At 38.1% G+C, this 55,115-nt stretch overlaps 2 protein-coding genes across 3 annotated transcripts; one reads left to right on the top strand and one right to left on the bottom strand.

The window, feature by feature from the left end:
• Window positions 1–25,714: 25,714 nt before the first annotated feature.
• On the bottom strand, window positions 25,715–27,923 carry LOC117997128 (dynein axonemal light chain 1-like). The gene is made up of 4 exons (XM_034985303.2): window positions 27,756–27,923; window positions 26,962–27,073; window positions 26,340–26,486; window positions 25,715–25,865 (listed from the first exon to the last, which is right to left on the bottom strand). The coding sequence occupies exons 1-4, from the start codon at window positions 27,908–27,910 to the stop codon at window positions 25,716–25,718; spliced, it is 564 nt and encodes a 187-aa protein (XP_034841194.1). The 5' UTR covers window positions 27,911–27,923; the 3' UTR covers window position 25,715.
• A 2,777-nt stretch (window positions 27,924–30,700) lies between these two features.
• On the top strand, window positions 30,701–41,397 carry LOC117996839 (ATP-dependent DNA helicase DDX31-like). 2 transcript variants are annotated; one of them, XM_034984975.2, is made up of 13 exons: window positions 30,701–30,824; window positions 30,901–31,445; window positions 32,186–32,354; window positions 33,064–33,221; window positions 33,825–34,113; window positions 34,838–35,084; window positions 35,878–36,431; window positions 37,315–37,491; window positions 37,973–38,061; window positions 38,955–39,056; window positions 39,855–40,006; window positions 40,329–40,548; window positions 41,179–41,397. In XM_034984975.2, exons 1-13 carry the CDS (start codon window positions 30,786–30,788, stop codon window positions 41,309–41,311), a joined length of 2,874 nt encoding a protein of 957 aa, XP_034840866.1. In that variant the 5' UTR covers window positions 30,701–30,785; the 3' UTR covers window positions 41,312–41,397. The 2 variants fall into 2 exon arrangements, with proteins under 2 accessions (XP_034840866.1, XP_069354076.1); XM_069497975.1 differs by having other exon boundaries at window positions 30,733–30,830; window positions 30,910–31,445.
• Window positions 41,398–55,115: the final 13,718 nt, after the last annotated feature.

The raw sequence follows: 55,115 nt of genomic DNA, 5'->3' as shown, positions 1-55,115 counted from the left end.
CGAATGACAGTCTCAAGTGGAAACACGCCAGTTTATTTTGAATGCACTATACCTATTCTTTTCGTGCATAGAGTATAGTCATAACTCCCGGGTACATATTTACATAAATTGCGGTAGGTTAGGTAGGTAAAAAAGTGCCTTCTACAATGATCATTCCACTAATAGGTAAGATAGTTATATATGTATATACCTAACAATTTTATTAGCGGAAAGCTACCGAGCATTTCGTTGAATGTTTTTTTCCTCAATTTGTTCTCAGCCTCGCGCCCCTCCATTTCAAACTTCTCAGCTTCATTAGAGGATTTAAAACGCAAATTTCCTTTTCGATTGTAACTTTTTTCCACTCCTTGAAAGGAAGCTTATTTGAGACTTGAAAGAAAATTAGTATCCTCCCCTTTGAAAGCGGAGACAGCTTTTTTAAGAAATCCATTTGAATTCTTATTTAACAAAATCTGCTAGAATAATTAGATTTCCGCCTTTTTACACGGTAATTAAGTTGCCACGTTTTCTAATGGATACAAAATGGATGTACTTACTCGTACTTATCTTTAAGAAAAGGTAAGTATCTAAGTATTGAATTGTGGGGATTGTGTTTATTTCACCTCCACCTTTAGGTGAAACCTAAGAACCTACCTAACCCCCTAAGACCTTTACCTAGGTATTTATAGGTAGGTACCTAATAAATGTGGTATGTAGGTATGGTGGTAAGTAGGATGGTAACTAGCTATGGCCGAAGCCTTCTAACAGATCAAACCAGAGACAATTTAGAAATTACCCGAATTACCTTTGCCGGAAATCGGACGAAAGAAATGTTATTTTCTTTAATTTGGAAATTTTTATTAAGAAAATTTTTCTATAATCAATAACTTGCTCTGAAGAACCTATCTGCTTTCCCACATTGCTGTAATCAAAACAGACATATTTTCTGGTTCTGGAGATCTCTCGAACCTGGAAGAACCAGACTAACCGACAGCTCTCAACGGGTTGCGAAGCTGAAGTGACAATGGGTGGGGTACAGGTTATCTATAGTAGCACAGAATTAAATAATAGTACTACGTATACCATTAGGTAGAAAGGTAGAAGGGTAGGTATAGATAGGAAGTACGTACTAATAGTTATTTTAAGGTTATTGAGGTAGCACGATGACTCGTGACACCTTCCAAAAATACTTTAATAGTTTTTGATTTATCGTGAACACTTAACTGACATTTAGCATAATATACCCGTTCGCTGTTCTAAATGGATAACGCGTTGTATAACGGTACTAGCGCCATCTGGTTCACGATGTTACAACCAAATGCCAATCTCTGGTCTACTACACTTTTCACCCAAAATCAATAGACTTTGTAGGCATGGTGCTGGAATAGTGCTCTTGACTGTGGAAATTCATAAAAGAGACCTATCTGCATAATTATTATATCTAAGGATCCGTACTAAAAGGAAAAAATAACCCTTACAGAATCGCTTCGTTGATTGTCTGTCGGGACTACCTGCCAATTCGGGGTCTGAATTAAAATCTGTAGGGTACTTCTCCGAGACCCAGAATAATGAAATTTGGCAGGTAGCAATTTGGTCTTATAGCACAAAGAAAAGAAAAAATCTGAAAACCGTGAATTTGTGGTTAATATAAAAACAACAACAACAAAAATGTGTTCACGAACATAATTAGTTTACTAAATCACACATAGTTGGCGCTGGCAGTGTTGCACATAAAAGTGTTAAAATATTTTGATGGTACGGAACTCTTCGTGTGTGAGTCCAAGTCGCACTTGACTGTTTTTTAGGGTTCCGTACCTCAAAAGGATAAACCCTTATAGGATCACTTTGCAGTCTGTCTGTCTATACAATGAATCAAAAGCTTAATTCGCTACAATCCGCTGAAACAGGTCAAATCTGTATGGTGCAACATGCAGCATGCGAAATGTACCGCCCGCCCTCCCAAACATGCAGGAAGAAGCAGCCACCAGGCAAGCAATACGCACCACCAGCAAGTAGCACCACACGTATCCCAAACACACTCATATTCGAGGTTTTCACTAAAAATATGCGCATATAACCGCAGGCGATTCATCTATCTATAATAATCTCCATTATACCAACAGAAAGCGTTTTTAGCATCAATTTCAAGATAATCAGTAGATTAGATACTTAGCACCACGACCGAGTGGTTGTTTGATGTGTATCTACTCAAATTCAAATCACCAATACAATGCTCGAGGGGGTAATATGAAATAAGTCGGGAGCTCAAAGCAATAACGGGCCCCACCCAAACAATGCCACACACCCCTCACAAATTAAGTGTAAAACAAACCTAATGGAATTTAAATATCTCTTCGGCGACGTAATAACTGCACAAATAAAATCATGTCGCGAGGGAGAGTAATCGGCTCTATTGTGTACACATTGTATGAAATTATGGCACTGTTGAGATTCAGAACTCTGTCACAGTAGAACTTGGTTGATTTAGCTCTATTATCTGTGCTAGTAGTGACTGTGAAAAGGTTGCACAGGGGTCGGAGTAACTTAAGTAGGGGCGGGGATGTTCTTCAGACGGTAATAGGCTCTTGGGGTGATAGGCATACCTCTTATTGTTGGCTTGTTAGTGGATAATTCAGTGTTAAGTATCTAAATGTATGTAATGGAAAAGGTGACTGACTGACTGACTGATCTATCAGCGCACAGCTCAAACAGAAAACTACTGGACGGATCGGGCTGTTTGGCATGCAGATAGCTATTATAATGTAGGCATTCGCAAAGAAAGGATTTTTGAAAATCAACCCCTAAAGATGTGAAATAGGGGTTTGGTGATCCACGCGGGCGAAGTCGCGAGCATAAGCTAGTAGCTGTATAAAATTGGAAATCCTAACCAAAGAAGAGATATTTGAGATCATAGTGGGCACTACGACAAAACGCCAATTTCATATGTAAGGACCTAATATAATGTATTGAGCCTCAATAGCTCAACCGGTATAGGAGTGGACTGAAAACCGAAAGGTCGACGGTTCAAACCCCGCCCGTTGCACTATTGTCGTACCTACTCCTAGCACAAGCTTGACGCTTAATTGGAGAGGAAAGGGGAATATTAGTCATTTAAAAAATGGCTAATATTCTTTTAAAAAAAAATGTAGCTATACTTCTGACTTAGGTACCTACGCGTATTTATCATCACTATGTACCAACACAGTAAACGTTTTTTCTCTATAAATGAGGTCCATTGTAATTGGCCCGGGCCCCGCGCTATAAGTGGCAACATTTCGCAGACGCAGACTCCATTAGCGCAGTTCGCCGGACTGTCACAATCATTTTTCTTTCCCGCCGCCGCTAATTCTCGGCCGCGCTTCAGTGAACATGTACTGCGGTCAAGGTTTTGATCCTTCAGATTCAGATTCAGATTCAGATTTATTTATTTGCTTTCATGTACATTTACATTTATTGATGGTGGGTGCTTAAAGCTAAAAGCTAAATACATGAGACCCTGTCAGGGTATTGCAAATACAATTTTAGGTACAATAAAATGGTAAATATTAAAGATAAAATAAGAATAGGATTAAAATTATTAAAATTATCATTACTAGATATTAAATATTATTCATTTGCATGCTTATATATTATTATATTATGAGAATGTTGACTAGAATTTATTATAAAGCAAGACACAATCCTTCTTCCTTCCTTCCACAATCCTTACAATTTTTATATACAATATATTTCGAGGTAAGTGGTGAATCTTCGGGGGATTAAAACATCTGGCTGACGCTTGAGGTCAATGAACGTTGCGTAAGTAGGCCACTTGGAGTCAATGCCGCGTCGCAGGCGGGGTATTGATTGACTGGGGCACATCTAATCTAGGTATGAGTTACAGAGACAACGCTCTACAAAGCCGAAATCTCATTCTAAAGGTCGATGTACATTATTTTCTGCCGCGTACTGTATATCAATAGCACTCAGAATACTGAGTAATCAAGTAAAGTAACCTACTAAATTATTATAAAGTATCAAGACGTTTCGCGAAGTGGTCAGAGTGCGCAGTTGATATCGACTTTTATTACTCTGGAGGGGTTGGTCATTAGCGAGATAAAGCGCCTGCCACCTGATAAAGTGCGTTTTGTTGCTCGCTTATTTCTCTATGTTCTAGCTGCTAGCATATTGCAACATTTTTAGATTACTCATGCTACATAGATATTATTATATTACTTACCATTACAGTAAAACTTAAAGCTAACCTTATCTAATTACTATACAAATCATGCCCGCGTGAAATCGTGCCAAGAATACTGGCTGCATTTTCGCGCTGGACAGCCAGGCTGATCCGAAAAAATGAGTCAGCCCTTCTGTACTAGTTACTTCTACTCCCTACTTACCTACCTATCTATAGGTATAATTTGTTTTTATTTACTTACATTACATAGATTTTATTTCAAACTAGATGCCCGCGACTCCGTCCGCGTGAATTTAGATTTTTTAAATCACGTGGGATTTATGACAATTTTCCGGAATAAAAAGTAGCATATGTCCTTCCCGGGATGTAAGCTAACTGTATACCAAATGTCATCAAAATCGGCTAAACTGATGTGCCATGAAAACCTAGCAGAAAGACAGACAGACACACTTTTGCCTTTAAAATATTTGTATGGAAGTATGGATACCTATACTACCTAACTTTTCCCTAATAAAAATTATCCTATTTTACTCTCCAGGTCTTTTTAACTACCTACTTAGTACTAGATACATGAAAAAATCATGTCGATCTGTTGCTCCGATGCGACATGATTGAAGGATGAACAAACAAACATTTTTTTTTTTTTTTTTTTTAATTTATTTAGACAAAAAAAAGCGAATAATTCACACCACACTTCCAGACCAAAGCACTATGTATTTGCATGTTTCTTTCGCATTTATAATATACTAGCGACCCGCCTCGGCTTCGCATGGGTGCAATGTAGATACTAATGTGGTGTCATTGCCTCGGAAACTCTCAAATGAGAGGATTTTTTTCTGACCTAATTCACATTATTTCAATTTCTCTAGGGATCTCTAATTTTTTGAGAGTTAAACTATAGCTATAAACCTTCCACTTGAATAACTCTATCTATTGGTGAAAACCGCATTAAAATCCGTTACGTAATTTAAAAGATCTACACGTTCATACATACAAACAGCGGGAAGTGACTTTATTTTATACTATGCAAAGAAGATAAGTCAGTCTCATTATATTATAATATTTTATCATATTAGTCCTCCGAATCGGATTTGTTTGAACGTTGGAGTCGTTATTAATTTAAATTAAATAAACTAAAAAATAAACTAATACCAATATTATATTCATCTAAGTATTTGTAACTATATTGCAGTTAGACCATAATATGAGTAGATAAGTTCTTATTAATCCAAAGTATATGGGCCGGACCCATTCACATTTTTTCACTTTAAAGAAGAAAAAGTTTAAAGACGAAATTATTTCTTTCCTGGCTATTATAAACAAGTAGGTATAAAATAATTATAATGCGGATCAAACTCAAACACGGCAGTGTAGGTAGGTACCTAATGTGTTTAATAAAGAACAATAGTGGTGGTAGCGATTAACAGTTTACGCGCGCGGCGATGATTGATGAGGTATATACGCCACAATGACTAATAGAGTGCCACGAGCATGTGATATTCGTTACGGGGAACCGTTACACTACCTCTCGTATTGTTTTTGTGAATTACGTGTGTATATTATCGTCTTGGAAATTGAATTTTGTAATTTCCAATTTAGTAACTATCTACCTCCTAGCTTTTTTTGTCTAGATTAGGTCTATTAGATGTTAACTACTTAGGTACAAGTGCATTCAATATTAGCTGGCGTGTTTCCACTTGAACGTAAACAATAGGGGTAATAAACCAAACACTCATAAAGCCATTGATTTAAAAGCCCATTCATTTTTCAAAGAGCCGGTTCAACCTTATCTATTTTGTTGCAAACCTGAATTAACCCGCCACGACTTCTATTGTTATTGCTGATTTGACGGTCTCAAGTGGAAATACGCCAGTTAATATTGAATGCATTTACACCTATCTATGGTTAAAACCTTGACCTGTTAATTTACTTGTGTTGTAGGTAGTAGAGATAATAGTGAAATAAACAGATTTATGTTAACCAAATAAACTTGATTTCACGTTCCTGTAATATCAGCACACGAGTAGATTATATATAGACATCTACTCGTGTGATATCAGCACAAGTAGGTAGGTAGGTAGGTACATGAAATCTGGAACGGTTCACCCCCTGTGCTCCGGGGCGAAAAATCCCGGGTCGAGGCAATAAACGCGATTAGACAAACATTTCCTGACGCGAGCCACTTTTTCGAAAACTTGGCGAATAAATCAGATCGGTGGTGCGTCGCAGTTTTCGCGTCGTCTTGCCAAATTTATGTACCGATCGTCCCTTTCGTATGGAGATGTAGCCTCCTATTTACATATAAATACCTCGATTATTTGAATTATTCAATCGAGAGGGGGCGGCGCTGACAAATCGCTTCCTCAGGAGATGGCACAAGTCAGTAGGCTCGAGTTCAATTTGACGTGTGCTGGCTACGTCGCGAAAGACAAGTTTTTACGACCCTTTATCGCACTGGGGGTGGTTATGCTCGTAAAAGCAAATAATAAAAATTAGTTTTTATCTCTATTCTAGTATTATATTTTTTAGTTTTCTTAATAACTTTTATCTCATATGTATGAAGAGGCTGCTAATGTAGCTTTACATTATCTTCTCTATGTATAAAAATGAATCGCTAAATGTGTTGCTGATCGCAAATCTCGAGAACAGCTGAACCGATTTCGCTTGTTCTTTTTTTATAATATTCCTTGAAGTACGAGGACGGTTCTTAAGGAGAGAAAAATTAAAAAAATTGCCTGAAAAGAATCGACTGTTAGGCGGTACGAAGTTCGCCGGGGCAGCTAGTATTTTATAGAAGAGGAAAATTAAATATAATAAATATCACCTACTAAATAAGCTATTGCTAACTAATTAATAGCCTCCTCAGAACTAAGAGAGCTCCACGCTGCTATGACGTTGCTTTTGTGCAGACAAGCTACCACCACATCAATGTAGCTAAGTATAGGTATCTCAGAACTTCTCATAAGTTTTCCATAGGATGTTTTCCTTCAAAAAATAATTTTCTTTTTTATGGATTGGGTAAGCTCATTAGAAACTACAAATCCTAGTGAAGGTATAAATATTTAAACTCGTAATTAAATGATAAGGATTGTCACCTCAGGGTCTCAGAATAACTAAGTACCTATACTAAGTACCTATATTCTAGCACTTAGAGTATTCCGGCTTCGAAAAGAATTTTGTTCATTTGCCTACAAAATGAAAGCCAGCCGAAAGGTTAGCAACGGCTAGTACGGTATATAAAACCGGTTAAGTGCGAGTCAGACTCGCACACGAAGGGTTCCGTACCATCGTACAAGACAAAGTACCTTTTAGCTTTCTTTAATTAACTTGGTGGCCATTTTTAAATTCTATTTATTTGTTGTTATAGCGGCAACAGAAATACACATTCTGTGAAAATTTCTAACTTTCGCTAACAGACAGACGGACGGACGGTCACTGGAGGCTTAGTAATAGGGCCACGTTGGCCCTTCGTCAACCCAACCCGGTGGATGAGGAAGGCGGAGGATCGTGTGTGGTGGCGCGCTCTTGGGAAGGCATATGTCCAGCAGTGGATGGATTGATTGATTGGCATTCTTCAGGGCATCTTCACCCATCGCCCGCTCACTACAGAGCACGGTAGGGCGATTTCGTAAAACCTGCATCAATCATTATTACAATCTCAATAGGCTACTTGACTCATATCTAATTTCGTCCAATAAATGATTATTTATTATAGTATTTTGCTTAAGACAACGAAATATATCAATAACAATTATTAAAAACGCAGGATGGATATATAAATCCAATTTAAAAAAATACAGTTTTTATTTTTATTTGAAACGCAGTAAACGCTGTCAGCCATGATGTGACGTCATTGAATATGTAAACAAAGAAATGTCATCCTTATGTCACGCGTGGACTAACGTAGTATCCATATATATAAAATTTCAAATCCTGACTAACTTATATATCAACGCACAGCCTAAACATCTAAACAGCTGCTCCTAGATACAGGAAATTTGGTGGGTGTGTTCTTTGTAAGTAAAGAGAAGGTATCCACTTGGAAAGGATTTTTTGAAAGTCCACCCCTGAGTGGGTTAAATGGGGGTTTGAAATTTATGAAGTCCACGCGGGCGAAGTCACGAGCATAAGGTAGTTTTTATATATTTCTAAAAACTCATAGTAAACGTAAAAAAATATCGTTTTCTCTTTATAAATTGAATAAGTTATTAAGTAAGACTTACAACAAAGTGATCTTTGCAAAAATAAATTTGGGTTGCAGTCGTTAGTCATATAGGATTGTTAGTTGTTACGTATATTTATTTCACTGGGCACTCTAATCCACAACTTTCCTGTGGTCTTTATCGATGCGTTTTTACATTCTCGGATGATACATTAACGATAATTACTATATTTTTCATGTAAACTAGTATAGAAGTCATGTTTATTAAACTTTGGGAGGTTATGCTGTTGTTTACAAATGCATGACGTCAGAGCACAGATAATCTATCGGCCAAACATGGCCGACAGTGTTTTCACCTGTCTAAGAAAAATATATTTTTAAATTAAAGTTTTACGGTATTTAGGGCGCAAAAAAATATAGTGTTAATTTTTTTGATCTAATAGGACAAATATTAACCATTTAAGACCTACTTAAAAAAAGTGTCAACTAGCCTATTGTTGTGATTGGCTGAATTTGTGCCATCTTGTTGCAACAATGCATTGTAGCCAATAGTGAGCGAGCGTCAACCAATTAGAGGTGGTTGCGATCGTGACATTGTAGCTGTCATTCTACCGCAATCGCGCAGCGGGTCTGCTCTCAGAGTGAGAAGCGGGTACGGAACCCTAGTAATACTTATCCAGTTTGTATAGGTACTGATTCGATAAAAGGATAACATAAAAGTAAATAGTTGGTGTAACATCCAGCAGCGGAGCTTTGTGTAGTTTCCCCGCATTTTTATGTCCTCTCACGTGCCATTTAGTTCGGGAAATAGAAGTTTTTGTATGGAAATCGGATGCACTAAACCTCCGAGCCTCTGGCGCTCTCTCTGCCTATTGTTGCTACGTAACAGCCCCATAAAACTTTATCATTGGCTAGTAGCTTGTCTGTTTTTTATATGTGCGCAAATTTTTATGAAGCCATTACGGAATATTAAATCTTGCTGGGTTACGCTTCTAATCTAATTTATACTTCGTTGAGTTTATTTATAACTAGCTTATGCCCGCGACTTCGTCCGCGTGGACTACAAAATTTCAAACCCCTATTTCATCCCCTTAGGAGTTGAATTTTCAAAAATGCTTTCTTAGCGGATGCCTACGTCATAATAGCTATCTGCATGCCAAATTTCAGCCCGATCCGTCCAGTAGTTTGAGCTGTGCGTTGATAGATCAGTCAGTCAGTCAGTCAGTCAGTCAGTCAGTCAGTCAGTCACCTTTTCGTTTTATATATTTAGATTAGGTATGTACGCGTTAGGTACGTACCTACGGGTTGCGAAGCTGAAGTGGCAATGGGCAGGGCACATACTCCGTACAACCGATAGACGTTGGGGTCCCAAGGTGCTGGAATGGCGACCTCGCACCGGAAGACCCAGCGTTGGAAGACCGACGACATCAGACGAGTCGCAGTGAGCCGCTGGATTCAGGCGGTGCAAGACCGTGGCATGTGGAAGTTCCTACAAGGGACCTATGTCCAGCTGTGGACGTCTATCAGTTGATGATGATGATGATGATGATGTACGCATTATTAGCAATTAAATATCACATTGCAGGATAACATCACGAGAAAACCTGCATGCCTGAGAGTTCTCCATAATGGTCTCAAAGGTGTGTGAAGTGTGTGACTGTAGCCTTTTAATTCTGAGAAGAGACCCGTGCTCATTAGTGGGCCGACGATGGGTTGATCATGATGATAACACTTACAAACACATACCTATTATTATGAATAGTCTGCGACAGGTCGAGATGGCATTCGAGGTAGTATGAGGCGGGGGGACGCCACGGACACCCGCACGTCACTCACGCTCGCCCGCACCTGATTAGCGCGGGGTCTGTGCGGGTGAGCTCTTCCCTCCCCGATTGCCAGGTCGACCTGTCGCGTATAGGTACGTATAGAAAGAAAGAAAGAAAAGACGTTTATTAATACAAATTATGCCACACATCACAACTTAAAGATAAGAGCTGGTTGTTCCGGCGCTTCTTCCACCTGAGAACAAGCAAAAGAAGCGCCGGAACAAACTGTTATATTGTGTGGCACAACCCGAAAAAAGGGTCCTAGCTCAGCATTATGCTGTATGCCTTGTTGCACAAGGACATACAGCGCTGATTTTCAGCTGGTTCCCTGAACCGGGTGACGCCACGGATTATAAACTAATGATAACTAAACTAATGATAACTAATAAAACACACGGAAACATAAAAAAAATAATAAAATAAAAAATCACTAACTAACAACTATACTTATTAATGACTATACTAACACAGACTGTAACTATACTAGTTATTACTAAAACAAAGACTAAGCACACATACATAATTATATTATAGGTATATAAATATTATCTTAATATAAATGTTAACACCAGGTTAAGTTTGTGTGTTGTATCGTGTCAAACTTCAAAGCATTAACTCGATGTAGTATCGATAATTCGCCGCTGATAAGCATCGATGTTTCGTCAAACCCCCGGACTCTGGTTACATCTAATCGCCTTTGCTGCTCATTGTCTACTTGGCTGGCCGGCTCACGGCTGGGTGGCTGGGTGTTCGCGGCCGTAAGCCGTTCCATCAGATAAGCATCTGATATGGTAATGTTGGTAATGGTAGCAAATGTTCGTGTAATGAGCGTGCTTTATTTGCTAATAGAAAGTAGCTAGGTAGGTAACTAGTTACTATTTATTTGTCCAAAGAATTTCCGCTGTAGACTTGAATGTTTTTTGTAAAAAGTTGTCCTACGGATTCGGCTCGTAGATCGCTACGAACCTCTACGATCTACATATTTTAAACTTTCTAATGTAATTATTAAAAATGGCTTTTATAGGGACGCTGCTCAATAGTCATGGATTATTTTTTCTGTAACACTTCGTCGTCTGTGTACCTAGTTAAGTATATTTTTTGCTTGCCGTGAGTGCGTGCGACGATGTGTTTTATACCAGACGTAGCTATTGAAAGCTTAATGTGTTATTATTGTCTTAATTAGTATAATATTAATATGTCAACTTCTACTTGGTAGAACTAGCAGTTTGGACTGGTTGAGTTTAACAGACATGCAGGTATATACCTAGCTAGTTAGTTTTTAATATATAATTTTTTAGAGCCTTAATAGCTCAACCGGTATATTAGGAGTGGACTGAAAACCGAAAGGTCGACGGTTCAAACCCCGCCCGTTGCACTATTGTCGTACCTACTCCTAGCACAAGCCTGACGCTTAATTGGAGAGGAAAGGGGAATATTAGTCATTTAATATGGCTAATATTCTTTAAAAAAAAAAAAAAAAAGTTCCCAGGCTCTGTAAAAATCTCACTACTCTAAGAGATTTTTGTGCAGCTTACTCCAATAGAAAGACTCGATCTATTCTACGTGACAACTTTTTTACGAGTATAAACTACAACTTTTTACTTTGTAACCGGAAATTAAAACGAATGCTTAGTAAAACCCGTGCAAAGCCAGGGCAAGTTGCTAGTGCCTATGGAATATTTACTTACAGTACGCGGAAGAAAATAGTGTAGGTACATCGACCTTTAGAAGGACATAGCGGATTTGTAGAGCTTTGTCTCTGTCGTTGAGACCGACAAAACGTCATATAGGTGACAGAGACAAATGCTCTACAAAGCCGAAATGTCATTCTAAAGGCCGATGTACATTACTTTCTGTCGCGTACTGTAATATAGCGCTAGAATGGCGACATCGCACCGGAAGACGCAGCGTTGGAAGACTCCCCACTAGGTGGACGGACGACATCAGACGAGTCGTAGGGAGCCGCTAGATCCAGGCGGCGCAAGACCGTGGCGTGTGGAAGTCCCTACAAGAGACCTACGTCCAGCAGTGGACGTCTATTGGTTGATGATGATGATGATGATGACTGTAATATACGTTAACACTTGGTGTACAAATCTATCCCCCATTACACGAGGCGGATTAGATGTTATCGGCATTGCAACGCGCGTCGCTCGCGCTTTTGATCATTCAGTAACCGCAAATGTGTCCTAATACCATCATTGTTCTCGCATTTTCTACACCGTTCGATTGCTAACACTGTTTAGCGATAAGCGTAGAAAAGTATCTCTATATAAAATGATGAACTATATAAAAACCGACCAAGTGCGAGTCAGGCTCGCGCAATGAGGGTTCCGTACTACAGTCGTATTTTTTCGACATTTTGCACGATAATTCAAAAACTATGATGCATAAAAATAAATAAAAATCTGTTTTAGAATGTACAGGTGAAGACCTTTCATATGATACCCCACTTGATGTAGTCACTCACTTCGAAAGTTGAAAATACTAATTATTAGTTAATGACCACAATTTAATTTTTTTTGTGTGATCTAACCCTAAATTCACAGTTTTCAGATTTTTCCCCAAATGTCAGCTATAAGATTTACCTACCTGCCAAATTTCATGATTCTAGGTCAACGGGAAGTACCCTGTAGGTTTTTTGACAGACAGACAGACAGACAACAAAGTGATCCTATAAGGGTTCCGTTTTTCCTTTTGAGGTACGGAACCCTAAAAATGAATCGCTGAATGTGTTGCTGATCGTAAATCTCGACAACAGCTGAACCGATTTCGCTAATTCTTTTTTATAATATTGCTTGAAGTACGAGGATGGTTCTTACAGAGAGATTTTTTTTAAATTGCCTGAAAAAGAATCGACTGTTAGGCGGTACGAAGTTCGCCGGGCAGCTATTTTTTTTTTTTAATAGATATAGCGAGCAAACGAGCAGGCGGGTCACCTGATGTTAAGTGATTACCGCCGCCCATGAACATTTGCAGCACCAGAGGAGCCGCCGATGCGTTGCCGGCCTTTTAGGAATTTGTTGGTCCGCCCCTTGAATAACCCCATGTTATAATCTAGTGGGAACACCGCCGATGGGAGTTGGTTCCACAGTTTGCACGTGCGTGGAAAGAAGGATCTGGCGCAGCGGACGGTCGAAGTGCACCAGACACCCAGATGGTGAGGGTGAAATTCCTTACGGTGGCGCGCGGTGCGGTTGTAGAAAAAAGAGGGTGGAATGAGGTCAAAAAGCTCCTCTGAGCACTCCCCATTATACAGGCGATAGAACACGCATAGGGAGCTAACGTTTCTGCGGTGCTCCAGGCTTTCCAACGAGCCGGTTAGTTTGGGATCGTCCACAAGTCGAACAGCCCGCCTTTGGATCCGATCAAATGGAAGGAGTTGGTACTGGGGTGCTCCAGCCCAAAGGTGGGAGCAGTACTCCATGTGAGGGCGGACTTGCGCCTTATAGAGTAGGAGCCTATGCTCGGGCGCGAAGTACCGCTTTGCTCTGTTGATAGTCCGTCTCTCTGTCTGTGCTCTGTCTAGTGTTTAATAGTGTAAATGGCGGTGGTTTTCTCGGTTGAAATTCATGGAAAACCGTACTTTGAGAACTAAGGTATTTGTGATCTTTTTTAGGGTGTACATCAAAAGGAAAAATGGAACCCTTATAAGATCACTTTGTTGTCCGTCTGTCTGTCTGTCGGTCTGTCAAGAAACCTACAGGGTACTTCCCGTTGGTAATCATGAAATCTGGCAGCCGGGTAGGTCTTGTAGCTGACATTCGGGGAAAAATCTGAAAAACGTGAATTTGTGGTTAAATCACACAAAAAAATAAAATTGTGGTCATAAACTAATAATTAGTTTTTTCAATAATTTTCGAAGTAAGATAACTATATCAAGTGGGGTATCATGTAAAATGGCTTCACCTGTGCATTCTAAAACAGATTTTTATTTATTTTTATGCATCGTAGTTTTTGAACCCTAAAAATATCAAAACCGGTTATTTAATATTCTTCAAGTTTTGTTTCCTCTTCGTGCAGATACAAGTAAAGTAGGTAAATGTAAGGTAAGCGATATCAAAGTGCAGCTTTAAATTCGATTGAACCGCTTCAACTATCTATCGATCGTGACCGATCACCGAACCTCTCCGGCTACTTTTCCACCCTCTCTGCAAAGTAAATCGCATTTACAACGTTTCAACCTAGCTAACATGTTAAAACAGAACTAATGGACATTCGCTTCGGTCTCAGCCCGCAGGAGACGAATAATACAAGTAAAATGGTCCCATCTCCACGCTTCATTAATTTTATTGCCCCGCGAGGCGCTCCGCTCAAGACCGAGAGCCCATACGAAATTTTAAAGAGGTGCTTGATCAAACCTGCTGCTCGATTGCGGGAAAACTGCATCAATCATTATTACTATCACAATTGTTGTGATTGGCTGAATTTATGATATTCTTGTTGCAACAAGGCATTGTAGCCAATAGTAAGCGAGCGTCAACCAATCAGAGGTGATTGCGATTGTGACATTGTAGCTGTCATTCTACGGCAATCGCGCAGCTGACTGCTGAAAAGCTGTAGATCCTGTATATAGTTTTCTTGTAATATTTGAGACCAGCCAGACGGAGTGTCTAGTGCGTTTGATAGTTGACAGAACTTATGGACATTCGCTTCAGTCTCATCCCGCAGGAGACGAATAATATAAGTAAAATGGTCCCATCTCCACGCTTCATTAATTTTATTGCCCCGCGAGGTGGTCTGCTCGAGTGGTCGGAGCCCATACGAAATTTTGAGAATGCGCTTGATTACCTTTGTGGCAAAAACGAGTTTGATGATGGCTTAAGTCAAAAAGTTCTACCAGGACTTTATCTGTAGGCATGTTCAAAGATGTTTTTGAAAAATGGCAATTTTTAAAAGTTGAAACTTGATAGAATCTGTTTCATGCCTAGTATGAGCTGTTATTATATTGGCAGATAACTGTGAAGGGGGCCTAAAATATCCTAACCTGATAGTTCAAAATTCAAAATTTGTAAAACCACCTCGGACCAACTGACTGGTTTGCTATAATCAAGCAATTCAGAAGAACCACAATAAAAACTTTCAGCTATTATCAATCATATTATAATGTGAATACTTATACCCGATATATTCACCCGATATCGATATATTCACGATTAATTTGATAATTTTCGATACTGCCTAGTTCATTTCTCACAGCACTACAGTCCTGTCATGATTACAACTCATGTAACTCGGTTGAAATATCGATAATTCAAAATCACCTGCCCGATATTTACATTATATGTCGTTGTCGATAAAGTCGTCGAACCACGAAATAAGCCCAACATCAATTAGTTTAACAAGCAACTCCTCAAAATTTCCAATGGGCTCTCAGACCAAAGTCGAAAAGCGACGCCGTCGGCGAAAACACGACATTATTGTGTTGCCAGTGACTTAAATTAAATAAACACAGCTATTATGCATTCTCCGGAATACTCCCGCGTCCTTTGTCTCTTCGACAACTGTCAACATGTGACGCGTAATCCTTTACAGCCAGGAAGAGTAGCTGGCTGCAACAATGCGTGGTACGCTAATGTAATGGAGATATTAGCGGGACCGTGGCGGAATAATTCTGATATGGTTTCTTTTTGTCTGCGCGTGACACAATAGGATTATTCTCCATTGATCATTGCTTATTATATAAGTAGCTACGGAGGGTGGGTTACATGAAAACTAAATTTGGTTTATCGGCTATTATGGAAAGTAGGTGTTAATGTTGAAACAGTAATAATTTATGATAGGATCGTGACTTCCCCGTTTTCGGTGAACTTTTACGGTTTAAGTGGAACAGGGTTGTTTCAGGCTAACGTTGTTAGCTTATTTTTCTGTTCTGTATTCAATATGTACCTATACAAACTAACTAGGTATGTAGGTATATATCGCCCTTTTTCATAAATTTTTCATGAAAAAACATGCACCATCAGCGCGTTTGTGCACTCATCCGTATTCGGTTCGAAATACGTACTCACTCGATTCGTATTTTTACGGAATCCGTGATTTCACGGATGAGTGCACAAACGCCCTTAGGCTGAATCATCTCCTGCTTGGTGTGACTGGTCAAGAGCAAGCCTAAGTTATAAAATTATTTCTTGTGGTTAAAGATTAAAGATGACCAGTTATTTCAGTAGGAGGTAGGTATAGTCCGTACAAAATGACTCCTCACGCGCCATTGAATTGTATAACACTAAATTGGATGATTATAAAGTAGGTAGTGGATTGATATGCACTAAAAAGTTAAAAGACTTAATAATAAGTAGATATACCTATCCTCCAATTTGGTGAGTAAGTACTTATTAAGTACCTAAATAAATTTTATAGAGCCAAAGAGTTTCCACAAAGACAAAAATATATCAAAACAAACAAAAGGTAAGGGCAAGTGGGAGTTATCTGGCCGTAACCTCTTAAGCCGCGGCTCACAAAGGGCCCAACTACTAATGTTTACCGAAGTCGAGCGACAAAGGGCCGGAACTATTGTTTGTTGGGAAAGCTTTATTTTGCGACCCTCGCGCCACAATAGGTTACCCAACTTAAAAATATATTATCTCACTTCATGTCGGCAAAGTGTGATATTCTACTGTTTTTAATTAAAATAGTCGACTTTAATGTTTGTGTGGGAGGCTTGTACCGCCCTACCGCTGGCCATAAACGATCAAGTTTACCATCAAGTTTGCAGCGAACTTGGAGTGGCATCCTGTGAACTTGACGGCTTATGGCTATCAGTGTGCGTGATGTCGTGGACACTTGACGGTGTATGCCCGACAGATGTTTTATTTGCAAGCTTATGCTCGCGACTTCGTTCGTGGACTACACACACCCCTATTTCACCCCTATTTGTAAAATGAAATAAGTATAATCAAATAATCATTTCATATATATATTTTCTAAAAAAATAAATATATATAACACAACAGGGAATAGACAAAATTGTTTCATTATCATACACCGCATCCACATTATGCCAACATTTGGGCGGGCGGGGGAGCTCGAGAGTTGAAAATTATCCTTTTCACGAGCGAGCTTAAGCATAATAGAGAAAGCACTTAAGCCATTTTCTCCGCCTTTAAGTGGCGTAAGCGCGGACGCTCGCCGCGGATTCGTGAGCTAGAAAATCAGCCATAAAGCTACGGACACACGCGCTCATTTAAAAGTATGCTTCTTAGCATACCTAAAACTAGCATGCTCTTTAGCTGTACAGATTTGCTTATCATACGCAGTGGCGTGCACAGGATTTCAAGCCAGGGTATGCATTTAGGTATGAACTTATTTTCCGGCAGGTTTTAATGAAAAATAAGAATTGATTTATTACAACGAGGGTAAGCAGTGCGTTTATGCCTCTATCAGCTGCACGCCACTGATCATACGCATTCTAGTTACTGCTAGTCTAAGTCTAGTCCACTGCTAGACATAGGTCTCTTGCACGTCTCGATCTTGCGCTGATTACTGCCTGAATTTAACGGCTCCCCGCAGTTTATTATGATGTCATCTGTCGTCCGAGTAAGGGGTTTTCCAATGCTGCCCTTTCTAGTGCAAGGTCGCGGTCTAGCACCTTGGGACCCCAAAACGTCTATAGGGTTTTCGAACTATGTGCCCTGTCCATTGCCACTTCAGGATCAGCTTCGCAACCTAGCAGCTCAGGTAGCATACTCGAAAATCAAACGACTTGATTTTTGTAGTAGGTACCTATATGCTCATTACTAGCAATGTTTTGAGTGATTTTGACACACTTGCTGCTAAGTAAGTAGCAATTCTTTCTACTACTCCATCCATATCCATACTAATATAATAAATGCGACAGAGTGTCTGTCTGTCTGTCTGCTAGCTTTTAACGACACATCCGTTCAACTGATTTTAACGAAATTTGGTACGGAGATAGCTTGCATCCCGGGGAAGGACATAGGCTACTTTTTATCCCGGAAAATCAAAGTATTCCCACGGGGTTATTAAAAACCTAAATCCATGCGGATGACATCGCGGGCATCATCTAGTCTTAAATAATACTTTGCTTTCTTGCTACTAATGAGCAGTGTGACAGTACTTTAGGAACCCAGAAGGCTAATTCGAGACTTTGTCAGCTTCTGCAAGGGGCGAGGGCGGGCGCGTGGGGTGTATTTCAGGCTAATGTGGCCATTGGGCGGCGCTAACCGCAATTATACTACATGCGAGCAAATGGATTGTGCATTACCGACGACATGGATTGATTTATTGGCCTCAGTGAAACATTCATTTAAATCGGCGATCAGTTGCGATATATAGCCATTACAGGAATGGACATCGATAGGGTTTTATTATTTAATGCGTTCCGTGCGACCTGAAGTCGATTACCTGCCGTCATGATGTAGTTTAAAACTGTGCGAAATTATTTATGACCTTTCAAAATGGATAATATTTTCAATGAGTGGATTGATATTACTCGTAACATAAAGTTGAGTCTTTTTATTCGTATATGTAAGTCCCGCAAATTGCTATTGCGCTGCAACCACGTCTCATAACATCGAAATGACGTCATTTGATGTATATTTAATTAAAAAAATATACCATCAGCTCCAAACTTCAGTCTAGTGCTGACGTCACTAAAATGGCGGTCACGCGCATTAGCAATTTGCGTGACTTATATTCGGTTTAAAAAAAATCAATTTAATTTAGTAAGTAAGTATATAAAATAAATTGTTTTTGGATCTCCTCAGACCTGTAGGTATGTAAGTACGTATTTTCTCGTACTTTACAGGTAAGTACTTAACATTACAACTTAAACTTCAACTTAAGACTTTAAGTTATGTACCACCTAAGTAGTAACAAAATTGTAACGTTCAACGATCAAGTAAATTGCGCGACAGGTCGAAATGGCAATCGGGGAGGGAACGCCCCTGCGCTAACCCGGTGCGGGCTTGTGCGGGTGACGTGCGAGGCCTCCCCCCACCTCTTTCGCCGACTGCCATCTCGACCTGTCGCGGACTATATAGGGTAGGCATAAAGTGTAAGCAAATCAAATCGCTTTTCTTTGCGTACATCGATATCATATTGATAACATCTTTTTATATTCTTCACGTAAAAGATCACATCTGTTAGTGGCCGGGCGTGTGTCTCTATGAATAATAAATGCGCCGGGCTGGCCGATTGGGGAAATTGAATTTTATAGTTGGCAACACATTCGAGGACAGATGTCACAAAATGGCCGCGCCCGAGGCTATAATATAACTACCCGCGCGGTAAGGCGTAGTAGGTACAATACGTAATCTAAATGTCAAATAGAAATCAAAATTAGGTCGATTGTATTGTTAATAATTAAATAATCGAAGGGAATCGGACTTTATGTTATTCCTACTGTGGGGTAGGTGTTAGAGCATTACACATTCTCCGATCCGATATCTGAGCAACTGAGCTCACATTCGACATAATTAGTAATATCGTATCTCTGTCGTAGAGCTAGATCTTTTTTCATGCTCATGCAATCTGTGGAACTCATCGACTTATATGTATATTACTTCGTAAGGACAGGGCTATTTAACAAGCAAAATGGCACCGATTCATTGGTCATAAAATGTTAATTTATCACCAATGCAACCTCAGTGACGTTTGGATTTCAAACGGGTCATTCATTAGTATCTAAGAGGTGGCGCTGATTTATTTGGTTCCAAAACCGTGAAAAATTTTGTTCGCTTGGGCATATCTTGTCATTTATATCGATGGTGGAACTAGTTCCCGTTGGATTTTAACGTGGGTTATTGAAGTTGCGGATCACCAAATTCCTAAAAAGACAATTTTAGATGCGTTCCCATAATATTTATCTTTGCAAGGACTATGAAAGGCGGACGCACATTTCATACATTTTCTTCTTATTATAATAGGTAGGTGCCCTACCTATTATTATAATAATAATTTAGGAAGAACATATTTTAAGGTGTTTGCTGTTATAAGTCAAGTCAAATAATAATTAATTCAACATAGGTAATAAATTACACTTTTTGATGGTCGGTTGTTAAATTTGTAAGATTATATTATTATAGTGGTGATAATTTTTACGCGAACTTAAAACTAAAGCTATGAGGGTTTCAAAATCCAAACGCGCCTATAGGTCTTAGAAGAGCCCACAACTAACTCAGCCTCAGCCTATTTTACTCGTAGCATCCGATATCGATAACCGATCGCATCAATATCCGATACCGATATCGGATCGGGAACACGGAAACGCCCGAAACCCGTTTCGTGATTAACAGAGTTAGTTCTGTTTGGACGGACAATTATCGGTCCATTACGAAGAGTACACAATAAGTAACCCATGTTGTACATTAATTATTGAACACCATTCAAATGTCACCGACGAACTAATATTTGTTATTGGTTCTCAGCCACGCGATACTTTATCGTTACACTTAAAATCAATTACTTTTTAATGAAATAGATATTTAAGTGCTTTGCGTTAGTGCTTTTTTTTCTAATTCATAGTTCTCTCTCTCCATAAATATGAGTGATAATGTCGCCCTTTGTTTTTAAGCATGTCCTCATAGAGATAGTAGGATACATGTCCTATATTTTTTATTATTTGTCATAGTATTAAGCAATAATGATGTTTTAAATGAAATAAGCTGAAGGAGTTTTCAGTACAGTTTGACAGAGGGTACTTTATTAAAATGTGAAGAACTGCACCTTTTTAATACGGTAAGTATTTGACAACTAGGTACTTGTCAAATCAGTAACCTTTTATCAAACGTCAAAACGCGCGCTTCTATGAAAAACTGAAATACGACGTCACAATCATTTGACGTGCTTTTTTTAGTTTAATCGATAATTTAAAAATGGTTATTACACTTAAACTAACAAATGAAGTTAATTTTACGTTTTTTTTTTTTTTTTTTTTTTTTTTTTTTTTTTTTTTTTTTTTTTTTTTTTTTTTTTTTTTTTTTTTTTTTAATAGATATAGCGAGCAAGCGAGCAGGCGGGTCACCTGATGTTAAGTGATTACCGCCGCCCATGAACATTTGCAGCACCAGAGGAGCCGCCGATGCGTTGCCGGCCTTTTAGGAATTTGTTGGTCCGCCCCTTGAATAACCCCATGTTATAATCTAGAGGGAACACCGCCGATGGGAGTTGGTTCCACAGTTTGCACGTGCGTGGAAAGAAGGATCTGGCGCAGCGGACGGTCGAAGTGCACCAGACACCCAGATGGTACGTTACGTATTTTGGTAGACACTTTATGAGAAATAATTTATTTTTGACATAGGCAAATACCCAATTTTTACTCTTGTCGTAGTTCCCTTTCATGAAAAACAAAACACTATCTTCCAACTTATCAGATCGAAATCTTTCAAAGCTGGCGCTCTACAATATCTCGTTACAACAATAATTCAATCTGCGACGGATATATTGTCGTTAATTGATTTCCCCTCAGCGGCCATCTCCCTGGGCGCTACTAAGTTAGATAAATTCACGCTATCCGTTTACATCATTAAATTTTATTAGCAACACAATGATGCCATTGGCGAACTACGGGAGGGACTTTTCCGCTGTTAATATGCGACCCTCAACAATTCCAATTTCCTTTACCCTGATTTAGGGTGTGTTTCCACTAGCAGAGACGGCCGAAGAGGATGCGCAAAAAAGACAAACTACATTATTCATCCACATCTTGTATTCGTTCCTTTTCTATACCTACCTTCCTACTTTACTGCTCATATGGAAAAACATATAGATTGCAGCGAGCGGAGTGAAATGAAGAAATGAGATGCGCAAATAGACAAACCACATTATTTAAAATCCATATCTTGTCTTCGCTTCTCTTGTACAAATCAAAATCAAACCAAAATTCATTTATTCACTGTAAGTATGATAACTAGTGTCTCTTATCCTACGTGTGTGACTCTACCACCGGTTCGGAATGAAGATTCCAATGAGCCGGCAAGAAACTCTACAGTTGCTCTTTTCAAGTAATAAAAAGTTACACCATCTTGTAGGCACTGTAGGCTCAGCCTTCCAAGCAACTTTGTTACTAAAGAATTCATCAATTGTATAATAGCCTCGACTTATTAAGTGTGCCAAATCTTATCTCCAGTCTTTTGTGTATTTTATTGCACACGTAGGAAGCTACACCTTTAATAAAAAAATTAACGAATAAAGGTAGTCTTATCGATCTGAAGAGTCTCTCACAAGTCACAGACAACCTTTTGTCTCTCTAATGTCAAAATCTTTTTGATTGTCAAATTGTGGAATTTGTGATAGTAATGTAATAATGATTATTACATTACTATCACAAATTACGTAAACTTAAAACTAAGTACCTAAGTATCAGAGGAAAGACTAAAGAGTTGTTTGTTTGTTGTTAAAAGTTTGCAGGGAGGAGAAGAAATGTCATATCATGTTTTACAGAATACAATTACTTAAGTACTAAGTATGTGTACTTATTCGTTCCAGTTCTGCTCTCGTCCACTTAAGTCAGCACCCCCCTTTTACGTCTTTGTTTCACCTACATGCACGTGCGAGTTCCAACGATATCTAGTGAAACATGACCTTAAGCAGACTTTAAGCCGGCTTTAGACGTATGACGAATTATACGCCGGACGTAAAATAGCGATATATTAGTACGCTAAGATTTAGGTGATTAGGGATGAAATATGTTGCTTCTGACCTCATCTATAGTATCTACAATCATACATATCTACCTACTTAGCTGCGCTAAAATAAGATTTTAGCTAACTAGAGGTATGGTTACATACCAAGGGTGCCAATGGGAAGGTAGTAATGGACTAAGCTATCGCTGATCGTCCGTCCGTCCGTCTGTCGGGCTACTCGGCGCGGGTTGCCTAATCCATACTAATATTATAAATGCGAAAGTGTGTCTGTCTGTCTGTCTGTCAGTCTGTCTGTCTGCCTGTCTGTTAGCCTTTCACGGCCCATCCGTTCAACCGATTTTGACGAAATTTGGAACAGAGATAGCTTGCGTCCCGGGGAAGGACATAGGCTACCTACTTTTTATCCCGGAAATACAAAAACTCGTAGGAAACGGGATTTTTAAAAACCTAAATTCACGCGGACGAAGTCGCGGGCATCAGATAGTTTGAATATAATTAATTATAATGAAAGCTAAGAAGAATCAATTTCAGATTCTATCCTATTCCCAACAATTACTCGATTAATAGAATTCAATTCAATCTTAACCGTAACACATATAAATTGCTCCGCCTAATAGACAAATGGCGTGCGCGACGATTATTAGTCGTGGAGTTATAATCTGTCATAAATGTCAAGTAGAGGCGATGCAATGACGCTATTCTATTCTTGTAGTCCCAGATACGGTGGTACGATTCATCATATTATGATCAAGCCATTGCCGGTTCACTACTGAGAACGGCACCTCGATTGCGGGAAACTTGCATCAATCATTATTACAATCTCAATTGTTCTGATTGGCTGAATTTGTGCGATTCTTGTTGCAACAATGCATTGAAGCCAATAGAGCGAGCGTCAACCAATCAGAGGTGATTGCGATCGTGACTTTGTAGCTGTCATTTTTCCGCAATAGCGCAGCAGGGTCTCTCAGAATATGAAGAGTTTGGCCGTAATCCCTCCACCACGCTGGCCAAGTGGCTGAGAGTTTGATTTTTCAACAATCCTTTTTTAGCGGATGTCTACGTCATAATAGCTATCTACAACCCCAGACCGATCCGTCCAGTAGTTTGAGCTGTGCGTTGATAGATCAGTCAGTCAATCAGTCAGCTTTTGCTTTTATATATATAGATTAACATTATTTCAGCACTTTTTGTATCTACTTTATCTAGTTATAACGTAATATAATTTGTATGTATTTTCAACAGGGATTTCATGATATACAATGAACCAAAAGCTTAATTTGCCATAATCCGCTGAAATAGGTCGAATCTGTATGATGCAACATGCAGCATGCGAAATGCACCGCCCGCCCTCCCACTGCTAACCCATGCAGGGAGAAGCAGCCACTAGGCAAGCAATACGCGCCACCACCACCACGTACAGGGATTTATGTTTAAGAGTGTGAAATAAAAAAGTTTAAATAATTATATGTAGGTTTAGCACGATTAGAATTATATACTTTATTTGTAACCACTTCATAACAAACTAACTCATTATAATTTAATTTAATGTAACTACTAACATAACTAACTCCCGCACAAAATTCAATAGATATAATGTAAATGAGTGAACACTTAATAGGCATATGTACAAACTAGAAATAAGTAGCTAAGTAAAAATGTAAAAGCTGTTTGTGTTCCATAATAAAAAAAAAAAAAAAAAGAGCTTCAGAAAACCTTCAACCAGCTCTTATCCTACCTACCATTGTCATTCCTTCTATCCTAAATAAGTGCTCCTCTATCAGGCGGCCGCTGTCGAAGTGGTCACGCAATCACTGCTCTTTTCGTATAATAAATTCCATGAGTCCACGATGTTCCACAACGGTTGTATAATTGACTTATTAGTTATTAGATACTATAAGATATACCTATGTACTTGTAGTAATCTTCGTAAGGATTTCAATGTCTTAGTACCTATTTCTATTTATGTCCTGTTTTAGTGTTTATTTTTATAAATAACTAGCTGCCCTGGCGAACTTCGTACCGCCTAACAGTCGATTTTTATTTTTTATTTTTTCTCTCCTTAAGAACCATCCCCGTACTTCAAGGAATATTATGAAAAAAGAATTAGCCAAATCGGTTCAGCTGTTCCCGAGATTTGCGATGAGCAACACATTTAGTGATTCATTTTTATATTATAGAAGACTAGCTGCCTCGGCGAATTTCGTGCCGCCTAACAATTTTTTTAATTTTTTCTATTTCGTAAGAACCATCCCCGTACTTCAAGGAATATTATGAAAAAAGAATTAGCCAAATCGGTTCAGCTGTTCTCGAGATTTGCGATCAGCAACACATTTAGTGATTCATTTTTATATTATAGAAGACTAGCTGCCCCGGCGAATTTCGTGCCGCCTAACAATTTTTTTTATTTTTTCTATTTCGTAAGAACCATCCCCGTACTTCAAGGAATATTATGAAAAAAGAATTAGCCAAATCGGTTCAGCTGTTCTCGAGATTTGCGATCAGCAACACATTCAGCGATTCATTTTTATATACAGATAGAAAAGATGTCTTGTAATATCATTGCAATTGGCCTCCTCTATCCTCTTCCATTCGTTCCCGTCCGTCGTTAGCCTGGTTCAGGTATTGCCTGCTGGCTGCCGCCTCAGTGATGTCGTAAGGATTTAGCATTGTTAAATTCCTTCAGCTGAATACTTACTGATTTGAGGTCTACTAAAATCGGTATTTTAATCGGTCACAGACCGGTTTCGCTCTCGTGGACAATACACAAATTTCAAACCTATTTCATCCTTCCTTAGCGAATTTCTACGTCATAAAAGCTATCTGCATGCCAAATTCTAGCCACATCCATCCAGTAGTTTGAGATGTGCGTTGATAGATCAGTCAGTGAGTCAGTCAGCTTTTTCTTTCCATATTAAAACCTAATAGGAAAAAAACGTAGCTTTGCCAGACGTGATGATAAAAATTTATTCAGTGTCTCTAATTATAGGAATACCATCCAGTTTCGTAATTTGGGGCAGGCGGTTCGACGCCTGATTACGCCATGTTTCGACGTCCGGCTGGTTTTCGCAGATTGGATTTCCCGTGTAAACTAGATCCCTCAGTGTTGGACATTCCTAAAAATGTAGTTAACTTTTTACATTCAGCCGAAGTGAGCAAGTGACGCGAGCATGACTGAAACTGGAAATACGTTAGACGGGTGTGAACGAGTCACACGTGATACGTTTTTGAATTGAGTAAAAACTTCTTTAGGCGTGTTGGGCGATCTTGGAATGGATAAAAACATCAAGATCGCGTCAGTGTTGCAATACTGTCGTTGGGAACGTAGGTCACTCTGAGTCAACGCCGCGTCGTAGCATTGACTCGAGTTTTGCACGCTATACATTGCGAGTTTGAAAAATTCTAAATCACTAAAACTACAAAATGAGGCAAATGGTTATTGGTATTGGATTTGTTTAGGTAGTATAACAATTACGCTAGTTTTTGCTAGCGTTCTGGTTACACCCTGTATATTAAAACCTAGAAATATTACCTGAATAGATATTACCTGAGAAACTGTGAAAATACAATACATATAATTTTTAAACTACCTGAAGTCTATTAAATTCGACCCATTCCTTGATCAAATTATTGGACATGTAGAGCACACGTAAGTTTTTCATTGACCCTATGCCTTTCATCTTATCAATTTGGTTGTAACTTATCCACAACTCTTCCAGTGTTTCAGCGACTGTTTCCTACGAAATGTTAGACATACCAACATAAAACTTAGGTACTTATGTAGAACTGCTTATGAAATAAAAATGAAACGAATATGAAATGAAATGGAAATGAGATGAAATGAAATGAAAATGAATAAAGTACCTGTCATTACGTGACAGGTATTTATGTGTATGTATGTATTTATGTTATGAATAAGGTTTTCTAAAATCCCGTGGGAAATATTTGATTTTCCAGGATAAAGCCTATGTCACTCCAGGTCTTTGTTTATACCCATGCAAAAATCACGCATTTGCACCATTTTGCACCGTTGCGACGTGATTGAAGGACAAACCAACAAACCAATAAACCAGCAAACAAACACACTTTCGCATTTATAATAAGGGTACCTACTGATTAATCAAAATTTTAAAATATGAGCGTAAGTAGATAATTTATTCTTCAATGATAAGTCGTAGGTAGGTACAAATAGAACATATTTCATAAACTTACTAAGCCAGCAAAAGATTTTATGTAATTTCTTCCCAATGACAAAATCTTCAAGTTTCTCATGCCAGCAATACCTACTACTTTGTCGATCATATTCGAAGATAGGCTGAGTTTCCTTAAAATAAATTTTAAGCATAAGTAAAGCTACTAGCAGCAGGTACGACAATAGTGCAACGGGTGGGGTTTGAACAGCCGACCTTTCGGATTTCAGTCGAACCTTCGAATTTCCTTTAACCATTGAGCTATTGAGGCTCAATTTGATTTATTAAGGCGATTTTAAGAATAAATGATATAGCAATAGAGCATATCATAATATAGTAGGCACACCGCACACGTGAGATACAATCAATTTAGATTTTAGGGCATGCGCACACGAGGAATTGTTGACCGCGGAAAGCAAAATTCCCTCATCTTTTACTACGGTGATTCGCCGTACTAAAGTCCACCGTGTGCGTTAGGTATGCAAAGCAGTTCTTTTCGTTCTTCGCGGACTATAGACCCAGGTCTGCTCGGCCCTTTAGAATAAGCTGGAACTGCAGCTCGATCACCTTATCATCCGCAGCGGTCTCCCCTTCTCCTTTTCCCACCGCACTATGGTCTCCTTGCACTTTGTTGGTTTAATACTTAGGTACATTTACTCGCAACTAACAAGCGTGGAGAGAGCACCGTCCATCTTCTCTATCGGCGGCCACTGGAACTGCAACTCGACCACCTTAGCATCCGCAGCGGTCTCCCTCTTATGCTTTTCCCACCGCGCTATGGTCTCCTTGCACGTTGTTGGTTTAACACTCACTTACTCGCAACTAACAAGCGTGGAGAGAGCACCGTCCATCTTCTCTATCGGCGGCCACTGGAACTGCAGCTCGACCACCTTAGCATCCGCAGCGGTCTCCTCCTTCTCCTTTTCCCACCGCGCTATCGCCTCCTTGCACGTTGTCGGTTTTAAAGCCATGTCTGATTATATCAAAACCCTGAAAATCTGCATTACAATTTACGATTTTATTACGTATTTTATTTATTTACAAACCAGTAGATAACAAGCAAGCCAAGCGAATCAAGATTAATAGAAATTGACGGTTAGTTGACATGTTTTTGCGGTTATTACAATATTTTTTTATTGGCTAAGAGCACGCTTAGAGTAAGTATAGGTATCTCATATTAAAGGAGTGATAGTATGGTAGGAATCTGTCCTACCAATCCTGAAAATGCGGAGTTAAAACATTTTTTAAGTTGCCTTAAAAACCTTTTGCGTAACCTAAGCTAAGTACTTACTTGAAATAATAATTAAGTATTAGACGTTGGGTCCCAAGGTGCTGGAATGGCGACCTCGCATCGGAAGACGCAGTGTTCGAAGACCCCCCACTAGGTCGACGGACGACATCAGACGAGTCGCAGGGAGCCGCTGGATTCAGGGGGCGCAAGACCGTGGCGTGTAGAAGTCCCTACAAGAGACCTATATCCAGCAGTGGAAATCTATTGGTTGATGATGATGATGATGATGATTAAGTACTTATGCTCGCATTTTTTACTCTTTATGTAGATAAGTTTAATATTTTACGGTACCTACTTATATACCTATCGGCACGCAGGAAGAGAAGGAAGGAGAAGGAAGAAGGATGACCGCTAATTATTATTATCAACCCTTAGCCGATATCAGTATGTTATACTTAATCAGTGGATACTTTAATCAATGATCTTTACAATTAGCTCTCAACACTTTAAACAACCTGTCGGATAAGTCAGGATTTACTTTCATAAACCAGGCCGCATATGTGAAACTAACGATATTCTTGTGTTATCAAATTACATCAATTACAATCATTGTAACTCTCACGTATCGCACATGAAAACAACGTAACACAACCAGATCACCCTAACCTAACCCTACCTAGGTCGCCTCATAAGCTCTTTTGAAACGAAATTTGTGATGAAATCCAATCAGATATCTTTTTTTTAATCACTGTTCGCAATCGCGCAAAAACAGAAAAACTCCCAATGTGAATAATTGTAGATACACCTAAGGTACATATAGAAAGAAGCGCAGAATCCCTGCACTTGAAATTCCGCGTGCAAACATTGGAGGGAGCCGGGAGGGCCGGAGGTGTGAACTGTGAGGGCGCGACGTGATTACCGCCAGCCAACCGGGACGACCCGACCCGCTCCCGATTGTAGGTAAAGCGCCCGAGCGACACGATTTAAAGGGCTGTAGAGTGTAGTGTTCCTTAATAAAGGAACCATTTTATTACGAAACGAGGTAGGTAACGGAATTTCTAACTTTTAACTGCTACTTTTAACTTTTCTAACTTTTTTCCATGAAATTCTATTATTTCAAAAACATCTTTGAAACAAGAAGTTGAGTACTAAGTGCGGTCTATAACCACAGAATATATAATAGTACCTATAAGTAACTATAGGCAAACAGAATGGAAAGGAGACGATCGAAGTGATACAGGGTATTCAAGAACTTGCATAGCCCCAAAATATAGAAAGAAGAAAGAAGAAAGAAGAAGTAGGTACCTACCTACCCATGACGCGACAGGTCGAGATCGCAATCGGGGTGGGGACGCCCCGCACTCCCGCACAGCACAGCACCAGGTGCGGACGAGCGCGGGTGACGTGCGGGTGTGCGGGGCGTCCCCCAAATCTCATACCCCGATTTCCATCTCAGCTTGTCGCGTAAGACACTATGTTTTTTAATCATCGATGTTTCTAATTGAATAACGAATGTTTTTTGAAAACTTTTACGAATTGAAATGTTTTTGAAAACGTGTTTTTATTGGTGGGTGATTCAAAATGGTTAACGCTTACTGAGATTTTTGGCTCTATCAGTTAGCCAATCAGTCAGTCAGTCAGCTTTTCCTTCATAAGACTTTAGACAAGATTCAGCTTTCAGTATTCACGAGAAGATGGCGTCGCTTCATCGGGTATTATAATCAAGTACTTGAGACATATTGAAATTCTGAGTACCTACCTACTTTTAATGTTATTTTATAGAAAAACAAATTAAGGGTAGAAGAGAACACTTTGCGGATGAGAGAGCCAGCGGTCCACGTGCCGGCGCGTGTCCCGAAAGCATTGCTTTATGACGCCTATGGGGTGGAATAAATATTTGTAATCCGAAAAGCTATGTTTATATTATAAGTGCCCCTGTTATGTATGAATAGGATCATTTAAGAACCATAGATGTAATTGATCAGCGTAATGGAACCGGAAAATGTAAGTAGTTAGGTGCGATCAATTTTCTTTTGAAGTTTTTATGGGACAGTTTTATTTTTGTACGCACTAGTTCGCGACAGGTTTACATGGCAATCGGGGTTGGGACGCACCCGCATGTCACCCGCGCTATCCCGCACCAGGTTAACGTGGGGGTTGGGTTGGGTGGGTGACTGGGTGTGCGGGGCGTCCTTTCACTTATAAGATCACAGCGCTTATTACTGCGCCAGAGAGGTACAGTACATAATTCCGATTTAAAAGACATTTACAACTTTTTATCTTTTCTTTTGTATTGTAAATTATTTACTAAGCTCCTAATTTCACAAAATATAGGTAGGTGCCTACTACATTTCTTAGATTAACCACATTTACTCTTCATTTTTAATGCCATCCTAAAAACTCTAACTACTATTCTAATGTTACCCGTTTCTACTGTATAACAAGCGTTCCTTCCTGCAGAACAGCTGCGCAAGTCTGTTTTATATGGTTTTAGAACGCATGTCTCAACTGTCAACCGTCACAACAACATGAAATGTCATAATATGTCAATTGTCATGTCAACGTGTGATTAATAACCTCAAAGTTTAATGTGTGTGCAATAAAAATAAGTTAAAATGGATGATTTACAATTGAATATATCAGTTTTTAAAAAGGTAAGTGTAGTTTTCCGTACTGTGTGACTAAAAATTTCAACTTTTGCTTCGTTTAAGTACGTAATTGTTGTTTTAGAAACCTAAGAAGAGGAATAACAAACCAGAATCTTTGCCAAACAACGCTTCAGACTACAAGTTTAAGCCTAAACCCGACTTTAGCGGTAAAATAATTGCGAGGAAAAGACCCCAAAATACCGGTCCAAAGAAATTTCTATTAAAAAATTCAGACGAACCTCAAAGCAAGGTACCCAAACTGTCGCAATCTACTTCATCAAAGGAACATAATTTAGCATCAACTTTGCGGGATCTCAGTGAAAACACAGGCAAATTTCATGGCAAAAATTATCAGGACATTAATGATGAAATACAGATTAAACAGAAACCTCGTAGTGGGGCTTGGATATCATCTTTATTCAAAAATAATCCCGAAGTTCCTAAAATGGGACAGAAGGCTGTCAAACCATTAGTTGAGAAGGTTTTTGCGGGCAGGACATTTTCAGATTTAAATATTCACCCTCACAGTATTGCTAATTTGAAGCAAAATCTTAATTTGACGGAGTTGATGACAGTGCAACAAAATGCTGTTCCAATTATTTTAGAGGGTAGAGATGTTTTAATCAGGTATGTTATTCTAGGACACATTGTTAGTATTTTATCTGACTTTTGGTTACTATCAACATAATACTGAAAAATTTATTTGAACTAGATAGTTCCTGTGACGTCTGTGTCTGATTCGTAGACGGAGTAAAACATCTTGACAAGGGAACGTTTGCTTTCTCATTCACACTAAAAAGAGAGCACAGATAAAGTTACTAATGTGATAAACAGAGATGCGGCTAACCTATTTTGTCCCTTATCCTGTAACCGATTTTTTTCAAGGAATACAACTTTAGTTGCAAAACCAACTTTGAGAATTCGTGGTATCATTGTATTTCTCGTTAGTTATTTACTTGTTTTCACATAAAAAACGTTTAATACAAATGTTGTTGATCGGTTAATATAAATATTGACTACTAAACAATAGTAAGTGTCGTGTTATTCATCGTTACGACAGACAGACACACTTTCGCATTTACAATATTAGTATGGTTTACAAACATTGCAATAATATTTGTAATAAAATTATTGCTTTATTCTAGGTTTAATCCAATCCTAGAGATTGCATCCAAATTGATTAAGGTTGTTGGTTGAACTGTAGCAACAAAACTGCAGTATCATACAAATATTGATATTTTTTACATGCTTTCTTTATTATGCTTTGAACCGCAGGAGTGAATAGAGTATTTCATAGATTCATTTAGATTACTACTACTATACTCCTGTAGTTCAAAGCATATTAAAGAAGATGCTTTATTTATTAGATCACAAACAGGATCGGGGAAGACTCTGGCATATGCGTTGCCAGTTGTTGAAGGATTGCAGGCGATAAGGCCAAAGATAAACAGACATGATGGTGTTAGGGTTATTGTTGTGGTCCCTACCCGAGAGCTAGCTGTGCAAACATACGAGTTGTTTGTTAAACTTGTTAAGGTAAATTAGTTTAAAATATGTGTAAACTAGCTGATGCTGATGCCCATGACTTCGTCCGCGTGGAATTAGGTTTTTAAAAATTGATTTTCCGGGGTAAAAAGTAGCATATGTAACGCTCCAGGTCTTTATCTACACCCATGCAAAAAATCCGTTGCGACGTGATTGAAGGACAAACCAACAAACCAACAAACAAACACACTTTCACATTTATAATAAGGGTACTGATAATTGCTTTGTAGTCTGTAAAAAATTACTTCTGACGCGCCATTTTAACTCTATGGGTCAACAGCTGTCATGTCAAAAGTACAGTTCGCCTTTAAAATAAGGGCTCAAACTAACAAACTACCAAAAAAAAAAAAAAATTAACTATTTTGTAGATATTCAAAATTTAACTGTACAACAGCTCTCACCGAACAATCTCCTTCTGGCTTCTCCATAAACGTGACACTGGCGAAACACTCTGTGCCCAGCTGGCACACCTAAAAGCCAATAATTGGGAATTGAATTGAAAATAAGGGCTATCTATAATCAATCATACTTTTGACATGAGATTTGACACAAAAAGTTAAAATAGCGCGTAAGGAGTCAATTTTTGACATTATACTAGAGTTTAGCTTTATGACAACTTCCCTGGCATAGTGTTAAGCACTGTGGTCCTTACTGGGAGTGGTCCTTATTTATTTACTATATTAATATTGTTTACCCATAGCCCTTTATCTGGATAGTGCCTGGTTTACTGAGCGGCGGTCAAAAGAGGAAAGCAGAGAAAGCCAGGTTACGAAAGGGCCTCAGTATATTAGTTGGAACACCTGGTCGTATTAATGATCACTTAAGACATACATGTTCATTAAATTTTGCTAAAACTGGGTGAGTTAATTAGTATAAGTATTTATTTACCTAGCTTATGCCCGCGACTTCGTCCACATGGAGTACACAAATTTCAAACCTCTGTCTTACCCCTTTAGGGATTGAAATTTCAAAAATCCTTTCTCAGCAAATGTCTACGTCATAATAGCTATCTGCATGCCAAATTTCAGCCAGATCTGTCCAGTAGTTTAAGCTGAGTGTTGATAGATCAGTCAGTCAGTCAGCTTTTCCTTTTACATATAGATATTTAGATAATTAATAACTATTATTGGCCCAGGGGCAAACAGTGGCGAATTTTTCGATAAACGACGTTACTTAAAATTGACGTATAATATTAGTGATGTATAAGAATTATTTGTTTAATATTGCATGGTAGTTTTGGTGCATAATATTATTAAGTACTAGGTAATAACCCAACTTTGTACAGGTTTAGAAGGCATAAGGAAATACATACACTAACATAGATTGCAACTTTTTTATAGTCTTTGTAGATAAATAGCATTAAAACGAATGTAATTGTAAAACATGTAGGCTATTGAAGGTATTGTTTTATGAATTTGTATATATTTTTATATAACTTTTATATATTTTTATATATCGTAGATGCCTTGTACTGGATGAAGCAGATAGATTATTAGACATGGGCTATGAAAAAGATGTTGCTGCTATTGTAAAAGCGATTGAAGACCACAAAAAAGCAGCCACTTATGACCCCCTTGCACTTATAAAACAAACTATTAGTAAGAAAACTGATGATGATGATGATGATAATCAAGACAAAAAAGTTGAGAATTGCGAAGACAAAATAGAACCTGACATTGAACATCCTTTGACCAAAGTATTTTTGTCTAAAGAGAGACAAACTATACTTCTCTCTGCTACACTAACAAAGGTATATGATATTTAAAAAAAAAGTATAAGGCATTCCGAACCAGCATTTGACGATTCAAAAGTACTTGTAAAAGTTTAATTTAATAAAAAAATTATTTAATATTATTTAGTGTCTTGCAATTTAAAATTCATGTTCTGTCCGTTTTTAGCAATGTTAAAAAGAAAGAGATGAATATACTCTAAATTTAGCTAAGAGAAAAACAAGACAATGGGGTTGATTCTCTTGTACACAATCTCTAAACTAAACTAAATTAACAGGTCTAAATCTATTGCTATCCTTTTCCACAAGCAACATTGTGAAAGGAATAGCGATAGATTTAGACATGCCATTTTAGTTTAGTTTAGATATTGTGTACAGTGGAATTAGCCACAATGGCGCCGATTCTGTTGTCTTTTTCTAAACTAAATTTAGAGTATCTGCATCCTTTTCTTTTTAATAATGCTAAAAAAGGACAGAACATGAATCCTACATTTAAAAAGTCTAAATTTTAGTGCATGGTACAAATTTAAACAATAGGCTCGCGACTGGCAGCCAAAGTCACGCGGTTTGACAGCTCTAAATTAAATTTAAAACTGTCAAACTGCGTCTGTCATTTTCATATTAAATTAGTAAGAAGAGTATGCAAACACTCTAAAATTAGGTTGTGCTTAGAATCAGTACCATTGGATTCTATTCTTTAGGATTAAGTAAAGAAACTGTAATAAAATGATTTTGTTGCCTTTAGGCTGTCGAAAATTTAGCGGGAATAACCATGCAGGACCCTGTATTTATAGATACATCTGACGGTAAAACACTTGTCGCTGATTCTTTAAAGCTAACCAAATCAACTGAAAATGTTAAATTAGGCGATCTAAATGTTAAATTAGATCACCAATCTTTGGAAAGTAAAAAGCAGAATAATGTTACTGAATCAGAGAAAATGGTTGGTACTAAAAAAGAAGTAAATGATGAAAAAGAAGAAAGTCGATCAGGTAGTTATTATTGTTTCATTTCATTAATTTAAATGGGGTTTGAATATTTTAGTATGGAGCCTGGCCTATCTAGTAGTCCGCCAATTTTCTTTTTCCAAAACAGCGGCCACGCATAAAACCAGTATCAATCAATAGCTGGCATTAATACAAAACAGGATTGTACGAGACAAAACCTTCCAAAGTGTCACGTTTCTGAGATATAAGCTATCAAAGTTGTATACTGGTAGCTAAATCTTGTACTGATGACGCTACAGGAGATTGTGACGTCACACTCTAGGAAATTTTGTCTCATACAATACTCGTTTGTATTGATGATGATGCTATTGATTAGCATTTATTTATTTAATTAGATCCAAGTTTAGCCCTTGACTGCAATCTCACCTGGTGGTAAGCGATGATGCAACCTAAGATGGATTCGGGCTAACTTGGAAGGGGTATGGCAGTATTTATTAAACCCATACCCCTTTGGTTTCTATACGGCATCGCACCGGAACGCTGAATCGCTTGGCGGCACGGCTTTGCCGGTAGGATGGTATTCAGCCAGACCAGACCAAACCAGAAATTTAGAAATTATAAAATTCCTGACCCCTGCCGGGAATCGAACCCGGGACCTCCCAATAACAAGACCACAGCGCTTACCTCAGTGCGAGGGAGCTCGTCAAAATATATGGCCTTAGTATAGGTTTTATGTGTGGTCGCTATTTTGAAAAAAAAAATAAGATAGCGGACTATTAGGCAACTCAAAATCTTAAAAGCCCTTTTCTAATGTTAGTAATATATTCAAATTTTTTAGGTCTAAAAGCTTTCAATGGATCTAAACACCCTGAATTGTTTAGTACCACTAATAAAAATGAAGTCCCAGTTAAAAACACAAAAGTAGCTGATGTTAAACAAGAAACAGAAAGTGATAGTGATTCCGATTATGAATATTTTAAAGTTCAAAAAGAGATAGAAAATAAAAAAGATAAAGAAGAAAAAGAGAAAGAAGAAGAAGAAGAAGAAGAAGTTGAAGAAAAAGATATTCCCGAAAGTAAAAATACCTTTGTACAAGCCATTAAAACAGCTATCGTGGAAGACGAGCTTATATTGCCAGCTTCAGTTAATCAGACATTCCTTGTTATACCAATGAAGCTTAGATTGGTAACATTATGCTCCCTTATAGTAGAGCACTGTGTACTAAACAAAAAGGGAGGCAAAATGATTGTTTTCATGGCAACTCTAGAAATGGTTGACTATCATACAGAATTGATTGAGACAGTTTTAACTGGTAAGGATGGTAAAAAGAAAAATAATAAAAATAAAAAAGCTAAGAAAAGAAAGACTAACAAAGAACAGGGAAGTGATGAGGTAATTATTTAATTTTCCGTTTTTAATATGGTCATGATATTCAATGTTCACCTGAATTCAAATAATCTGAGAAATCAGTGGCCCTACCGCGGTTGTTTGACAGCTACAATGTCACGATCGCAATCATCTCTGATTGGTTAATGCTCGCTCACTATTGGCCACAATGCATTGTTGCAACAAGAATCGCACAAATTCAGCCAATCAGAACAATTGAGATTGTAATAATGATTGATGCAGGTTTTAGACAATCGCCCTATAGGTCATGTGGGGTTTCTACCACTGATTTTCTTGCTAGTTCTTCTCGGTGCGAAAGGCAGTGTGGATGGATTTGACGATTCAAAAATACTTGTAAAAGTTGAGTTAAATAAATAAAAAATCTTTTTCCACCCACTAAAACACCCTTATCCTGGAGGATGCACTCTCCTGGGCTCATACAAGCAATTGGGCATCAGAAAGATCGGAATTCGAGATAGATTATTTGGTCCCCTAGGGATAAAAAAAATATCAGTTTGCTTATTGCTAGAAAAGACAAAATCCTTATTCTGAAATTTTCTAGGACGATTCGGCATCAAAAAGAATCAGAATTCGAGCTAGATCATTATGAGACGCCACCTAGTATCTCCCCAAGGGATAAAAACTTATCACAGTTTTCTAGAAAAGATAATAATGGGGCTAATTCACACAATCACACACACACACACACACACACTCTACACAATCTCTAAAGTAAACTAAAATGGCACGTCTAAATCTATTGCTATCCCTTTCATAATGTTGCTTGCGGAAAAGGATAGCACTAGATTTAGACCTGTTAATTTAGTTTAGTTTAGAGATTGTGTACAAGAGAATCGGCCCCATTGTTCCTTATTCTAAAATTTCCTAGGACGATTCGGCATCAGAAGGATCAGAATTCGAGATAGATTACGAGGCGCCGGGCGAGGGCGGCCTAGTGCCACTCGATCTGGATGTGTTCAGCTTACACGGCTCAATGCCGCACGAGCAGCGGATAGAAGTGTTCAAGCAGTTCCGTGCTGCAAAGAGAGGACTGCTTATTTGTACAGTGAGTATGAAACAACTTATCTAGGTATATCTAATTGAATATTGTTTAACCTTTAATGACTTTAAAAAGTTTTTAGACTAGTAAATTAAGTTTTCACAATAATTAAAGTTTTTGGATTAATTATATTATTATTCTTAACTAGCTGCCGCCGAACTTCGTTCCGCCTAACAGTCGATTCAAATTTTTCTAATTTTTCTCCGTAAGAACCATCCTCGTACTTCAAGGAATAGTATTAAAAAAGAATTAGCGAAATCGGTTCAGCTGTTCTCGAGATTTGCGGTCAGCAACACATTTAGCGATTCATTTTTATGTATAGAGATAAAGATGTCTATGTAGATTGAACGTTACTACGCGAAAAAGATGTAATCTAAAAACTTTGTTATCGGTTGCATTCTTTTCGCGTAGCAACGTCCAATGCTATCGTCAAACAACCATTGCTGGTTCGTCGAAAAAGAATCCAGGTTTATTTTTGTGTGTCTAGGACGTAGCAGCAAGAGGGTTGGATTTGCCTAAAGTGGACTTAGTGCTGCAATACTGCGCTCCGGCTTCCGCTACGGACTACGTTCACAGGTATTGTATAAACCGGCCAAGTGCGAGTCGGACTCACGCACGAAGGATTCCTACCATCACTACCCATATTATAAATGCGAAAGTGTGTTTGTTTGTTGGTTTGTCCCGTTTTACCCTTTGGGTACGGAACCTCAAAATCATGAATGCGTTATTTTGTGTCCATGACAGAGTAACGGTAGTTGAATTTTTAGGTGTCAGTTGACACGTGGCCTTCAGTATATTTTATAATCCCCGGCAGAAATAATTACATACACAAATTCACGCTCTTTTATCATTTACATAATTTTTGATTGTGTAATAGGTATGCTTTATTCAAGAGCATAGGGGGCGTCCATAAATTACGTGATGTGTTTTTTTTTTAATTTTCTGTGCCCCCCCCCCCCCCCTCCCCCCCCCCCCTAGGTGAGATGTCGTGAGATTTTATTCAAACCCCTCCCCCATCCCCCAATCTCTCGTGAGATTTTTCAAAATGTGGATTTCTTACGTGAACGCGTTGGATTGTTATTGTAAAAAGAAAAAAAATTGCTTCGTGCTTTTATTTACGACTAGTTGATATTGCTGAGAGTTATAAGTGTAATAAAAATTTAACAATAGAATACTTAAATCGTATTACGATTACGCATGTACAATCTGGATTAAATGGACCAAAATAGTTTTTTTTTTGTTTCAATCAGAAAAAAAACTCTCTCCAACGTAAGATTAGATGAGATTTGACTCGACCCCCTCCCCCCTTAAACATCTCACGTAATTTATGGACGCCCCCATACATACTTTTAATAGATTTTTTAGTGACTATATACTTTTCAGGAGCATACTTTTTTTTAAAAGTTGATGTGTTGAGAAGGAGTTAAGCGATATTAAGCAGAGGACACTCTATTGTAAAACATTCGTAGGGTAGGGCGGACGGGTCGCGCGGCGCAAGTGGGTGCCGCTGTGATGTTCCTTCTGCCGAGCGAGGCAGAATTCGTGAGGCATCTGGAACAGAAGCGTATAAGGTGAGTTGACTTATTAACTTTAGCGGAACCTACATTCATCGAATGATTTCTCTTTAAAATAACTGGGCAAGTGCGTGTTCACACAGGTAGGATTCCGTAAGTATTGCTAAAAACTTTGACGGTCAATGTGGCTAATTCTCTTGTACAAAATCTCTAAACTAAAATGGCACGTCTAAAACTATTGCTATCCCTTTCATAATGTTTCTTGCGGAAAAGGATAGCACTAGATTTAGACCTGTTAAATTAGTTTAGAGATTGTGTACAAGGGAATCTGCCCCATTATTTCGTTAACGGTGTTTTTATTTTCAAAAACTGTCTAAAAAACCTCATAAGGATTTTGAAATACTTATCGAACTAGGTATCTGTTGAGGGGTACCTATACCAAAACATTTTTCGGCGTTTTTTTCAGGAGGTAGGTACGAGTAGGTCTCTAACCTCTAACCTACCTAAACTAAACTCTAACCTACCCTGAACTTCTTTTTTTTCAATATGCCTTTGTGTAGCGTAACAGATTTCTATGACTGACTCGAGATAAAATTATCACGTGATCTCTCAAAAAACCTGCGTGGTATTTTTTGGAGACGCGGCGCGTTGCACATCGCGTGGTGCGTTGCGTCGCGCGTCGAACTGCGCCATACAACAAGCAAACGCTTCTGCAAAAGCGCTCTCATACTTTGCCATATGTTGGAGTTAACAGCGCGCCTCCAGAAAACCATACGCACAAGTATCCGCCCTGATTGGTCAACTTTTCGGTTTTCAATCAGCTCTTTATATTAAAACCGGTAATATTGTGCATAGGTTACGGCAATCGGACGAGTCGCGAGCGTTGGACGCGTTGCAGTCCGTAGTGCCCTCGGCGCCGACGCGGCAACGCGCGGCCATCGCGGTGCAAACCAAGCTCGAGTACACCGCGCACAGCTCCAGGGAGTGGCTGGCGAGGGCTAGCAGAGGTGTGTATACAGGCTGAACCAGGACGCTGGCAAAAACGAAGACAGGTGATAGGTAGTACCACGGAGGAGAGATATAAGGGGAGTTGCTGGAAGAATGAATTTGTATGGGACGCGCTGTCCCCAGTTAGGGGCTAACGTCACATTCCAGCGTTTCATAGAATATCTAAGTGCGCGTTTTGACGTTTGATAAAAAGTTACTGATTTGACTAGTTGTCAAATACCGTATTGATTTATTTGGTTCCAAAACCGTGAAAAATTTTGTTCGCTTGACCATATCTTGTCATTTATATCGATGTTGATATCTCTATTTTTCTGGTCCAAGCGTTCACATCATGGGTGCGTTTCTACTCCGGCTACCCGCGCGAAGTCCGCCCGTGGCTGGACGCTCGACTCCTGCACTTGGGCCACGCGGCTAAAGCCTTCGCACTTAGAGAAACTCCCGGGGCACTTGCCAGGCGCGCTAGATCTGACCCGAAGATGCAGAAGGAGAGGCCCACTAACCGATTGACGATACATGATGAGGAAGAAAAGAAACGGCCTGGGTAAGCTTGTTTTATAAAGCGTTTGAATATTAACGGAGTCGTGGATATTGCTGCATTTAGATCACTCACACACGCACAGAGTAGAGCAGCTAGGAGCTGCATTTTCCTATACTCGCGCGGTGCACCTTTACAACTACCTTGGCATAGTGGTAGACCGCTAGCTGTGGTCTTATAAAAAGATTCTAGCAGGGTCAATTTGGAAACTCATAATTTCTGAATTGCCTGGTCTGGTCGGCTAAGCAATTTTGCGTTCCGGTACGATGCCGCGTAGAAACTATAATTAGGGGGGGATAAGTTTCGTGAAAACTGCCTCTTAATCATGCTCTCTTCAAAACATCTCTTCTAGGTAAGCTCGTTTCCATCTTAGACTGCATCATCACTTACTAACAGGTAAATCGCAGTCAAGGGCTAACTTGTATGTAAAAAAATAATATTCATGAGTTCACGTCAGCATTACGTTCAAACGACGTTCAGCATTTCTTTGATGCGATCGATCGATAGGGCTTATACGCATTTTAAGTATTGAAAAAAAATCCCCTTTTTCATCTCTACGGCTCAGTCTATTCTTGCGCCACTTGGATCATCTTTAAGATCACTTTTAGACTGCTAAAATATCATGTTTTTCTACAGGTTCCCGAAAATGAAAGTGGGTGTGTTCGCACACAAAATTGTCAACAAGCAAAGCTCAATGCATACGGCTAGTGAATTTGATAGTGGCTTACCACCAGTCGACAGTTATACCAAGAAGTTCAAAAATAATTAATAACTAATAAAGAATAATTAGATATCTACTTAAATCTTTATTACACGCTCTTGTATGCCATTGTAAATAAAATATTACGTTGAATATTCTGGTTGTTATTATTTTCTCTACGTCTTTTATAGACGACCTTAGGCTGAGGCAATCACACTAAAGGCGGGGAATCTCATTGTCATCGATATTTTAACCACAATTTTCTTTCTCTTTTATGAAGGCCTAATATTTTATCAATCACCATTCGTTTTAAGCGAATAATTATATCTGAATCTAAAATTCTGTACCCTAGTTCTCGAGTTATGATAACAAAGAGCTGAATTATAATCGCGGTTAACTTTATAATATTCAACAAACAATTTTGTATCGTGGTTTAAGAATGTTTTATGACCAGTAGCCGATGGAACATGGGCCTCGTACAAAAATGGAACCCGCGGGACGACTTGAGATTAATGGGAGGGCGGCCGATGGCTACCGTTTCCACTTCTGACTCGCAAGTGACTCGAATGAAAAATGATTTTAAACCATTACCGCGCCTCGTCCGGCCTTTTGATATTTAAATTTTTTTTCAAGCGGCCATCATTATGTCGGGATGAGTTGCGAATTTCGCCCCAGCCCGCGGTTTTTGTTAGTGCCGACGACTTTTTTGTCGTTCTCATTTACGATGTTTTTATTGCTGCATAATGGAAAATTAAAAGAGTATTGTGAGGCGCTTTCATGCTGTAATCATTCTTTTCAAGGTTGAGCTTTTCTCCTTTGGTGACAGTATTTTAAATGACTTAATCGTGACGATGATAAATTCGTTGATTGTTACTTTCACCAAGGAATCTTGACTGCATCTTTTAAGTCTACGCAATGAATTATCATCATTACATTATTATCTTGCAAATTCAACGATTGACAATCAAAGAGTATGGTATATACAATGGTAGATAGGTACCTACCCATCTCTATACCTATATAAAAATGAATCGCTGAATGTGTTGCTCATCGCAAATCTCGAGAACAGCTGAACCGATTTCGCTACTTCTTTTTTTTATAATATTCCTTGAAGTACGTGGTTCTTACGGAGAGAAAAATTTAAAAGATTGCCTGAAAAAGTCTAAAAACAACACTTTTCTATATTCCCATACAAAAGATTCGTAATTTAATTAAAAGTCAATTTGAACTAATAATTAGTATTTTCAATTTTCGAAGTAAAATAACTTTCGGTTTTTTAAAAAGGTACTTCAACGATTACGGAAATTCTGTTCATGTTCTTTCTACGTATTAGTTTATTCACGATACCAAAACAAAAAGTAAGTTTTAGTATTTTCACATTTCCATCAGTTAGTTATCCGTAGAAGTATAGTTGTGTGGCCCGACTTCGCGCATCATTAAACAGCTCATTTGCATGCCGGCCGGCGCCAAAGCTCGTGAAAAGGCCTTTTCATTAGCATCAGCTCTACTGAAAAATTGTTTTGCCAGATATCGCTTATGTAAAGCGGGACCTATTTTATTTGATTCAAATTATTACTCGCAACTAAGTATGACTCAATCTGGTTTGAGTTTATTTTCGTTTTTACACGCGTGTTTATGTGTGTGTTTTGATTAATGATATATCTAAGTTGTTAAATTAACATTGTGAATTAGTTCCAATATACTTAAATACTTCATTCTAAGTTATACTTAATGCTAATTTAATTCACGATTTTCTTAATAACAAGGTTGCATGAAAACGGTCGGCTTTGCATTCAGCAGCTCACAAAATAGTGTACCTACCTAATAGGTTTATATTGCTTATGTATTGTATATTTAGATATATGTAGTAACATTTTGTTTAGAAAAAGAGCAACCGCTGAGTTTCTTGACGGCTCTTTTCAGTAGAAGACGGTAGTAGGGACGTACCGTTCCGTCTCTTTGTAAGATTACAAAAATGTTTTGTACTTAGGTATTAACAGAGTAGGGAAAATGACACTAAGTTTAAGTCACCCTACCGGCAAAGCCGTGCCGCCAAGCGATTTAGCGTTCCGGTACGATGCCGTGTAGAAACCAAAGGGGTATGGGTTTAATAAAAACTGCCATACCCCTTCCAGGTTAGCCCGCTATCATCTTAGACTGCATCATCACTTACCACCAGGTGAGATTGCAGTCAAGGGCTAACTTGTATCTGAATAAAAAAAATAAAAAAAAAGTAGGTACCTACACAAAGAAAACTTTGACTGATATAGTCCACGTGGAGACCTAATATCAGCTATTATTATTAGCTTCTTAATAGACACAATGGGATAAACGTCTGTGGTATTACACGAAGAGATTACCATGATCCATACATGTAACTATTCTATTGACGCGCTCGAACAGTTGGTCTGTGCGTTGGGCGGTAGTTATAGTTCAAACGCGCCGCGTCATAGCCTACCGAATGAGCACAAAGCGGCGTTGATACCGAATATTCCATATAAATATTGAGCTAATCGCCCTTTCAATAAAGCGGCCCGCTTTTTATTAATAATTGATCGAAGAGCGGCTAGTCATGCGCCGTATTGTGTCGAGGAACATATTTTTTGCTGTACCTCAACTCATTAATGAGTGCCTAGTAGGTAGCTCCGCACATGACGAAGCCGAGGGGGCGTGTTCCTCTGAAACTTGTCCGAAACTAATTTTCGACGAGTATGGGATGCATTTTAAATACTGTGGAACCAATTATGTTTACTTTCCCAAACGCTTATTAATATTTTTTCTAGCTTGCTACTGTTCGTGTTTTTGTTTACTTTAGCCACTGCTTGTATGTAATCGAAATTGAAGTGTTGATTGCTTATTTAACTGAGTGAATAATGTAACGTGTTTCCAAACAGTCTAGTAATTAGCGGTATTCGACTGTTCATCATACTTATTCATATCGAGTTCAGGCATATTTTAATGAGTTACACGTACCTACGGCTATTCATGATTTTTTTGAAGACACAAATTGTGTTTATTAGAAGCCAATTATTTAGCTACCTATTCAACTAAGTACATTTACTATTGAGGACGTCTCCTTTCACATTTTTCAGTTGTTTTCTTCTAACTTCATTCCTATTTGAACTATAATGATAAAATAGGTATTTGAATCTATTTTTACTGAACTGCCCAAAAAAGGGACATGTGATGTTTTCAGTGTTCGGCAGAAAATAATGTAGGTTCGTGAGTCGACCTTTAGAAAGAGATAGCGGTTTTGTAGAGCGTTGTCACTGTCGTTGAGACCGACAAAACCCGCGATAACTCGATGTGGGCGAGCGAGAGTAAAATGTGGGTATGCGGGGCGTCCGCGTCCCCCCGCCTCATACCCCGATTGCCATCTCGACCTGTCACGAACTATATACCTACATATTATAATAGAGCTTCAATAGAGCAAAAGGTTAAAGATTTGAACATTTTGAAGAGAAATATTATATTCTAGTTGACTAGTTAACTAGTCCCTAGCCTCAATATTTGTAGAATTCTTCATCAATATTAATATTCCCTTCGTTTGCAAACTATTTTTTATCTAAGGCGATCTTAATAATTCATTATGAAATCAATTGTTACCAACGGGGAGTCCATACTAAGTAAGTAGGTAAATGTCAATGAATAAATAATAGGGTACTTGATAACAATTCTTGAATTGTAATAAATCTGTATTTAAATTTCTAAGTAATTAATTAATCACTCGCTTTAAGCTGTGATAGCCCAGTGGTTAGGACGTCCGCCTTCTAATCGGAGGTCGGAACTTTTCGGAGTTATGTGCGTTTAATATAACTTGCTTTAACTGTGAAAGAAAACATCGTGAGGAAACCTGCATTAAATATAACTTGCTTTAACGGTAAAGGAAAACATCGTGAGGAAACCTGCATGCCTGAGAGTTCTCCATAATGTTCTCAAAGGTGTGTGAAGTCTACCAATCCGCACATGGCCAGCGTGGTAGACTATGGCCAAGCCCTTCTCAATCTGAGAGGAGACCTATGCTCTGTAGTGAGCCGGCGATGGGTTGATCATGATGATGATTTGAAGCACGTTCCATTATCAGAGGCATTATCACTGACCTCTACTAATTCAAGAAGGTAGGTACACTGGACTTGCGATTGCCGATCTATTTTTGAAGCAATTTGATTTTCGCTATTTTGGCGCTGATAGCAGCGCAGCAATGAGCGTCATGTGAGTGTACTCGGAACTAAAATATTTAATTTAATTTAAAACATCTTTATGGCTTAATACTATGACAAATAATAAAAAATACAGGATATATTATCTAAAAACAAAGGGCGACCTTATCACTACTAGCGATCTCTTCCAGGTAACCCATAGGTACTCAAGGACTTACAGAACTGTAAGACGGGGAGTCGCTATGCAACTATACATACATACACAGGTATACATAAACATACACTCTAATAGGTACATACTATAACATATTTTTATATAATATTATATAAAATATCATGTTATCATCCTGGTCAGATTCAAAAGCGTGATGAATAATATCTTCGATAGCTCCAGGACTGTAAGTGGAAGCTTCTAAGCAGTGGACTAAGGACAAAGAAAGGAAAAGTAAAGGATAACTCACGTATGCACGACAATTCTTCGTAAATTCCTTTTCTATTCACTTCACTTTCTTTTCGCGAGAGAATCGACCACAGCTGAGGCGTTCAGGCGATTAGCGACACGTTTACACACGTTTTTAACACAACACGGCGTCCGCCATTACGGGTTCTTGGAGCGGAGAAGCGAGCGCCCAGCACGATGTCTTTGTTGCGATTGATTTTGCGCCGGCGCAGCGTGTTTTTGAGTTAAGTGAAAGGCGAATTGGTGCGAAGGAGAGATATAAATATATGGGTACAGGAGTGTGAAGGAGAGAGCTGGCTTTAAGAATTTTAATTCTTACCATTTCCCCCGCCTGTGAGCTGTCAAGCTCGCAATTATGTAATAATAGAGAAAGGAGAAAAGAGATATAATTTATAAAATTAAAATACTTAAATATAGCTTTACTTACATATAAGTTTTTAAATTAAGCGGAAAATAATATTTAAGAGCGTAAAATATACTTAAAAACTAATCAACTATATTTAAGTTATTCTAGTGGATAGGCAAAGGACAAAGCTTTACCACTGGTCTAATAAAAGAACCATTTTTCGCTTCTATTTCAGCAACTCCGGTAGAGCCATGTCTACCAGAAAATGTGCAAGTTATAAGACCTAACGGCCGTTGCAAAGCGGAACTAACTCTTTCATATATGTTTAGAAAGGAAGCAAAACTCAAATCAAGAGCAAGTTCGAAGTGAACTGCCTTAAATACTAAACGTATAAATACACATAAGCGTGCGTTTCGTTTGCGAACCCCTCGTCCTCTTATGAAAGTTAGGTACAGAGGGCCGGCATAGTCTACTACGGTATGCCTAAAAGCGTTAGCTTGCTTTAAGAGGCGAGGTGGCAAATCAGCCATAATAGTGTAAGGGTGGTAAATTGGGCGGAATAGAAATATACCCGGATACGGAATAATCTACCACCTTACAAAGATTAGAGGAAAAAAAATAATAATTTACTTTACTTGATCTATCTACCTAGAAAAGAATAGAAGCTAGCCGTCGACTCCCTTGTAATGTATATGAGGTGTTATAAATGAAATTTGCTAGATGTTAGGCAAAATTGTTTTTAATGTAACTTTTACCGGGGTCGCTTAATACATAGTGATGGCTAATAATGCTTAGTTATTCTAGCTTAATGCCAAGACTTAATTTAGATACATTAGAATGCCTTAGGTAGATAGTACATAAAATCTATGTTTTAAATTTAAGATGCCATTGGCATGGAATAGACAATGACACAGTAAAATTCATAAAATTGTTTCAAAATAAAAGCTCAGTAGTAAAGACAGGGTTCTTACTGTACACATACACTAAGAAGGTTCACTAAACTGTTCCAGGATACAAACATTTGCTTACTTGTAGGTGCGAAGACTGCAAGGTAGCTGGACGGCATCGGCCAAGATCCAAAACTCAATTTATTTGATTCTTCACAACCGAAATGTTTCATTACAAAGATTTTCACCAAGTCTTATCCATAGAAATTAAGTTGCCAACGTGAATGTGCAAAAGAAATAAAAAAACGGAAAACCGAAAACTAAAAAAACGGAAACGCAAACGGAAAACCCTGTAACAAAGAAAAACAAGATTATAATTTGTGCTGTGTGAAAATTTCGACACGTGGAATTTTCCCGATCAAACACAACTCACCTATTGAACTCCTGGCCACCAATGGTTTTCAGGAGTCCACCCACAACCCATTATCCTCATTTATTTGGGAAGGTAAAATAACTGGAACTGAAAGGGAAAATCATGAAATTAGGATTTTCTCTAACCAAACCGCCATTTTGTCGAATCCACATTACTTGATTTTTCACTCACCATAATTGATGAAACATTGAAATACGTTAGGATGACTAAATTTATAACTATTGTATTTTTCCAGGCGAAGCCATGGGCGAAAAGGAGTGAGATTTTCCTGGAACGAAAAAATTCGTCTTCACATGTTGACTCCAGAAAAATTCTAAATCTCACCAATCGGTGTTGCCAGACGCAACCCGAGTGTGGCCGCTCTCATTTAGTTTGATCATGAAGCCAATTCATTTTTGAATATTTGCGGAACCTAAGGATATATTATAAGAACCGTTTTGTTAATGACTTAACAATAAACAAATGATATTATGGTTTTATTTAATTATTTTGTTTTATTTTTACGACAATTGACAACGAAGCAAACGCCATCTATTGTGGCTCGAATGAACTCTGAACATCGACCCACGCGTAGTTCTGCACCTTGATGCTAGGTGGCACCAACATACTTTGAACAAAATAGATTTTAATTAAAAGCGAAACGCTAATTAGTAGTTCAAAATTTACAACGTCACAATACTTCCCCTCCTACGAAAAGGTTCAACAGGTTGAACCACGCTGCCCTCAGCGTCATCCAACAACTACTAACAATTTGCCTGAAACAAACAAACAAAAAAACACAGGAGTTACGCGTGAACGCACATCTACTACTAACAAGGAAAATTGTCTAACAAAATAAATATACTGAAAACAGTGTAAGGTTTTATACATTATACTTAACTACACAACCCTAACTTCTAAAAAGAATATATACAAAAAAACTTCATGGTGTCTAAGACACTTGAGTGGAAACATCTTGGCATCATTCTTCAGCTGACTGATAGAATGCGTCTAGGCCTACGGTGGTTCACTCTTTTAAACTACCATCGTAATATTTGTTACTCAACAAATACGGAAAATCTGGTTGTGAACGGGTCCATCTGATATGGCAACCGTTCTCTATCCCATTCGGAAAAATAAAACCGAATCAAAATCGGAATATGAGAAAAAAAAAAACGAAATAACTCTCCTAGAAAATAGATCTCGGAACAGAATCGGAAAAATAACAGAAAGGATCCATTATCTAGAAGGAAAACGAAAACAAAACACAAAACCCCCCCTTTTCGTTATCCCCAAAGTACGATATTTGCATTTTTACTTTCTCAACCGGTTGGTCTACCACAAGCATTCCCATCATCACATATTCATCCCTACATACATCCACTACATTCATCCTCAACTGAACCATGGTAATGTAACTGTTAACTCAGAACATCACTACACTCATACAAATTCCTAATTGAATATTGATAACTTAAATATTCAAACAGTTTAGACCAAACTAAGTAATGGCAAATATCTACTTCTTAATATCCTTAATATGCCAAGTGCCTATTGGGTGGTTGTCAGCTACTCTAACTAGTTCGTAAACCAAAGGTGACAAAACCTTGACAACCCTGCACTTTTCATACTTAGGTGCCAGCTTAGCTGCGAAAAAATTTGTAGCGTCGCTTTGTGGATAGGTCTTTTTCCACACTATATCCCCAACAGAATAGCTTGCAGACCTACGCCTTAAGTTGTAATGCGTTGCATACTCTGCATGAGCCTGAAACAAATTTCTCCTAACCTGACCAAATATGTCCTCCAAAGTTCCAAACTTTCCTGCGTATTCCTCCCTTGGAATTCCGGCCTCGTACTCCTTATCCGTGTCCTTATAGAAGGAACCATTTAAAACCGGTTCTCTAGCGTGGACAAGGAAGAACGGGGAGAATCCAGTGGATTCATTAACCGCACTGTTTATGGCGAACTGGACCTTGTACAGGTTTTCGTCCCAGGACCTGTGGTTATCTTTCACAAAAGCGGCTACAGCAGTCATAACAACCTTATTGTACCTCTCAACAAGGTTAACTTGCGGAGTGTACAGTGGTGTGTAGTGTAATTTCGGAATATTATAACGCTTAATGAGATTACGGAATTCAGATCCTGTAAATTGGGACCCATTGTCCACAATCACAGTCTCTGGAACACTATGGTTCAAAAATACAAAATTCTCTAGCGCTTTAACAACAGCGGCACCTGTGGCACGCCGTAACGGAAACAACATTGTATATTTCGAAAAACAACACGTCACCACAAAAAGAAATGTAAATCCTGATTTAGACCTAGGCAAAGGTCCGACTAAATCAGCCGAAATGACCTGAAAAGGTCTCTCGCAGACTTTAGGCTTCCCAAGCAGACCTGGAGTGGCTGATGTCGTGTGTTTATACGCAGAGCAAGTATCACAATTCTTAACGTACTCAACCACGTCCTTATACATACCACGCCAAAAATATCTGAGGGATAATCTGCGATGAGTTTTGAACACACCAAAATGACCTGCAGTTGCATCTGCATGGTTTTGTTGCATAATTCTAAGGATGTCGTTCTTGTGGACTACCTCTTTCCAGTCGAACTCACTGAGAAGCTGGTATTTACATTTACTGTAACGATATAGTTTATCGTTCAAAATACTAAAATTCGGAAAATTTGCTGGATTGATTTTACAGCCATTAAATGTTTTGTCATACCAGTCATCTACCAAAACTTGTTGACTAGAGTTATCATTACGATCACCAACTACATCTACGTGTATGAGTCTCGACAAAGTATCCGGAACTACATTATCACAACCCTTCCTATGTTCGATAACAAAATTATACTGTGATAATCTACAACCCCATCTGGCGAGTCGTCCTGAGGGATTTTCTAAATTTAAGAACCACTTTAGGGATGCATGGTCTGTGATAATTGTGACTGGCTTGGAACCAAAATAAGCCTGAAATTTCTCCACTGCAAAAATCACAGCTAGAGCCTCGCGTTCCGTCGCGCTGTAATTCCTTTCGTTTTTATTTAGGCTCCTACTGACATACGCAATGGGATGATCGCAACCATCGGTTTCTTGCGTTAGCATACCGCCAACACCATATGCAGAAGCATCACAATGTATTTTGAATGGTTTTTTCAAAATTCGGTACCGCAAGAACAGGTGCGGTTACCAACGCATTCTTCAATGTATTAAATGCTACCTCTGCCTGTTCGCTCCACTCAAATTTAGGTGCGTTCTTTCCTTTACTCGTTAGTCTATTGAGTGGTGCAGCGATGGTTGAAAAATTCCTAATAAAGCGCCTGTACCAAGAACAAGTGCCTAGGAAAATCTTTACCTCCTGTGCAGTTTTTGGGGTCGGAAAGTTCAAAACTGCGGCAACTTTTCCAGGATCTGTGCGTAAACCAAATTCATCCACTATATACCCTAAATATTTCAAAGAGTTTCTAAAAAAATTACATTTATCAAAATTTATGGATAGTTGAGCCATTTTTAGTTTATCCAGAACTCTGTTTAATAAAATTAAATGGGTTTCAAAATCAGCAGAACAAATAACAATATCATCTATATAACAAAATACTATTCCATTTTCAATATCACTACAAAAATTTTGATTAAATAACTGGTCCATTAACCTCTGCTGTCGTGCTGGTGCACCGCATAGGCCAAACGGCATGACTTTAAATTTGAATAACCCTCTACCAGGAACTGTAAAACTGGTTTTTTCCTGAGAGTCGTTAGCTAACGGAATTTGCCAGAAACTTGAACTTAAATCAATCGATGATAAAAACCTTGCCTCTTTCAAGCTATCTAGAATTTGTGGAATGTACGGTATTGAGTATGAATCCCCCTTTGTCACTGAATTTAATTTCCTGCAATCTAGGCAAAATCTCCAGTCTCCATTTGCCTTTTTCACTAAAATTGCTGGGTTATTCCAAGGGCTTTCACTCGGAGTAACTACGTCCATTTCCAGCATCCTATCTAACTCTTTACTTAAAGCTTCCTTCTTTTCGGGAGAAAGTGGATATTGTTTTATTTTTATTGGCAAGGCATCACCGGTGTCAATAACATGTTCAATTAATTTTGTTCTACCCAATCCAATTTTCTCTGAAGAAATATCTAAAAATTTATTTACTACAGACTGGGCTAATTCTTTCTGTTGAGATGATAAGTTTTCAAAAGAAGTGATGGTATGAATTTGTTTATTATCAATCGCACAAATATTGTAAAATTGAGAAGGTGCCTTAATTAATTCTAAATTATCAAAAATGCCAGGGGCTAACTGAAATGTTTTCCAAAAGTCACAACCAAAAATAACATCCGCTATTATAGAGGGTACTACAAAAAATTTTATTATGTGAGTTACGGAATTATAAGTAATCGGAATAAACATATAACCCATGCAATCAAGTTTGTCTCCATTTGCCACTGAAAATGTGGTATCAATACTGCTATGCAATTTATAACCGAATCTCAAAAAAACCTTGTGCGCCTGGTTACCCAAAATTGACGCGCAAGCACCGGAATCTAGTAAACCTGTAATCTCAAAACCGTCAACAAAAACCTTTAAATGTGGCCTAAAGTCTCGTTTATCCACTGAATACAGAACTGTGTCAGGTAAAAGGGATGTTTTGTTGTTAATGACCAAGTTCTTTACTTGTGTCTCTGCACAGTTCTTACTAATTAGTTTTTTGAATTTTTGTCCGGAGCGGGTTTACTAATCGCCTTTTTACTACAACTTGGACATGTCTTTACTGTAAAGTTCTGACGTCCACACGAAAAACATCTAATAAATTTCGGAACTGTCCTGCAAAATTTAAAGGAATGGTTACCCTTGCCGCACTTGTAACATAGTTGTTTATTTGTTTTCGAAAAATCAGTGCCTTTACTTGTATCAACCTTAGGTGCAGGTGTGACTGAAAGTGTGTTTATCTGTTTTGTCACTTGTTTGTAAGCAAACTCTGAACTTAAAGTTGCCTTACTGTTAGTAGGCTCAGAAAATAAGGCGGAACGCTGCCTCGCAGCCTCTAGTTTGCGACACTTTTCCTTCAACATTGCGACAGACTTAATGTCAACAAGAGCTAATTGTTCTGAGTAAAAAGGGCGAATATTATGTAATAAAATTTGTAACTTTTGTTCTTCGGAAAGTGGTGTTGACAACCTTGAAAACATGCAAAACATTATAGCGAAATAGATAGACACAGGTTCTTCAGAGCCTTGTGTTCTTGCTCGAATTTCACCTAGCAACCTGTAGTCATAATCTACTGCATCAAATTCCTCTAAAAATAAAGTTTTCAATTCTGACCAAGACGAAACTTGACATTTGTTGCCTCTGTACCATAACAATGCTCGGCCTGTAAAAAGATGAAATGCAGAAACAAATAATTTTCCATCTGAAACGCCATAAGATCTTTTATATTCCTCAACGCGTTCGATGAAACTGCGCGGATCACCCTGTCCGTTGAAATGTAACTTCCACTTGGCAACATTTTTATCACCAGTGCAGTCAACGGCGGTACTCTCGGAATCCAGTGATTCGTCGTGAGACGACTCATTGTCAGCATCTAATCTGGAAATCAAACTCTGCAACTTTGTATGTAATTCACTCTTCCTACTTATTAAGCTGAGTTCGGAACACTGTATTCTCAAAATTCTAAAGTACAAATGTGAAGCTAAAGCTTTAGACCTACAGAGGGCATGTCTATCTTTAGTGTCAGAACACTTTTTTAATAAATCTTCTAAGTCTTGAAGTTTTTTAGTAATAACCCCTAACTCACTTTCAGAAGAGAAATCTGTCTCTAAAATTGATTCAGAAGGAATTTCCTGAATTAATTGTTTTAACTGTTTCTTTAAACCTAGCACTGTAGGTGCTGGAGTTTCGGAACGAATGGATACCTCATAACACAATTCGTCCTTCAAAAGTGAATGAAACTGGGCAAAAGTCTGTTCCATTGTGTTAAGTCAAAACACATTTAACAAAATATCGAGCTTGTGTAACTGTCTATGTTTAGCCTTATACAAATTGGTTAAACACAAACACAAAAGAAGTTATTTAAACTATTAAATATACACAAGCAAAATACACAACAAAAACAATATTCTTAAGTCTATCCTAACTATTTTATCAATTATGTTCCTATTCCAAAATATTGTTAATAATACAAGCACATATTATTACTATAGTAAACAAAATATAACAAAATAAACTTCCCAAAATTGAATAAATGATTGTAAGGTGCAGTATCACCTTTATGAGTACACAGTGTGTTACAACCTTTACAATTACAAAAGTAAACAGGCAACAAAGTTGCAATGAACTCTGACTAGCATATTATCTTTCAAAAAAACAAAGAGATTGTGCAATGGTTTGATGGCTGTTACTTTACACTTTTAACACATAACCTAAAATACAACAAAATCTGTTTCTAAATGTCACTTTAAACTACCAGCATTCAATTAAACTTAACATGTTTTGTGTGTGAAGTAGCTTTTATCATAACCTTAACACAGCTCTAAACAAAATTTCAACAAAATAATGAAGTATCAAGTCACTGAAAAAAAATTGTTCATAACTTCCTACTTGAACTTAATGTAATCTCTGAATATAGTTTATATATTTAGTTTCACAAGTTGTAACTCTTAGTATTTATAAATGTATGTGTGTAACTAGTTAACAGCACATAGCGTTTCAAAACTTTAATTATACTAAGTTACCGGAATTTTCAAACATAAGATGTACTTACTATTGAAAGCAATACCCAACAACAACTCAGTTAAGCAATGTTTATTACTAAACTGAAGGCAAACATTCACTTATACACCTCCAAGGTAAGTCAAATAACATAATTGAACGGCATAAGCACCATTTATAATGTGTTAATTAAATAAGAAAAAACCAATGTTGGACTATACTCAGAAAATTACTTAACCTATCAGACAAAATTTCTAACTATTAGTTATTATTTAGTTAGTTAACCATAAAAAAAAACAGCTTAGAGCTCTTTGCAATGTGTCACCACTTAGAAAATTGTACAATCAGCGGAGTACATTTCATAAAATTCACAAAATTTCTCAAAATATACTGAAATAACTATATAAAAAAACGTTCGGGCGCCATTTGTAAGGGTGGTAAATTGGGCGGAATAGAAATATACCCGGATACGGAATAATCTACCACCTTACAAAGATTAGAGGAAAAAAAATAATAATTTACTTTACTTGATCTATCTACCTAGAAAAGAATAGAAGCTAGCCGTCGACTCCCTTGTAATGTATATGAGGTGTTATAAATGAAATTTGCTAGATGTTAGGCAAAATTGTTTTTAATGTAACTTTTACCGGGGTCGCTTAATACATAGTGATGGCTAATAATGCTTAGTTATTCTAGCTTAATGCCAAGACTTAATTTAGATACATTAGAATGCCTTAGGTAGATAGTACATAAAATCTATGTTTTAAATTTAAGATGCCATTGGCATGGAATAGACAATGACACAGTAAAATTCATAAAATTGTTTCAAAATAAAAGCTCAGTAGTAAAGACAGGGTTCTTACTGTACACATACACTAAGAAGGTTCACTAAACT

This window comes from Maniola hyperantus, chromosome 4, assembly GCF_902806685.2.
Source record: "Maniola hyperantus chromosome 4, iAphHyp1.2, whole genome shotgun sequence".
NCBI lineage: Eukaryota > Metazoa > Arthropoda > Insecta > Lepidoptera > Nymphalidae > Maniola > Maniola hyperantus.
Note: the sequence above shows the minus strand (reverse complement) of the source record. Positions and strands in the feature narration are given on the sequence as shown.

What these genes read in the sequence shown, in the direction of transcription:
- LOC117997128 (XM_034985303.2), bottom strand. Translation starts at nt 27,910, where the DNA reads ATGGCTTTAAAACCGACAACGTGCAAGGAGGCGATAGCGCGGTGGGAA. An exon ending in TAAAATCTTTTGCTGGCTTA is followed by an intron (nt 26,487 to 26,961) that starts GTAAGTTTATGA and finishes AACATTTCGTAG; the next exon opens with GAAACAGTCGCTGAAACACT. An exon ending in TCGAATTTAATAGACTTCAG is followed by an intron (nt 25,866 to 26,339) that starts GTAGTTTAAAAA and finishes CTACATTTTTAG; the next exon opens with GAATGTCCAACACTGAGGGA.
- LOC117996839 (XM_034984975.2), top strand. Translation starts at nt 30,786, where the DNA reads ATGGATGATTTACAATTGAATATATCAGTTTTTAAAAAG. An exon ending in AAAAGAAGAAAGTCGATCAG is followed by an intron (nt 35,085 to 35,877) that starts GTAGTTATTATT and finishes CAAATTTTTTAG; the next exon opens with GTCTAAAAGCTTTCAATGGA. An exon ending in AAGAACAGGGAAGTGATGAG is followed by an intron (nt 36,432 to 37,314) that starts GTAATTATTTAA and finishes AAAATTTCCTAG; the next exon opens with GACGATTCGGCATCAGAAGG.